This window comes from Salmo trutta, chromosome 35 (genome assembly GCF_901001165.1).
Source record: "Salmo trutta chromosome 35, fSalTru1.1, whole genome shotgun sequence".
NCBI lineage: Eukaryota > Metazoa > Chordata > Actinopteri > Salmoniformes > Salmonidae > Salmo > Salmo trutta.
Genome location: NC_042991.1, coordinates 7,848,967 through 7,921,055, shown reverse-complemented (window position 1 = coordinate 7,921,055; position 72,089 = coordinate 7,848,967). Strand labels below are relative to the sequence as shown.

Here is a 72,089-nt window from a genome sequence, read left to right as displayed (position 1 = left end):
TGTGTCTTCTTTCAAGCCTTGACAGTTGGCAGATGTCATAGACATCTTTCTTTTCTCTTTACCCATTTCCCTTCACTACCTAGCCATTGACATGCTTCCTCTCAGTTACATTATAATCACATCCTGATGACTGCATATCCCTAGTCTGGTCCCAGATCAGTTTGTGCTGTGGCAATAATAGCCAACTCCTATGGACATATACAGCGCTAACAGATCTGAGGCCAGGCTAGTAGCATACATCCATTTCCACATAATTATAATTATAAATCATCAATCTTTTCATTTATAAACTTCATGCAGACCTTCATAATAGCCTGATAATGAGGCGTTATGTAACCGCGGGCCACACTCCCCATTGCCCCACAATCAGAAGTTATAATGTCATGGAGAATATTAATGACATCCCGCCCCGGAGCAATATCTTTTTAACAAGCAGATGATGCATAGATGGCTGGCCTATGTCAGATTGCTCTCCATTGACAAAAAATGAGGCTGCAACTAAATTACTGATTTATGAAGTTATATTTACAGATGGAGGACAATTCTAAGCATGTCATAAAGAATTTAGTGGACCCTAATTGCAATGTATTATTTGAGAGAGAGAGAGAGAGAGAGAGAGAGGCTTAGTAGTAGTAGACCATGGACCCTGCGGTGCAGAGTGCCTAACGACCTGCAGCACAAAAACCCAGGTATCGATTAGAGGCCGCACAATGCTCATATACACCACTTACATTAGTAGAAATTGTTGTAGTAGCAATAGTAGTCGTAGTAGTAAACTCAGCAAAAAAAGAAACGTCCTCTCACTGTCAACTGCGTTTATTTTCAGCAAATTTAACATGTGTAAATATTTGTATAAACATAACAAGATTCAACAACTGAGACATAAACGGAAACAGAGTACAGGTCCTCACCAGACATCACCGGCAACACTGACGTGTTGCGGTTTTGTCTCACCAGGGGTGATGGTCTGATTCGCATTTATCGTCGATGTGTAGCGCTCATTCCTTTGACGATAAACGCGAATCCGACCATCACCCCTGGTGAGACAAAACCGCGACTCGTCAGTGAAGAGCACTTTTTGTCAGTCCTGTCTGGTCCAGCGATGGTGGGTTTGTGCCCATAGGCGACATTGTTGCCGGTGATGTTTGGTGAGGACCTGCCTTACAACAGGCCTACAAGCCCTCAGTCCAGCCTCTCTCAGCCTATTGCGGACAGTCTGAGCACCGATGGCGGGATTGTGCATTCCTCGGGCAGTTGTTTTGCCATCCTGTACCTGTCCCGCAGGTGTGATGTTCGGATGTACCGATCCTGTGCAGGTGTTGTTACATGTGGTCTGCCACTGAGATCATCTGTCCGTCCTGTCTCCCTGTAGCGCAGTCTTAGGCGTCTCACAGTACGGACATTGCAATGTATTGCCCTGGCCACATCTGCAGTCCTCATGCCTCCTTGTAGCATGCCTAAGGCACGTTCACGCAGATGAGCAGGGACCCTGGGCATCTTTCTTTTGGTGTTTTTCAGAGTCAGTAGAAAGGCCTCTTTAGCGTCCTAAGTTTTCATAACTGTGACCTTAATTGCCTACCGTCTGTAAGCCGTTAGTGTCTTAACGACCGTTCCACAGGTGCATGTTAATTAATTGTTTATGGTTCATTGATCAAGCAAGGGAAGCCGTGTTTACACCCTTTACAATGAAGATCTGTGAAGTTATTTGGATTTTTACGAATGATCTTTGAAAGACAGGCTCCTGAAAAAGGGATGTTTCTTTTTTTTGCTGAGTTTAGTAGCAATAGTAGTCATAGTAGTAGTAGTAGTAGTAGTAGTAGTAGTAGTAGTAGTAGTAGCAGTAGTAGTAGTAGCAATAGTAGTTGTAGTAGTAGTAGAACTACAGTAGTAGTAAATTGTACAATAATTAGAGAAATCAATTGTGTACTGTTGATTGTAGATATAGGACCAGGCCCAGCATGCACAAATTCCTCAGTAAGTAATCAATTCTTTGTGACAGTAGCCTATCCGGAAACACACTTGTTGTCCATTTGGCAACAAAGTGATCTGTAGAGGATTCATCTCACTAGTAGGAGACATAATAGATGATGCATTGATCCACTCTCTGAAGACACAGCACAGTCTTCCTCCATAGTCTTACTGTGATGGGACCAAGCATTCATCTTGATTATAGTCCACTCTAACCCACAGGAACAAGCTAGGTAATCCCATTTGTCATGTCATAGTCTTTGTATATCATACCTGCTTTAGTTGGTCCCAAGTATACCTATCGTCTTCGTCTTCTGTATACTGTATCTAATAATGTTAAGATGGGGATTTTGAATCAAACAATTGATTCACTTATTCAATCATGTCCAATAACCAGATTTTCAGTACTGGGATACCTGTTGTTATGTTTTAATATTGTTACACACAACACCTAGCGACCGCGTCAAGAGGTTGGGATCAAAGTGTTGGGTTGACAGTTGCTGGACTTGTAAATGTATGGTAACTGTTTTTTCTATAATGTTACTGTAGATATGTCCAGAGGTCTTACCAGCACACAGTCCGGTGGTTTCCTTAACAATGATAGATGATAGATTATCAAACTGTCACAAACCGTAGACCGAGGTGCAAGGAATCAACTGTACAACATATTGGAAATTGTGGTTAGTAGTTTGACTTTTCGGGGATATGAATTGATGGGAGAAATATGATGACGCACGCCATCACTGTCCTATAAGAAGAGGAACCAGGAACCTGGAACAAATCATTTTTGTATGTTTCCAAGGGAGTGAGGCAGTCTATTCTGTAACACAATGGTGTGCCTGTCCAAACAGATTATGTCTAATCCCTTTTGTCAACAGCAGCATCGACAGCAAACAGATTTATTTTGGGGTCATAGCGTCGCCTCAACCTGATTAACAACACATCTACACAGAGATGCTTCTTAGAATAACATCAGCAGATTTACTCTTCCTCATATTAGTTATAAACTCCAACTATGCAAATACAAAATTATTGTGTAACAACATGGTAGTACAATGTTGCTACTAGAGCAATTAGACTAGCTGCAATGTTACTACACAGGTAGAATAGCATGTTGCTGAGTAGAATAGGGAGGGAAATCCGGGGCCACGACTGGGACTCGAACCCAGGTCCCAGCATCTGTCAACCCAACACTTTAGTCGTTACGCCAAGAGATCTCAACCTGTTGACGTCAATATGTTAATGAGAGGTGGCAGGTAACCTAGTGGTTAAGAGTGTTGGACCAGTAACCGAAAGGTCACTGGTTCGAATCCTCAAGCTGACTAGATGGAAAATCCGTCTGTGCCCTTGAGCACTTAATCCTAATTGATCCTGTAAGTCACTCTGGATAAGAGTGTCTGCTAAATGACTGACATGTAAACGAGGGCATGACTTGAAGCAACATAGCCCCTCTAGTAACAGATTTAGTCTTACATTTCTGAAAGGAAGGAGAAGGTCATTTAGAATATGACATCATTGTGACAGTGCTGGATGCCATGACAATAATATACCCCTGTCATTCTTCCTCCGGTGTTGTACTTGTCGCCCACAGCAGTGTACCACCAGCGCCAAATCGAATAATATCCTATTGATACTTTCCCATTCAGAGGATGCTAAGCTACGTACTACTCTACATAGCCAGAAGGAGAACGACTACCCTGGGGCGAACGGTTTATCACAGTACACACAGTGCCAAGAGGGATATCAAGAATGTGACACACTGTTGTGTTTTGACATTTGCTGCCTGCTGAGCCGTATTTAACATGAAAGGGTTTTTGATATGCTCATGTGAGCATTGCGCTTCAGTTATGTAGTTCATTTTTCATACTCTTGGTTTCTCTTTCAGTCAGTCATCTGCACGTCACTTATGTTATGTTTTCTGCTTTGATGCTTTTAGAATATACCAATGCAGTTCATCCACGCTGTAACTACATACTGTATACCTATATAATTATATATGATACATAGTTAGCTGCATATATGATTTCTACCATCACTACTCCACAAATATCTGATTTATCCTGACTATGCACAGCGCTCAGCACAGGTAATCAGAAACCATTTTGTTTAATTTAAATATTCCACATCCCTCTTCAGGGCTCAAGGGCCAATGGACCTGATTGCCATGCCAATACCACTGAAGAGAATAGTTATTTAGCAGTAGCTTTCTAGCTTTCTCCAGAGAAGACTTTCTAATGTGTTTTTCCTGACTGGGTGGTGAAAGTGAAACAATAGTAGATGATGAGAAAGAACAATTCCATGACCTTTCACACGTTCAACTAATTCAAGACTTACATGTTTAAAATAGCTAGTCTGATAAATTAGATGGATGGGGCTTCATTTGCCTCTATATTGTCAACTCACATGGATAGAGAGTTACAGTAACTGAACTCAGAGAGGAGTGGGGTGCAGTCTGAATCAACAGAAGACACAACACTGCCATCTGGATGAGGAACAGCGATATGATTGTGTGTGTGTGTGTGTGTGTGTGTGTGTGTGTGTGTGTGTGTGTGTGTGTGTGTTTGTGTGTGTGTTTGCAACTGTTGGACTAATGATTACACCATAGATCAGCTAGATGCAGGTAAGAGTGTCCAATGCGGTATTGAATGTATCACTGTCTGTCACCTTGATTACTGACATTTTTCTGTAGACTTGTGCACCTACGTTGTAAACTTTCATTCATAGACTAAGTTGTAGCAATGATGGGTATAGGCAAAATTCGAGTATCATGTAGTAGCCTAAACCTATCGATGGTACATTGAACTGGGTGAATGGAATATGAATGCCAGTCATCCCAATATGCTGTAATAGAAATAAGCCAATGCTCATTTTCTTGTAAATGCCATCCTCCCTCAACTTAAATGGCACAGGCTGCCACTGAGGCCGACATAAACTAAAATCACATCTGAAAATCTCCCTCTTGGAAATCTAATGCCTTGTAACCACCCCATTCACTTCAACAACATCTACAGAAAGGCTTGATTTATGTTTCCAGAAATGACTAATTTGAAGAACAATCTCATCACACCTAGTCATCATGATGTGTCAGACAAATCTCTGAATCTGTCCTGTTTTTGATAACATCAGGGCCATTAAATGTAGAACATGTCTACCATTTAAAACAGGCCTGGGCAACTCCAGTCCTCGAGGGCCTGATTGGTGTCACATTTTCTCCCATCCCTAGCAAACACAGCTGATTAAACCAATTGCATTCTAAACTGAATGTCATGATTAGTTGATTATTGGAGTCAGGTGTGTTAGCTGGAGCTGGGGCAAAAGTGCTACACCACACAGGCCCCTGAGGACTGGAGTTGCCCATCCCGGATTTAAAACATTTAACATAATTTAAGCATAATTTAAAACATTGCTCTCTGGGAACTCTGGCAGGGACTGCTTTCTAAAACGCATAAAAAACATTGCATTTGATCCTGACTCGGAATGTCTGTGTGATTTAGCCCCCCAAAAATATTTTGGTTTTCGTGGTTCACACCTGAAATACCATCTGTGAGGATTTGGCTTTCTCAGGCTTCTGCTATTCTACCACTAGAAAAATACACTTTTGACTTACACCAGAGGACTGAAAAGTTCTGGAAAATATGTAGAAAGCCTCTCACAAATGCGCCGTATATAGTGCCTTCAGAAGGTATTCATACCCCTTGACTTATTCCACATTTTGTTGTGTTACAGCCTGAAATCAAAATGTATTAAACATAATAATAATAATATCACCCATCTACACACAATACTCCATAATAATAAAGTGAAAACATGTTTTTCGAAATTTTTGCAAATGTATTGAAAATGAAATACAGAAACATTTAATTTACATAAGTATTCACACCCCTGAGTCAATACTTTGTAGAAACACCTTTGGCAGCGACTACAGCTGTGAGTATTTCTGGTTAAGTCTCTAAGAGCTTTTCACACCTGGATTGTGCAACATATGAAAATTATTATTTTCAAAATTCTTCAAGCTCTGTCAAATTGTTGTTGATCATTGTTAGACAACCATTTTGAGGTCTTGTCATAGATTTTTAACAAAGTTTAAGCCAAAACTGTAACTCAGCCACTCAGGAACATTCACTGTCTTCTTGGTAAGCAACTTCAGTATAGATTTGGCCTTGTGTTTTAGGTTATTGTCCTGCTGAAAGGTGAATTCATCTTCCAGTGTCTGGTGGAAAGCAGACTGAACCAGGTTTTCCTCTAGGATTTTGCCTGTGCTTAGCTCCATTCCATGCATTGCAGTTGTGTAAAGTACCTAAATAAAAATAATTTAAAGTACAACTTAAGTAATTTTTGGGGATATCTGTACTTTGCTATTTATGTTTTGACAACTTTATTTGTACTCTACTGCATTCCTAAATAAAATAATTTACTTTTTACTCCATACACTTTCCCTGACACCCAAAAGTACTCGTTACATTTTGAATGCTTAGCAGGACAGGAAAATGGTCCAGTTCACGTTCTTATCAAGAGAACATCCTTGGTCATCCCTACTGCGCCTCTGATCTGGGCAACTCACTAAACACAAATGCTTCATTTGTAAATTATGTCTGAGTGTTGGAGTGTTGGCTATTCGTAAATAAAATAAAAACAAGAAAATCATGCTGTCTGATTTGCTTAATATAAGGAATTTGAAATGATTTATACTTTTACATTTACTTTTGATACTTAAGTATATCTAAAACCAAATACTTTTAGTAATTTAGAATTGTCTTTTTTCAGTATCTTGACTTTTACTCAAGTATGACATTTGGGTACTTTTTCCAAAATTGTTATTGTGGAGTAACTACAATGTTGTTGATCCATCCTCAGTTTTCTCCTGTCACAGCCATTAAACTTGATAACTGTTTTAAAGTCACCATTGGCATCATGGTGAAATCCCTGGGTGGTTTCATTCCTCTCGGGCGACTGAGTTAGGAAAGACGACTGTATCTTTGTAGTGGCCGGGTGTGTTGATACCCCATCCAAAGTCTAATTAATAACTTCACCATGCTCAAATTGATATTTTTATTTTTACCCCTCTACCAATAGGTGCCCTTCTTTGTAAGGCATTGGGAAACCTCCCTGGTCTTTGTGGTTGAATCTGTATTTGAAATTCACAGCTCGACTGAGAGACCTTACAGATAATTGTATGTGTGGGGTACAGAGATGAGGTACTCATTCAAAAATCATGTTAAACACTATTACTGCTCACAGAGTGAGTCCATGCAACGTATTATGTGACTTGTTTAGCATAATACTTATTTATATCACGTTTCAGGTAAGACCCAGATGCAGACAATAAACAAAAGTGTATTACTAGTACGGCGGCAGGCAAAACGACAGGTCAGGGGGAGGCAGAGGTCAGTAATCCAGATAGGGTGCAAAAGTCCAGGACAGCAGGCAGTCTCAGGGTCAGAGCAGGCAGATGTCAATAATCCAGATAGGGTGCAAAGGGTCCAGAACGGCAGGCAGTCTCAGGGTCAGAGCAGGCAGGGGTCAATAATCCAGATAGGGTGCAAAGGGTCCAGAACGGCAGGCATTCTCAGGGTCAGAGCAGGCAGATGTCAATAATCCAGTATGGTGTGGCAAGATACAGAACAGCAGACAGGCTCAGGGTCAGGGTAGGCAGAATGGTCAAAACTGGGGAAAACTAGAAAACAGGAACTAGAACAGACAGGAGCAAGGGGGAAACCGCTGGTAGGTTTCACAAAACAAAACGAACTGGCAACAGACAAACAGAGAACACAGGTATAACTACAGGTGAAACAGATCAGGGTGGGACAATTTAAGCTTGCCATAACAAAGGGGTTGAATACTTATTGACTCGAGACATTCAGCTTTTCATTTTTAATACATTTGTAAACATTTTGAAAAGCATAATTCCACCTTGACATTATGGAGTATTGTGTGCAGGCCAGTGACACAACATATCAATGTAATCCATTATAAATTCAGGCTGTAACACAACAAAATCTGGAAAAAGTCAAGGGGTGTGAATACTTTCTGAAGGCACTGTAACCTATACGGCTGTCCTTTTATTTAATGACGGCTCCTTTGTCATATTTTTTACTGTATTTTTACTTAATTCCCTGTACGCTGTCTGTATGTTGCACTTTGTTTTGTTGTCTGTGTAAACTCTGATAAAGAAGAGAAAAAAAAGAACATTTGACTAAAAAGATAATTACAAAAATAAAACGGATTAAAATGCTACAGAGAAAGAGGTTAGAGACATAATAGTAGGACGGTAAAACTTCAAAGCATAGTTTTAGTGATATGGTCAACAGCTGAGCTAACTGAAGAAAACATCAAACAAAAAGCTCAGGCAGAAAACAATTGATGAAATAAAAGCACCATAATAGGCTTATATTGAACAAACTTTCAGGTAGACTAGAGCGAGTTATCATTAATTCAATGTGGGCCCCCGCCATAATATCTCTGTCTTTTAGACGTTCAAATTACTGCTGCGGCCTTTAAGAAGAAGACGGTAGCTAGAGGACAAAGTTCTCTTCAGTCAACTTTCTTCTTTACCTTTTTTTCCTCTCTCTATCTCTCTCTTCACAATTCTGCCCGAATGATCTGTTTCTGTTTCTCCAGTCTCTCTGATCCAGCAGTAATACGAGGTAGGTCTTACGCAACCATGCATGAGCCGCACATTAAAACTACAGGCTTGACGTGACGAGCTCCTGTCCTTACGATGCATTATAGATGGCCATTTCACACGATCCATCTCCTTGCCTGACATTATGCATATCATGCCATTTGATCTCTTTAAGATTCAATATATGGAGGAGCAGATAAGAGATGACTGGGGTTGGGGTTGAGAAGAAGAGGGGGGTTTGAAGAAGCTAATGAACAAAGCAGTTTTTTTGTGGTCAAAATGGTGGCTGCTTTATGATCTGGTCTGAGAAGCATGGGTAGATTAGACACCCCGTTGAGATGCGACCCCCACCCCCTTAAGAGTTCTCAACCGTAGTTTCTTCTATCACTTTTTCCCTCTAATACAGCGCATGTACAGATATGTCGAACGCTGGTCTTTAAATATATCCCAGGGATTCACTGTATATAATACTTTTCTCGAGAACGGCAAAATAGGGCTACCTTAGACCTACGTCATCTTTGCCAAATAATGCTGAGATGATCTCAGTTAAGAGGAGCCCTCAGTAAAATTGCATGCAGTTAAGCCTATGTTTGAGACATCAGCCCAGTATAAACTATTCAAAATTGTGGGTTCATGTTTAACTTTTTATTATCTAACCAGTGTCTTTCGCAAAAACTGGTACATTTTTTAGTGATGCATAAGAAAAAAAACATCCATTCCATAAAGGTATAAAGCCCTTTGTCCAATTGGATTATCTGAAGACAACTCACGTAGACATAATGACGACACATCAAATTGTATATTGCTATCGCCAGACTGGCATGGACATCAGTAACATTTTGACAGAACCGCAAACACAGAGACACACACAGACACACAACCCTATGTTTCTAGGTATGCAGTAGATAGAAAAACACATGTACGGGTTCAAAACTCCCTGACTTGCCTAGACAAAACATCCAACACATGAATGCTCTACAGCAAACCGAAAAGTCAGATACCGATCCTTTATGTTTTACCACTAGCATGAGAGACAAAGACCTTCCTTTAATCTCCTCAGATGTTCCTCCCACTCATTATTTCTCCCTCCTTCCCTCTCCGTCTTTCACTCGGCTGTGGGGTTGGTGATCTTGTCCATGAAGATGATGCTCTTGGTAGTCCTCCAGGATGAAGAGCAGGAAGGGCCTGTTGAGTATGATGGTGTCTGAGAGGGACATGGGCATGATCTCTATCGTAGTGACAGCAGCCGCCTCAGTCCATTTCTCATCTAGACTCAGCACAGTCTTGTGGGTCACCTGGGGTGGGAACAGGAATGGGTTCATTTGATGTCAGACACCATTGTCCTCTAAGTGGCCATAATATAATATAATAAAATAGAATGGAATAGAGCCTTATTATTCCATCAGTGACAGAAATTCTTCTTCTACTTCGCTCCCAATTCCCTCAGGCAAACAGGAGAAAAGAGACCTGAGATGGATGGTAGCTATCATCAGAACCTAATCAAATCAAATTTTATTTGTCACATGCTGTCACGACTTCTGCCGAAGTCGATGCCCCTCCTTGCACGGGTGGTGCTCGGCGGTCAACGTCACCGGTCTTCTAGCCATCATTGATCAGTTTTTCATTTTCCATTGGTTTTGTCTTGTCTTCCATCACACCTGTTTCCAATCCCATTAATCACTTGTGTATTTAACCCTCTGTTTCCCCTCATGTCCTTGTCGGTGATTTTTTGTATGTTATGTTACGTGGGTTTGTGTATCGGTGTGCGACGGGTATCCTTTACCCATTTTATTTTGTACTTTGGTTTTGGAGTTTGTTTTTCATTAAATACTCAATATTAACCAACTTGGTTTCTCCTGCGCCTGATTTCCCTGCCACCTACATACACAAATATGACACATACGCCGAATGCAACAGGTGTAGTCCTCACAGTGAAATGCTTACTTACAAGCCCTTAACCAACAATGCTGTTAAGAAGTTTTTTTTAATAAGTAAAAAATAGAAAATAAAAGTAACAAATAATTAAACAGCAGCAGTAAAATAACAATAGCGAGGCTATATACAGGGGGTAACGGTACAGAGTCAATGTGCGGGGGCACCGGTTAGTCGAGGTAATATGTACATGTAGGTAGAGTTAAAGTGACTATGCATAGATAATAAACAGAGAGTAGCAGCAGCGTAAAAAAGGGGTCTGGGTAGACCTTTGATTAGCCTTTCAGGAGTCTTGTGGCTTGGGGGTAGAAGCTGTTAAGCCCTTTGGACGTAGACTTGGTGCTCCTGTACCACTTGCTGTGAGGTAGCAGAGAGAACAGTCCGTGACTAGGGTGGCTGGGGTCTTTGACAATTTTTGGAGCCTTCCTCTGACATTGGCAAAACTTGATGATAGTGTTGGAGTCGTGCCTGGCCATGCAGTCATAAGTGAACAGGGAGCACAGGAAGGGACTGAGCACACACCCCTGAGGGGCCCCAGTGTTGAGGATCAGCATGTCAGATCTGTTGTTACCTACCCTTACCACCTGGGGGCGGTAAGAGCAACACAGTTGCTATCGCACAACAAGATATAGCCTGCATTTTATATACCTGGAGAGAGAGAATGGACAATGTCATTACTACCCTAAAAAGCATTATACTGTACATGTTATCATGTACTATACATAAAAAGTATGTGGATTCGCTGGCAGGTGTATAAAATCAAGAACAAAGCCATGCAATCTCCATAGACCAGTGCGGGAGCACTGGTTGGTCGGGCCAATTGAAGTAGTATGTACATGAATGTATAGTTAAAGTGACTATGCATATAAGATGAACAGAGAGTAGCAGCAGCATAATAGAGGGGTTGGGGGGGCACACAATGCAAATAGTCCGGGTAACCATTTGGTTACCTGTTCAGGAGTCTTATGGCTTGGGGGTAAAAACTGTTGAGAAGCCTATTTGTCCTAGACTTGGCACTCCGGTACCGCTTGCCATGCGGTAGTAGAGAGAACAGTCTATGACTAGGGTGGCTGGGGTCTTTGACAATTTTTAGGGCCTTCCTCTGACACTGCCTGGTGTAGAGGTTCTGGATGGCAGGCAGCTTTGCCCCAGTGATGTACTGGGCCATACGCACAACCCTCTGAAGTGCCTTGCGGTTGGAAGCCGAGCAATTGCCGTACCAGGCAGTGATGCAACCGGTCAGGATGCTCTCGATGTTGCAGCTGTAGAACCTTTTGAGGATCTCATGCCAAATCTTTTTAGTTTCCTGAGGGGGAATAGGCTTTGTCGTGCCCTCTTCACGACTGTCTTGGTGTGTTTGGACCATTCTAGTTTGTTGTTGATGTGGACAAGGAATTTGAAGCTCTCAACCTGCTCCACTACAGCCCCGTCGATGAGAATGGGGATGTGCTCGGTGCTCCTTTTCCTGTAGTCCACAATCATCATCTTAGTCTTGGTTACGTTGAGGGATAGGTTGTTATTCTGGCACCACCCGGCCAGGTCTCTGACCTCCTCCCTATATGCTGTCTCGTCGTTGTCGGTGATCAGGCCTACCACTGTTGTGTCGTCTGCAAACTTAATGATGGTGTTGGAATCGTGCCTGGCCATGCAGTCGTGGGTGAACAGGGAGTACAGGAGGGGACTGAGCACGTACCCCTGGGGCGCTCCAGTGTTGAGGATCAGCGTGGCAGATGTGTTGCTACCTACCCTTTCCACCTGGGGGCGGCCCGTCAGGAAGTCCAGGATCCAGTTGCAGAGGGAGGTGTTTAGTCCCAGGTTCCTTAGCTTAGTGATGAGCTTTGAGGGTACTATGGTGTTGAATGCTGAGCTGTAGTCAATGAATAGCATTCTCACATAGGTGTTCCTTTTGTCCAGGTGGGAAAGGGCAGTGTGGAGTGCAATAGAGATTGCATCATCTGTGGATCTATTTGGGCGGTATGCAAATTGGAGTGGGTCTAGGGTTTCTGGGATAATGGTGTTGATGTGGGCCATTACCAGCCTTTCAAAGCACTTCATGGCTACGGACGTGAGTGCTATGGGTCTGTAGTCATTTAGGCAGGTTGCCTTTGTGTTCTTGGGCACAGGAACTATGGTGGTCTGCAAGCATGTTGGTATTACAGACTCAATCAGGGACATGTTGAAAATGTCAGTGAAGACAAAAAAGGACTTTCTTCAGAAACTTGTCAGTCTATTTTGTTCTGAGAAATGAAGGCTATTCCATGCGAGAAATTGCCATGAAACTGAAGATCTCGTACAATGCTGTGTACTACTCCCTTCACAGAACAGCGCAGACTGTCTCTAACCAGAATAGAAAGAGGAGCGGGAGGCCCCGGTGCACAACTGAGCAACAGGACAAGTACATTAGAGTGTCTAGTTTGAGAAACAGATGCCTCACAAGTCTTCAACTGGCAGCTTCATTAAATAGTACCCGCAAAACACCAGTCTCAATGTCAACAGTGAAGAGGCTACTCCGGGATGCTGGCCTTCTAGGCAGAGTTCCTCTGTCCAGTGTCTGTGTTCTTTTGCCCATCTTAATATTTTATTTTTATTGGCCAGTCTGAGATATGGCTATTTCTTTGCAACTCTGCCTAGAAGGCCAGTATCCCAAAGTCGCCTATTCACTGTTGACGTTGAGACTGGTGTTTCACGGAAACATGGCCCTCTCGGGAAAAGTTGTCGGAGTCAGCACAGCCACCGGGTTTCTTCATGCGTCGCGCCGACAGAAATAAACATCTCTCTGGGAAGAAGAAGGGCGGGGGTGTATGCTTAATGATTAATGACTCATGGTGTAACCATAACAACATACAGGACCTCAAGTCCTTCTGTTCACCGGACCTAGAATTGCTTACAATCAAATTCCCGACCATATTGTCTCACAAGAGAATTCTCGTCAGTTATCGTCACAGCTGTGTATATACCCCCTTAAGCAGATACCACGACGGCCTTCAAGGAACTTCACTGGACTCTATGTAAACTGGAAACCATATATCCTGAGGCTGCATTTATTGCAGCTGGGGATTTTAACAAAGCAAATTTGAGAACAAGGCTACCTAAATTCTATTAGCGTATTGATTGCAGCACTCGCACGGACAAGGCCCTCCCTTCAGCAAATCCAACCACGACTCCATCTTGCTTCTACTGTCCTATAGGCAGAAACTCAAACAGGATGGACACGTGACAAGAACCATTCATTGCTGGTCTGACCAATCGGAATCGACGCTTCAAGATTGTTTTGATCACGCGGACTGGGAAATGTTCTGGGTAGCCTCAGAGAATAACATCCATTTGTACGCTGACTCGTGAGTGAGTTTATAAGGAAGTGCATTGGAGATGGTGTACCCACTGTGACTATTAAAACCTTCCCTAACAAAAAACCTTGGATGGATGGCGGCATTCACGCAAAACTGAAAGCGCGAACCACCACATTTAACCATGGAAGAGGACTGGGATTAAGGCCGAATATAAACAGTGTAGTTAACCTGTTTGGGGTAGGGGGCAGTATTGAGAATTTTGGAAAAAATATGTTCCCATTTTTAACTGCCTCCTACACCAACTCAGAAGCTAGAATATGCATATTATTGTTCAGGTTTGGATAGAAAACACTCTGAATTTTCTAAAACTGTTTGAATGGTGTCTGTGAGTATAACAGAACTCCTATGGCAGGCAAAAACCTGACAAGGTTTCAAGCAGGAAGTACCCTGTCTGACAAGGAGTCGTGCGTCTTACCTCTTTTTATTGAAAAGTAAGGATCTTAGCTGTAACGTGACAATTCCCAGGGCTCCAATAGGCTCTCAGAGCCCGCGAAATAACTGAAGGTTTACGAGGGAACCTCAGGTTGAAATATATTATCGCCTTTTGTAAGTGGATGCTCGGAGGACCTTTCAATGATGCGCGTGCATGAGTCGCTTCTGAGGAGAAATTTTATTCGGCTGTTTAGGCTCAATGCATACTCCCGGTCGGAATATTATCACTTCTCTACGACATAAATGGCATAAAAATTGGTTTTAAACATCGGTTGACATGCTTCGAAGTACGGTAATGGAATATTTAGACATTTTTGACACGCCAATGCGCCATGCGCGACACCGCGAAGAAGCATTCTAGAACTCACGAACAAAACGTCGCTGTTTGGATATAACGATGGATTATTTGGGACCAAACCAACATTTGTTATTGAAGTAGAAGTCCTGGCAGTGTATTCTGATGAAGAACAAGCAAGGTAAGAACATCTTTCTTATAGGAAATGTGATTTTGGTGGATGCTGACCTGGGTGGGTATCTAAATAGCTAGCCCTGTAATGCCGGGCTATGTACTTAGATTATTGCAAAATGTGCTTCATCCGAAAAGCTATTTTAAAATCGGACATATCGAGTGCATAGAGGGGTAATGTATCTATAATTCTTAAAATAATTGTTATGCTTTTTGTGAACGTTTATCGTGAGTAATTTAGCAAACTGTTAGTAAATTCACCGGAAGTTTGCGGTGGTTATGCTTTTTCTGAACGTCACATGCTAATGTAAAAAGCTGGTTTTTGATATAAATATGAACTTGATTGAACAGACATGCATGTATTGTATAACACAATGTCCTAGGTGTGTCATCTGATGAAGATTATAAAAGGTTAGTGCTGCATTTAGCTGTGGTTTGGGTTTATGTGACATGATATGCTAGCTTGAAAAATGGGTGTCTGATTTTTTCTGGCTGGGTACTCTGCTGACATAATCTAATGTTTTGCTTTCGTTGTAAAGCCTTTTTGAAATCGGACAGTGGGGTTAGATTAACGAGATTCTTGTCTTTAAATAGCTGTGAAATAGTCATATGTTTGAGAAATTGAAGTTATAGCATTTCTAACGATTCAAAAATCGCGCCACTGGATTTCAGTGGCTGTTACGTAGGTGGGACGAGTTCGTCCCACATGTACTAGAGAGGTTAATCCCTCCATAAGGCAAACAAACAAGCGAAATGTCGGTATAGGGACACAGTGGAGTCGCAATTCAACGGCTCAGAAACAAGATGTACATTTGAAGTCGGAAGTTTACATACACCTTAGCCAAATACATTTCAACTCAGTTTTTTACAATTTTACAATTTGTACCTGTTTCCTCCAGCATTTAGTCCTGGTAAAAATGTCCCTGTCTTAGGCCAGTTAGGTTCACCACTTTATTTTAAGAATGTGAAATGTCAGAAAAATAGTAGAGAGAATGATTTATTTCAGCTTTTATTTATTTTATCACATTCCCAGTGGGTCAGAAGTTTACATACACTCAATTAGTATTTGGTAGCATTGCTTTTAAATTGTTTAACTTGGGTCAAACATTTCGGGTAAACTTCCACAAGCTTCCCACAATAAAGTTGGGTGAATTTTGGCCCATTCCTCCTGACAGAGCTGATGTAACTGAGTCAGGTTTGTAGGCCTCCTTGCTCGCACACACTTTTTCAGTTCTGCCCACAAATGTTCTTCAGGATTTAGGTCAGGGCTTTGTGAAAGCCACTCCAATACCTTGACTTTGTTGTCCTTAAGCCATTTTTCCACAACTTTGGAAGTATCCTTGGGGTCATTGTCCATTTGGAAGACCCATTTGCGACCAAGCTTAAACTTCCGGGCTGATGTCTTGAGATGTTGCTTCAATATATCCACATAATTTTCCTTCCTCATGGAGCCATCTATTTTGTGAAGTGCACCAGTCCCTCCTGCAGCAAAGCACCCCCACAACATGATGCTGCCACCTCCGTGCTTCACGGTTGGGATGGTGTTCTTCAGCTTGCAAGCATCCCCCTTTTTCCTCCAAACATAACGATAGTTATTATGGCCAAACAGTTCTATTTTTGTTTCATCAGACCAGAGGACATTTCTCCAAAAAGTACGATCTTTGTCCCCATGTGCAGTTGCAAACCGTAGTCTGGCTATTTTATGGTGATTTTGGAGCAGTGGCTTCTTCCTTGCTGAGCGGCCTTTCAGGTTATGTCGATATAAGACTTGTTAAACTGTGGATATAGATACTTTTGTACCTGTTTCCTCCAGCATCTTCACAAGGTCCTTTGCTGTTGTTCTGGGATTGATTTGCACTTTTCGCACCACTGTACGATCATCTCTAGGAGACAGAAAGCGTCTCCCTCCTGAGCGGTATGACAGCTGCGTGGTCCCATGGTGTTTATTCGTGGGTACTATTGTTTGTACAGATGAACGTGGTACCTTCAGGCATTTGGAAATTTCTCCCAAGGATGAACCAGACTATAATAATCTGTCTGTAAATAATTGTTGGAAAAAATACTTGTGTTATGCACAAGTAGATGTCCTAACCGACTTGCCAAAACTATAGTTTGTTAACAAGAAATTTGTGGAGTGGTTGTAAAACGAGTTTTAATGACTCCAACCTAAGTGTATGTAAACTTCCAACTTCAACTGTACGTGGCAGGGTCTACAGGCAATTACGGAATACAAAAGGAAAACCATCCACATCACGGACACCGACGTATTGCTCCAGACAAACTAAACACATTCTTTTCCCGCTTTGAGGATAATACAGTGCCACCGACGTGGCCCGCTTACAAGGACTGCGGGCCCCCCTCACCCTTTTCCGTGGCCGATGTGAGTAAGACGTTTTAAGGTGTTAACCCTCGCAAGGCTGCTGGCCCAGACAGCATCTCTAGCTGTGTCCTCAGAGCATGCGCAGACCAGCTGACTGGTGTGTTTACCGACATAATCAATCACTCCCTATCCCAGTCTGCTGTCCCCACATGCTTCAATATGGCCACCATTGTTCCTGTACCCAAGAAGTCACAGGTAACTGAACTAAATGACTAGCACCCTGTAGCATTCACTTCTGTCATCATGAAGTGCTTTGAGAGACTAGTCAAGGATCATATCCCCTCCACCTTACCTGCCACCCTTGACCCACTTCAGTTTGCATACTGCCCCAAAAGGTCCACCGACGATGCAAACACCATCTCACTGCACATTGCCCTATTCCATCTGGACAAGAGGAATACCTATGTAAGAATGCTGTTGATTGACTACAGCTCAGCATTCAACACCATAGTACCGTCCAAGCTCATCATTAAGCTGGAGGCCTTGGGTCTCAACCCTGCCCTATTCAACTGGGTCCTGAACTTTGACAGGCCACCCCAGGTGGTAAAGGTAGGAAACATAATCTCCACTTCGCTGACCCTCAACACTGGGGCCCCACAAGGGTGCGTGTTTAGCCCCCTCCTGTACTCCCTGTTCACCGATTACTGCGTGGCCATGCATGCCTCCAACTCAATCATCAAGTTTGCAGATGACACAACAGTACTGGGCTTGATTACCAACAACGACGACACAGCCTACAGGGAGGAGGTGAGGGCACTCGGAGTGTGGTGTCAGGAAAACAACCTCTCACTCAACGTCAACAAAACAAAGGAGATGATCTTGGACTTCAGGAAACAGCAGAGGGAGCACCCCCTTATCCACATCGACGGGACAGCAGTGGAGAAAGTGAAAAGTTCCTCTGTGTACACATCACAGACAAACTGAAATGGTCCACCCACACAGACAGTGTGGTGAAGAAGGCGCAACAACGCCTCTTCAACCTCAGGAGGCTGAAGAAATGTCATTGTCACCTAAAACCCTGACAAACTTTTACAGATGCACAATTGAGAGCATCCTGTCGGGCTGTATCACGGCCTAGAACAGCAATTGCACCACCCGCAACCGCAAGGCTTTCCAGAGGGTGGTGCAGTCTGCAAAACGCATCACCGAGGGCAAACTACCTGCCCTCCAGGACACCTACAGCACTCGATGTCACAGAAAGGCCAAAAAGATCATCAAGGACAACAACCACCCGAGCCACTGCCTGTTCACCCCGTTACCTTCCAGAAGGCGAGGTCAGTACAGGTGCATCAAAGCTGGGACCGAGAGACTGAAAAACAGCTTCAATCTCGTGGCCATCAGACTGCTAAAAGAGCAATCACTAACTCAGAGAGACTGCTGCCTACATAGAGACTCACTAGTCACTTTAAACAATGCCACTTTAATAATGTTTACATATCTTACATTACTCATCTCATATGTCTATACTGTATCTTATACCATCCATTGCATCTTGCCTATGCCGCTTGGCCATCGCTGTATGTGTACATATTCTTATTCCATCCCTTTAGATTTGTGTGTATTAGGTAGTTGTTGGAGAATGCTTAGATTACTTGTTAGATATTACTGCACTGTCGGATCTAGAAGCACAAGCATTTCGCTACACTCGCATGAACCTTTCTAGCGCAGGAGTTCCGCTAGCGACCCACCTCGACAACATCCACTGAAATTGCAGATCACGAAATTCAAATGACGGAAATATAAATATTTAACATTCATGAAAATACAAGTGTTATACATCAAAATAAAGCTTAACTTCTTGTTAATCCAGCCACTGTGTCAGATTTCAAAAAGGCTTTTCAGCGTAAGCATACCATGCAATTATCTGAGGACAGCGCCCCGCAAACAAAAGCATTGAAAAACATATTTCAACCAGGCAGGTGTGCCACGAAAGTCAGAAATAGTGATATAATAAATGCCTTACCTTTGGAGATCTTCTTCTGTTGGCACTCCAAAAGGTCCCAGCTACATCACAAATGGTCCTTTGGTTCGATACTCAGTTTAGCTGGCGCGCTTCATTCAATAATCCACCGGTTTCCCTCCTTCGAAATGCATACAAAATGAATCCCAAACGTTACCAATAAACTTATCCAAACAAGTCAAACAACGTTTATAATCAAACCTAAGGTACCCTAATACGTAAATAAACAATACAATTTAAGACGGAGAATTGTTATTGTCTTTACCGGAGATAAACAACAAAGAACGCGCTCTCATCCACGCACATGAAAACACTACAGCCAAAATGGGAGCCACTTAAAAAAACTACAAATTCTAGCTCATTTTTCCAAAAACAAGCCTGAAACTCTTTCTAAAGACTATTGACATCTATTGGAAGCCTTATGAACTGCAATCTGGGAGGTTTTGGCCTCATAATAAACATGAAAGCCATTGGAAACAGTGGTAGGCTGAAATATTTTTTGGGGGGGGATGTTTGTCCTTGGGGTTCCGCCTGCCATATCAGTTCTGTTATACTCACAGACAGTATTTTGACAGTTTTAGAAACTTTAGAGTGTTTTCTAATCTACAATTTGGATAGAATCTACCATCTACCATCTATATGCCATCTACCTTCTATATGCATATCCTAGCTTCTGGGCCTGAGTAACAGGCAGTTTACTTTGGGCACACTTTTCATCCGGACGTCAAAATACTGCCCCCTAGCCCAAAGAGGTTAACATCTGCTAACCATGTGTATGTGACCAATATTGTTGTATTTTATTTGACCAAGATTGGCCTGAATGCAAAGCGTCACGTCTGGAGGAAACCTGGCACCATCTCTACGGTGAAGCATGGTGGTGTTAGCATCCTGTTTTGGGTTTGTTTTTCAGCGGCAGGGACTGGGAGACTGATCAGGATTGAGGGAAAGATGAAGGTTCACCTTCCAACTAGACAACGACCCTATGCACACAGCCAAGACAACGCAGGAGTGGCTTTGGGACAAGTCTCCGAATGTCCTTGAGTGGCCCAGCCAGAGGCCAGACTTGAACCCGATCTGACATCTCTGGAGAGACCAGAATATTGCTGTGCAGCGACGCTCCCCATCCAACCTGACAGAGACTGAGAGGATCTGCAGAGCAGAATGGGAGAAACCCCAAATACAGGTGTGCCAAGCTTGTAGTGTCATACCCAAGAAGACTCGAGGCTGTACTCGCTGCCAAAGGTGCTTCAACAAAGCACTGAGGAAAGGGTCTGAATACTTATGTAAATGTGTTATTTCAGTTTTGTATCTTTTGGAAATTTGCTAAAATTGATAAAAAACATTTTTTGTCATTATGGGGCATTGTGTGTAGATTGATGAGGAAACATTTTGATCAATTTTAGTATAAGGCTGTAACGTAACAAAATGTGGAAAAAGTCAAGTGGTCTCAATACTTTCTGAATGCACTGTAGTTATTTTAAAATAAATAATGTTACGTATCTTAATTTCCACAATTCACTAATAAAATGCATAATAATGTAGGCAGTTCATGCGAAGAATTGTCAATTATAACCAGGATTGTCATGCAAAAACTCCATTTTGGGCAAGCAGTTATTATTTTAGTAAACAATTATTGTGATTCATCTTATATTGTCCCTAACATCATCAAACCATAGCAACAGATATGGGATACACACACTCATACACACTCAACCCCTTTCGCCCACAAACAACCACAAGCTCAGATGTTCAACAGTTGTTCCATCCCCGAGCCCAACTCAAGAAAGGACTTGATGTGCGAAGGCATGTACAGTTGCAGCTGTTTAGAAGGCATGCAAAATTTAGCAAAAATGTGCAACAATTGGGAGATTTGATTAATCAATGTCAAGTCCTTTCTGATGGAGATTAGATACACCCCCTTCCTCTGAAACACACACACACACACTCACGCTGGTCCTCCTTTTTTCCCAAGCATCTCTGTGAAGTCAGACCTTTGATTATTTTGTGCCACCAGGGCCACAATAATTTGCCCCCCTCTCTGATTGTCCTAGTGTGACCCCCCCCCCCCCATAGGTTACTGCAGCTAGTGTTGCCAGCACTGCCACTAGCTGCATGGGGGCACCCCACCGGAATCCCCACTGGCAAGGTACGAGGTTGTCACGGTTCTCATTAGCAGCTTTGAGAACGTCCTTGTATATTATGCTCACCCATCAGGGGGCTTTGGCTTTGTAGGACCAACCCTGCCAGGCAGGCTCAGAATCTTGAGGGGGCGGTGCTGCTTTAGTAGGTCTCTGACCACATTTATCTTCCTGTTTTGGCTGCATATAGGCTACTTACAGTAGGCCCATAAAACAGATAAGGACTTCTCCTTAGTGTATGGGTCGCTCAGGTGGGTGTCTATGGTATAGGGTTGGAGACTGTTCCATCATGATAGGACAATCAATTAACTATATTTATATGTATTTTAAAATGTATATCCCATATCTGCACAAAATGTAAGGCTCTATCTCACAACTCCTGCACACAGACACACATGGGCTCTGGGATTTCCAAACATTTTCTTTTTTCAGTTGCTTAACTGCACACTTTTCCAAACACACACCCCACCTTCCACCACAATACACCCACACATTCCCACATACCATGCCTTCATGTCCTCTGTTTTTTGTATTTATAAAATACCATAAATAGAAAGTCGAATACCAATTATTTTACAACATTCCCTATGTTGAATGCTATAGTGTAATTGTAGTTTATTTCTTAATTGCTGTATTTTATTGTTTTCCTATATATTTTGTTATTACAATCCCTAGCATGGATATTATTGGGTGTTCCATTATTCAACTCCTCTATGGGAACTTTGTAATATTTAGAATAGCCATGGAGTAGTCTCGGAACATCTGGTTAATAATATACAGATAATCGACTACGAGAGCTAAGTTTCCTTTTTATTCTATTCTACTTGAAGAGTGGGTACAGAACTTTGCGCAGTTCTGCAATTTCCTCCGGGAACTGATCATTCAAGCCTATTTTTGTGCCAGCGAGTCTTTCACCCAGGCATTTAACCATTATTTTGTCTTTACAAAATGCAAATATGGCAAAGATTGGGCACTCGTATCTCTGTCCTAAACTGTATACAAGTTTGAGTTGGATTTTGTCGACAGCATCGCCTGGGATCTGTAGTGCATAAAGAAAGAGTTCTTTCACCACACTTTCAGGATTTTCGTCCTCTTTTTCTTTGATACCAGTAAGTATCAGATTTTCTCTGTCTGTATGTCAAGTAAGTCTTCTCTCAGAAACATGTTCTCCTTTTTAAGTTCATTAATGTTCGTTTCAATCTTATTAACTGTACATTTTAGCTTGTTTCTTTCTTTCTCCATTGTCACAGCTTTTTCGTCACTCATCTCGAGGCTCCCCTTGAACTCTTTTTTATCTTTACTGACTAATTCAAGTATGTTCAGTTTATCATTTACCGACTTTAACAGATCGGTTTCCACCCTTGCGATTCCCGGTGGTGAAAAGCATAAATCATCTGTGTCCATCAAGGAGTTGCGTTATCTTTTGGGGATTGGTTCTCCATGTTTACTCTCTGTCATGTTAAGTTGTTGATTGTTTAGGTAATACTGGTCGATACATTTCTCTAGCCTTATCATTTGTTTTGTGTTGTTATCCAGATTGAAGGTTATTACCTAATAGTATGTGGAGTTAAGTGGTAATATTTAGTCAAACTTACGTTTTTTATCTTGAGGCGATCTGCACCGCTGTGTTCAGTCCACCATCTTACATTAGTGAAGGGAAATGCTAACGCTAGAGCACACTGTCGTGTCTCTGACTGATTCAATGAGATGACAGGCTATTTTATCAAATCGATTACCTAATGTTTAATTGATTACATGATTGAATTAAACCATGCAACAATTAACTCATTAATAACCTGGGGAACCATGGAAAAGTGTTAACAGAGCTGCTGTCTTCCGAAAAAACTCTTAAAGATCGGAAGATCTTTTATATCAATAGCAGTCAATAATTAATCGTCAGCTTACTCAGTCTCATTCTGATGGTTGTAAAGTACTTGATTATCTGCACGAACCCTGGCTAACAAGTTGAATCAGCAACACACAAAATTGCCTTAATTATTTATTTACTAAATACCAAAATAATCACACAGAATTACATATACATACAGTAGAAGTCGGAAGTTTACATCCACTTAGGTTGGAGTCATTAAAACTCGTTTTTCAACCACTCCACAAATTTCTTGTTAACAAACTATAGTTTTTGCAAGTCGGTTAGGACATCTACTTTGTGCATGACACAAGTCATTTTTCCAACAATTGTTTACATACAGATTATTTCACTTATAATTCACTGTATCACAATTCCAGTGGGTCAGAAGTTTACATACACTATGTTGACTGTGCCTTTAAACAGCTTGGAAAATTCCAGAAAATGATGTTATGGCTTTAGAAGCTTCTGATAGGCTAAAAGACATAATTTGAGTCAATTGGTGGTGTACCTGTGGATGTATTTCAAGAAATACTTTTAAACTCAGTGCCTCTTTGCTTGACATCATGGGAAATCAAAAGAAATCAGCCAAGACCTCAGAAAAATGATGCTGGAAGAAACGGGTACAAAAGTATCTATATCCACAGTAAAATGAGTCCTATATCGACATAACCTGAAAGGCCGCTCACCAAGGAAGAAGCCACTGCTCCAAAACCGCCATAAAAAAGCCAGACTACGGTTTGCAACTACACATTGGGACAAAGATCGTACTTTTTGGAGAAATGTCCTCTGGTCTGATGAAACAAAAATAGAACTGTTTGGCCACAATCACCATCGTTATTTTTGGAGGAAAAAGGGGGATGCTTGCAAGCCGAAGAACACCATCCCAACCGTGAAGCACGGGGTGGCAGCATCATGTTGTGGTGGTGCTTTGCTGCAGGAGGGACTGGTGCACTTCACAAAATAGATGACCTCCTGAGGGAGGAAAATTATGTGGATATATTGAAGCAATATCTCAAGACATCAGTCAGGAAGTTAAAGCTTGGTTGCAAGTGGATCTTCCAAAGTTGTGACAAAATGGCTTAACCCAACAAAAAAAAGGTATTGGAGTGGCCATCACAAAGCCCTGACCTCAATCCTATAGAAAAATTGTGTGTGTAACTGATGTGAAATGGCTAGTTAGTTAGCGGTGGTGCGCGCTAATAGCATTTCAATCAGTGACGTCACTCGCTCTGAGACTTGAAGTAGGGTTTCCCCTTGCGTTGCAAGAGCCGCGGCTTTTGTGGCGCGATGGGTAACGATGCTTCGTGGGGTGTCAGTTGTTGATGTGTGCAAGGGTCCCTGGTTCGAGCCCGGGTTGGGGCAAAGAGAGGGATGGAACCTACACTGTTACATTGATGCTGTTGACCCGGATCATTGGTTGCTGCGGAAAAGGAGGAGGTCAAAAGGGGGGTGAGTGTAACCGATGTGAAATGGCTAGTTAGTTAGCGGTGGTGCGCGCTAATAGCATTTCAATCAGTGACGTCACTCGCTCTGAGACTTGAAGTAGGGTTTCCCCTTGCGTTGCAAGGGCCGCGGCTTTTGTGGCGCGATGGGTAACGATGCTTCGTGGGGTGTCAGTTGTTGATGTGTGCAAGGGTCCCTGGATCGAGCCCAGGTTGGGGCGAAGAGAGGGACGGAACCTACACTGTTACATGAGCAGAACTGAAAAAGTGTGTGCGAGCAAGGAGGCCTACAAACCTGACTCAGTTACACCAGCTCTGTCAAGAGGAATGGGCTGAAATTCACCAACTTATTGTGGGAAGCTTGTGGAAGGCTACCCGAAATGTTTGACCCAAGTTAAACAATTTAAAGGCAATGCTACCAAATACTAATTGAGTGTATGTAAACTTCTGACCCACTGGGAATGTGATGAAAGAAATAAAAGCTGAAATAAATCATTCTCTCTTCCATTATTCTGAAATTTCACATTCTTAAAATAAAGTGGTGGTCCTAACTGACCTAAAACAGGGCATTTTTACTTGGATTAAATGTCAGGAATTGTGAAAAACTGAGTTTAAATGTACTTGGCTAAGGTGTATGTAAACTTCCGAATTCAACTGTATATACACAGGATAGATCATACATTGATTACTAATCATGTCAAGGAAAGCACCTAGTGGACTAACCCGATATCATGGCTGGTTACACAAAGGAAGGGAGTTGGGTTTGAATGAAAGAGCGGAAAGACTGAGGTACAAAGGAATTGGGTCTCTATCGGACCTTGAGAAGCTATGCTACCGTAAATACATAATCTTATGCATTCTAATAACCGCCCATTCAGAAATGGAAAATGCAAGATATATTATTATTCTGAGCTGCGCTTCGATTGATGGATCGAAGATGGAAGACTGTGTCATGACGTTGGCCTCTTTGGGTACATCGAGGACAGTTGGCCCCCTCCCCTTTGTACCATCCCCCAACCTACCTTCCCCCCAACCCAGGCCCTGTGTGAAAGGGTTGTAAAAACTCTAAGAGGAGAATCTCCTACCACATGTTTCATAGAAAGACAAAGGAAATTCTTCCAACTCATAGAATTGGAGAACCGAGCAACATGTGTGTTCTGGAGAAGGTATGGAAGATTGGTGAAGAATCCAGCTACGAACTGGTCCGCTTGGTACAATTTTGTGATACTCAGAAGAGACAATATAGCCATATTACCATAAAACTGTTTATATAATAGCCTCAGCGATGAGACTTGCATCATAATGGTTGTATAAAATGTATTAATAAGGATAAAGCTATTTGTAATACATTGAGATGCTATGTACTGATGTTAATGTGATAGAATTGGATTTCTGTACCAAGCTTCACTCAGCCATCGGCACGCCCCCCAAGGGACACAGACAGGACCAGGCGTCATTTGACAAGCCTGTTCAAGGGTCACTATAAAACTATACCCTGAGCTACATTTCTCCAGACCATGCCTCCACTCCATTAGTGAGTTGGCCAGTAGGTTTTACCATCCAATTCCTCTACTGAAAGTGAACTACACCACGTGGTTAACTTTTAGACTATCGAGACCGACAGAATAAGAACAAGTCTTTGATATTAATTATTAGTCTGCAGCTAAGTAAATTATATCATCGAACGCGAAGACCAACGAAACATCCATTCTATGACGACATTAATGAATGTCGCTCTGAAAGATCCATTCTAACCGAGAGAGAGAGAGCGAGAGAACGCGGACAAAACTCCCCAACAGAACAGAACTCTCCAACAAGGATCCAGACGACACACTGAGCGTAAATATATATTGATTGCAATTGTTCCCGAATGAGTGAGCGTTCAATTGTCAATTGTAATATTAATGAACTCTGTAGGTGTGCATCCTCAGCTGACTTTTATGATCCATTGTTCAACAGGCCAACCTGCCTGTTAGCCCATTAGGGCACATTACGCTACCAATCCTTTGTGAAGATAATTACTGTTTGTATGTTTTCTGTTAATTACTTAGTGTAGTAAATAAATGATTTTAAGACAATTGATGTATGGATGATTTTAGTAAAGACTGGGTTCGTGCAGATACAACAATTTACGACGTTTGGAATGAGACTGGACTCGAGGTAAAATACACCATTTAAACCAGAAGATAATCGGCCTATACTATAATATAGGAAAGTTATATTAGGAAAATTATAACTTTATAATCTGAGTATTTTCCTTGGTGCCCCGATCTCCTAGTTAATTACAATTAAACGATTAATCAGTTTAATCGCGTGATAATAATTACAGGGAGTTAATTGATAAACATGTCTTCAGTTTAATGGTACCCCAAAGACACGACAACTGGTTTGCCCAGCAGAGATCACCTTTGAAGAATCTTTCTGGTCGTAATGTTGTAGAACGGCTACGTTGAAGTACCCTGTCGTTCTTAGGAGATTGTATGTCCTTTCCAAGACCACGTACGTTTACAGCTGCAGCTGATAACTCGACGTCTAGGATGTATCACTTCTTCTTTAGTGAATAATAGTTCAAAGTTCATACCAAGTTGCCATAATCAGCTCATGCTGTATTCTGGCTGGTCTAGTCAAAATTCATCATTCCAGCATGGTGATCGTCACCTCCACGTACAAATTCGCCCTTCTAAACGTTAGGACAGCAGTCCTCACATTTCTGGAACTAAGGTTGACATCCGTAAACAGGCTTTTGTACTGTGGGAGAGAAGAGCGTGTTTCATAGTTCTCAACCAATGTCTGTTCACTTGGGTGTGGCCTCTGACTGGGCCTAAGTTTTACTATGAAACAATTCTCTTATTTAGGAGGCTAAAATTATATTTATCTTTTCACAAATAGTTTCATATTTAAATATTTAAATTGTACAACAATTCCATGTGAATCTGATAACTAGAATGTGTAGACTTTCCAAGATACAATTTGTCGTCCTATCATCAGATATAATGTCCCAGACAACAACTGATCTGACATCATATTCTTTAAGTACCAACGGACACTTTCAACTGGTTGAGAAAGGGAAATATTGTTCCATTCCCCAACCTTTTGATGTTACCGTAATTTCTCTGTGGTGACAAAGGGCTTTCCAAGAGTCCATTCTGTAGAGTGGAGAGAGAAGGGGGAAAGGTATTTATGGGGGGGTCATAAACCTCACCCAATAGGGCAACGTCATGACAACACAATGACATTCTAGACGATTCTGTGCTTCCAACTTATTTGCAACAGTTTGGGAAGGCCCTTTCCTGTTTCAGCATGACAATGCCCCATGCACAAACCGAGGTCCATACAGAAAAGGTTTGTCGAGATCGGTGTGGAAGAACTTGACTGGCCTGCACAGAGCCCTGACCTCAACCCCATCGAATACCTTTGGGATGTATTGGAACACCAACTGTGAGCCAGGCCTTATCGCCCAACCTCACTAATGTTCTTATGGCGGAATGGAAGCAGGTCCCCGCAGAAAACATCTAGTGGAAAGCCTTCCCAGAAGAGTGGAGGCTGTTATAGCAGCAAACTGGGCACCAACTCCATATTAATGCCCATGATTTTGGAATGAGATGTTCGATGAGCAGGTGTCCACATACCTTTGGTCATGTAATGTACTTTAAAGGGCAATTCTGCCACTACTCAACCCTATATACATTATCTCTAGCACAATCTTTCTACATACAGTGGGGGAAAAAAGTATTTGATCCCCTGCTGATTTTGTACGTTTGCCCACTGATGAAGAAAGGATCAGTCTATAATTTTAATGGTAGGTTTATTTGAACAGTGAGAGACAGAATAACAACAAAAATATCCAGAAAAACCCATGGCAAAAATGTTATAAATTGATTAGCATTTTAATGAGGGAAATAAGTATTTGACCCCCTCTCAATCATAAAGATTTCTGGCTCCCAGGTGTCTTTTATACAGGTAATGAGCTGAGATTAGGAGCACACTCTTAAAGGGAGTGCTCCTAACCGCAGCTTGTTACCTGTAAAAAAGACACCTGTCCACAGAAGCAATCAATCAATCAGATTCCAAACTCTCCACCATGGCCAAGACCAAAGAGCTCTCCAAGGATGTCAGGGACAAGATTGTAGACCTACACAGGGCTGGAATGGGCTACAAGACCATCGCCAAGCAGCTTGGTGAGAAGGTGACAACATTTGGTGTGATTATTCGCAAATGGAAGAAACACAAAAGAACTGTCAATATCCCTCGGCCTGGGGCTCCATGCAAGATCTCACCTCGTGGGGTTGCAATGATCATGAGAACGGTGAGGAATCAGCCCAGAACTACACGGGAGGATCTTGTCAATGATCTCAAGGCAGCTGGGACCATAGTCACCAAGAAAACAATTGGTAACACACTACGCCGTAAAGGACTGAAATCCTGCAGCGCCCGCAAGGTCCCCCTGCTCAAGAATACATATACATGCCCGTCCTCCTTCCCTCAGCCAGGGCATTGAAAATGGGTCGTGGATGGGTATTCCAGCATGACAATGACCCAAAACACACGGCCAAGGCAACAAAGGAGTGGCTCAAGAAGAAGCACATTAAGGTCCTGGAGTGGCCTAGCCAGTCTCCAGACATTAATCCCATAGAAAATCTGTGGAGGGAGCTGAAGGTTCGAGTTGCCAAACGTCAGCCTCAAAACCTTAATGACTTGGAGAAGATCTGCAAAGAGGAGTGGGACAAAATCCCTCCTAAGATGTGTGCAAACCTGGTGGCCAACTACAAGAAACGTCTGACCTCTGTGATTGCCAACAAGGGTTTTGCCACCAAGTATTAAGTCATGTTTTGCAGAGGGGTCAAATACTTATTTCCCTCATTAAAATGCCAATCATTTTATAACATTTTTGACATGCGTTTTTCTGGATTTTTTTGTTGTTATTCTGTCTCTCACTGTTCAAATAAACCTACCATTAAAATTATAGGCTGATTATTTCTTCATCAGTGGGCAAACATACAAAATCAGCAGGGGATCAAATACTTTTTTCCCCCACTGTATGTGAAAACGGTGCATTTCTATTATCTGTGGTTAAAAAGACAAGAAAGGTCCTAAAAATGCTTCTGTGACATCACAGGGTAGGATTAAAGGATTTAAAAACTGATTTTCAAAAACCTGCAACGAGTTCCTGGCCAGAGGGACGTTATTTTCTTGGTCCCCACATCACCGCGAATATCAGTGTTTGAAGATCACTGTTTTTAAAATGTTTCAACTTTAGATGATGTCATTGGGTAAAACTTTGTAGCTTTAAATTTTTTCTACTAAACTTAGAAATGCGCTGATTTCACATATATGAACACTGGTATTACACTGGAGGTAATGAGGTTGAAAAGTGGCGGCATTGCCCTTTAAGTAAAGCGTTACCATACTCTAGTACCTTTATCATCTCAGTCATTTTGAAACCCTGGTTAACAACTAACAAACCTCATGGCATGGCTAAAAGAGTGAAGGAACTCAGCACTGATAAGATATACAGTACTGCATATGTTCATTTTAGCCTAACATAGGAACATCTCCTGGGCATAGAATTAGATACACTTGTATTACCATTTCACCTCGCAAACACCTACTCATTCTCCCAGATTTAGCAGTTAATAACCTATTATAACTAGGTACTGCTAACTATCATAACTAAACTATGATATAATCAAACACTTTCAAAACTTTTTTTTTTAAATGCCGTGACAAAAAGTGCTTTCCTTCAATGTCCTCTTCGCCAGAGAGTTTGGCAGCAACTCTGTCAATTTATGGTCCTGAGAGGATCAGCTGGTCACATTTAATAAATGATTTACCAGACCCACTCACTGACCTGGCTGAACAGGAGATTCACCTGGCCAGGCTGACTAGCTTACATTATGATGCAACATGGCTCATCCCTCTTGAGAAAAGCACTGCAGGGTTTTACGGATGTTCCATTATTCTTAGTGCCTTCAAAATAACTCAAAACAATTGAAGAGGTGCAACATCAAGAAGTCTGTCATTCTTTCCCTGCATCACACAAAACAGCTGAATTACTTAAATTATTCTAGGTCGTTCTTTGTTTGTAGAAGTCCTGTCATTTCAGAAAGCAGAACTACAATAAATACTTTACCATCTCCACAATGTTTTATGACATTCCACCCCTGTAGACCTGTAGCTGTACAACTAAACTCCATATTGGATCCACCGATTGGCTTATGATGGTGATCTGTCACTGTTGAAAGCTGGGAACAGATTATTGCGCCAACATATTCCTGCCACTCATGAGGGATCTGCTGTCTGATTCATCTTGCTCTATTCTATTCATCATTTTCATCTCCCCGAGTATGAAATATCACAATGTAATCTGTAGGACTCCAGCATGGAAAAATGTAATCTCATTCTAACTCAGAGTATTGTCTCTGCGTGTGTCTTTGTGAAATGTTTGATTCTAAAAGTGAACTCCAGCTTGTAATGTACACTCTTTGAAAAAAGGGTTCCAAAAGGGTTCTTCGCCTGTCCCCATAGGAAAACCCTATTTTGTTCAAGGTAGAATAATTTTTGGTTTGAGGTAGAACCATTTTGGGTTCCATGTAGAACCCTCTGTAGAATGGGTTCTACATGGAACCAATCAAGATTCTTCAAAGGGTTCTCCTACAGGGACATCAGAACTGCCTCAGTTCGTCGGGGCACGGACTCTACAAGCTGTCGAAAGCGTTCCACAGGGATGCTGACCCTGAAGTGGATTTAACAAGTGACATCAGTAAGGGATCAAAGCTTTCACCCGGATTCACCTGGTCAGTCTGTCATGGAAAGAGCAGGTGTTCTTAATGTTTTCTGCACTGAGTATACAGCACCTTTTTATTCTAAACGCGACGCCTAAGGACAGGATGACGCTCAATTCTATGCTGGCTCTGTCATTGAAATGATTGTCAATCAATGAAATGATTGAATCAGATATTGACTGGTGATTTAGTTTGTATAGTGTTCTTTCATCCTAATTGTAAAACAATTTAATTGTGAAATTGTAACGTAATAAAAGTCAGCCCTAACCTGTATATAAAATGAAAGTATTTTATTAACAGAAAGTGTTTTATCTAAAATATTCAAGCAAAACCAAAACTAAAGCAGAACGAGTACATTCTTACCAGTTTTCTTTAACAAATGCCCTTTCATCCCATCATTATGGAAATCTACAAAACGCAAACAAGCAGGTGGTTTCTGAATCCGATTTTAATGATCAAAACATACGCTTCAAAGTATCCATTTCAAAGCCACAGACAGTCCACAAATATAGTTTCCGATGCAAGATTTCTCAAGTTTATATCACAGGGTACATATTCAAAAGCAAAAAGACAATTTTCCATGATCTGAAAATAATTCTTCATCTTATGATCACGAAACGGACACAAACAATGGTATGAGTGACAAAAAAAGACTGAGGATGTTATATTTCTGTCAGGTCCATGATTGTCCCTATGAGCAGGATGAGGCCTGTGAGCTCATCATACACTATAAGCATAAATGGCCTGTCGAAAGTAATCCTGGAAGGGACATAGAAGTCCAGGGCGATGTCCAAACTCCCCTCCCCCTCTGACTCAGTCTCATCCACCTCTGGAGCCCACAGAGAGAGGGGGGGAGAGAGAGATGTGCTGAGAAGATTTGGTGCAAGAGGTCAACACAAACATAGGCACAGACACATGCATACGCACACGATAACCTACACACACGTACACGTGGATTTTGTATTGTAGATATGTGGTAGTGGTGGAGTAGAGGCTTGAGGGCACACAGTGTGTTGTGAAATCTGTAAATGTATTGTAATGTTTCAGAAATAGTATAAATGCCTTAATTTTGCTGGACCCCAGGAAGAGTAGCTGCTGCCTTGGCAGCATAATAAATACAAATACAAACTGAGGGAAAGCCTAATCTCTGCCCCCAAATACTTTCTGATACACTTGTACTAAGCAGAACTTTGTTGGTTGTAAGAATTCCTTATCCTGATTAATAGCAAATAAGCTATGATTTTTCCAACTATAACAATCTTTATGTATTGTCACGTCAAAGCTTTCCAGTTATCCTCCTACCCGAATGAGTTTCAGGGTATTCTTTAAAGAAACCCCAGAGAAGTCGGCTGATACCCCAGACGCTTTCAGTAGACTTCACAAACTGCAGCATTTCTTCATGAGGAACTTTGGGAAGCGAATTTATGACTGGCTGTGTAAAAATACCAATCAATGTGTTAATGGATTGTGTTTAGAAAGCTGTCTTGTTATTGCATGAGCCCATGTGGTAGGCGACTTGACGCTTACTGAAGCAGAAATAAGTAATTATTGCTGACTCGGGATCAGCTCAGCACAATTCATCATTCTGCTAAACAACACGCACCTCGTGACACGAGTGGGTCTGTAGAAAAGGTCCCCGAACACAGCACACCATCAATCAATATACACCCAACAAACACACACCCACAATTCAAACCCACGCATTCACGTGCACATTTACACACACAGAAACACATACACAAATCCATACACCTGCCCACACAAACACAGACACCCATTCACCCACACACTCGAACAAACATACACCCACTTGCTCCCTCCTTTGAGGAGAGTCGAGGCCAGTGTACCCAGGATTCAGGTTGGAGCCAAAAGTCCATCCTGGCTGCAGAGAGAAACCCCTCCAGGAGCTGAACCTCTCCCTTGGGCAGCAGGAGGGAGGCCAGCCTGGGGAGGCCTGGTGGAGGGGGTCAGGGGAGGAAGGAGGAGTAGGGTAACCACAGCACTGTGGTGGAACAGTTAGCATCATACAGCTTCCTCAGCTCTGTAGACTTCACGGAACATCATGGGAACTTCCACACGTGGAAACGCCATTGACGGTGTGACGCCTGTCGAATGGACGCTCCCACTTACCTGTAGGGAATTGCAAATATCAAATGCGCTGTAGATGACACTTTCCTACCCTGTCATTCAATTACAAACATAGTACTTTCATAATATCTTGATAGGTTTATGTCATATACTGTAGGTCACACCAGTGGTTCCCAACCAGGGGTACTAGGACAAGAGGGTATTTCAGGGGTACTCTGGGCAGAGCAAAATTCAGTTGGTGGTACGGTAACCAAAAAAGGTTGGGAACCACTGGTCTACACTAAAGATAAATATTACATTATTTACTGTGCTCAGAACTAATTTGACAAAGAGAATAATTAATCGTATCAAATGTATTTATATAGCCCTTCTTACATCAGCTGATATCTCAAAGTGCTGTACAGAAACCCAGCCTAAAACCCCAAACAGCAAGCAATGCAGGTGTAGAAGCACGGTGGCTAGGAAAAAACTCCCTAGAAAGGCCAAACACTAGGAAGAAACCTAGAGAGGAACCAGGCTGTGAGGGGTGGCCAGTCCTCTTCTGGCTGTGCCAGGTGGAGATAACAGAACATGGCCAAGATGTTCAAATGTTCATAAATGACCAGCATGGTCAAATAATATTAATCACAGTGGTTGTCGAGGGTGCAACAGGTCAGCACATTGTACTTTTAAAATGTATAAGGTTGATCAGAATGAGTTTGTCTGAGCCATCGTGACTATAGCTTCAGGTTTCTGACCAGCGTATCCAGTGCTGTGTTGTTAACGCTGGCCATGGCCTTCTGGGGTTGGGCAATAAGATTCTTGAGTAACTTCTGGTAGTCTGGCTTTGGCTTCCCGTCCACGTGCAGGCCAATCCACACCGTCAGCTGAGCCCCACCTCACCCACCTTCCTCCAGCGGTGTGAATGCAGACAGCATAGCCTCTCCCCGCTCCTCGGTCGCGTGCCCCAACCCCAAGGTTGTGAGCAGCTCGGTCCGGGTGAAAGTGCCAGGGCCAGAGACCCTGGAGAGAAGACCCAGGGCGGAGGCTGTGGCCAGCCGGCTGCTGGCAAGGTCATGGTAGGGGCTGAAGGCCAAGGCAGCATTGTGTCCAGCTGCTGCTGCTGGGGGCCCTGGCCCTCCTCTCCGCCCCTGGAGGTCCTCTGGGAGGGTTCTTTAGCAGTGCTGCCAAGGCACTGAATAGTATGCCTAAGAGCCCAGATAGCACTGTTATGCTGTTCATTACTAACACTTAACATTAACACATGGTGAGTGGGTAGCAGAGAGACACTCATTCCCCAGATGGCCCCTGGCCCCTTCTCATCGCTGCCTGCTGTGTGTTTGCTGTTTACACACAGAGATGAGCTGAGAAACTTTTTTTTACTTTGTTTTATGTAACATTCCCTTTAGTGGTAGACCCTCTGCTGCACTGACCTCATACACAAACTACCAGCCAAATAAATGTGTTTATCCAAAGTATGAACATCTGTCATTAACCATTTACTGTATTTTGACTGTGGCCAATGGAGCATATACCCATCATTTTTCTAAAATATATATATATATATATATATACACACACACATATACATACACACACACATTCATGGCATGCCTATGTCCACAGAAGATATAAAAGTAACGTTATGATCAAAGTTTTCTTTTCAATTTACCCCCAATATTCAGCTCATTATTTGAATGTGTTTGCGGCTTCTGACGAAGCTTGTTAATACTAGTACGTCTGCTGAAATGTCAATGTGCTTATTAATCACTGCTTGCTTGAACTCACAATGATACCCATGCTAATTAACTACCTGGCAGTCAGTTTGTTACCAGGGTTACAGCACTAGAACCAGTCTGAGAGACACTGCTTACCTGGCCTTATGTTGCCATCTTGTGGCTAAGAAAGCACTAGTGTAATTAACTTAGTTCAGTTGGACTGCGGTTGCTTTGTTGAACTCATTTTATTAAAAGGTCTAGATTAGAGAAAGACATCCCAGACATCCTGCGTCCCTAAATGAGGTCCTAAACTGGACAGCTCTCTCAATTTGTTGAGTTCATAGGCATGTACCTTAAACTGGGAACTTTGTCAAACTTATATTCACAAGTGTAACCATGATTTCATTGAGTCTGAGGTGTCTGTAGAACAGAAGCTCAGATGGCGAGGATGAAGACAGTAAAGAAGAATCCACAGAACCAGCAGCAGCAGCTCCAGCTCTGACATCGCACCACAAGGGGGCACCACATTCCTAGAAATAACACCATCGCTGAAAGACTAGAGAAACAGCCAACATAAGTGATTGAAACCTGGAGACAACCAGAGCATTGAATTTACCTCGAGTTAACGGAAGGCAATTCCTTGAGACAATTGTAGTGTTGGTGTAATGTTCAGAGTAGAGAATATTCACTGTATGAATAAACATACCCTGATGCCTGGGAATTGCCACTGTGTGCAGAAATCAATTTTTCTGGAAGAGTGAAGTCACTATGTTGATGAGAAAGATGTGTCCCAATCCTCAGTACTGTCTTCTTGTGTGCCCTCCCTGAGATGCACTCCCTCTGTAACCTCCTTATCCTTCTCAACTTCACAGCGCAGCAGCCTCCCGAGTGGCGCAGCGGTCTAAGGCACTGCATCTCAGTGCAAGAGGCGTCACTACAGTCCCTGGTTCAAATCCAGGCTGAATGACATCCGGCCATGATTGGGAGTCCCATAGGGCGGCGCACAATTGGCCCAGCGTTGTCCGGGTTTGGCCGGGGTAGGCAGTCATTGTAAATAAGAATTTGTTCTTAGCGGACTTGCCTAGGTTAAATAAAAGTAAAATAATCTTCCTTCACAACCTCTCCACCTATTCTCCAAAGCCATCCTCTGCATTCACATCTTCCTCCAACCTCTGCCATCATATCTATGTCTAGCAATTTCTTCTCGGTCTTTCTTTTGTGACATCCAGCCTCTCCTGCGTGCTTTCCCTCCCACTGCTCCTTGTTACTGCCCTGTCCAGCCTCCTTCAAAACCTCCCCTTCCAATTCCACCTCTTCAGAGCTCTTCTCTACCTCCTCTAAGTTCTTTATTTGCCACTTCTACACTCAATTCTTATTTTACACAGTCATGTAACTTGTCACTGTCCTGTACAATTTCTTCCCTGAGATAATCATCCTCTTCACTCAACTTTTTCTTTCTCCTCTTCACCGTTTTCTTGCTCCTCCTTTTCCTCCTCCTTGCCAAAGTCACCCCCCTCCCTCAAAGCTGTATCCTCTTCTTTCTCCTCCTTCAGCACTCACCTCTTCCTCCACAAGCACTCTCTCCAACCTCTGCCATCCATCTATTTCTCTGTCTCTTTCCTGTTGCTCAGGGACTGTTTCCTGCGGTTTGTCACCATCTTCTCCAACATCCTACACCTCCTTTACCACCTCTTCAAAAAGGTCTCTTCTCCACTCACTTCTTCATTTAAATATTCCTGTTTGCCACTTCATTGTTAACGCTCTCCTAGATACAGCTCAGTGTTCTGGTCTTTAGACTGGGCTCCCTTCTCCTTCCTTCTCAACAGCACCATTCCTCAGGGTGACTGACATCTCTATACACTGTGGCTCACATTCAGCTTCACTGTCTATCACCTCTGTTACATTCAGATCTAATTCCAACCGGGGGTTTGACTCCAAGCCACTCGCTGTCGGCTCTAACCCTGATATTTATCCACAGAGCTTCCTTGTTCAGGTCCAGAACGTAGCGCCCTCGTCTGAGACAGTGTGTAGACGCCTTTCTCTGGGAGAAGTTGTCCTCGTCCATACAGAGCTCGCTGTACGTCTGCTCCTCAGCGGTCTTCTCCATCCAGATCCACACATCCTTGTCAGCAGAGGGTAGATTGAGTCAAATGGATTGTTAAATCTCAGTGTCACTCACAGAGCTCTAAGTATCTTTACTCAGATCCAATGGGGCATTTGACTCCCTGTGAATCATAGTATTCCTGATACACTGATTCCAATCTCCCCTATGGTACTTTGAGGGCCATAATGGATACTGGATTGGGCAGACAAAATGTGTTCAGCCAGGGGAGGGGGGGGTTATCTGGGTCTCCACCACAGGGCTGGAGGTCCTCCTCATCCATGGCGGTTGCTCCCTGGTCCTCTCCTAAACCAGAGACAGAATCCAGGTCTGGGCTTCTGGTGGAATCAGAGGTCTGGTCAGGGTTGGGGACAGTGGTCTCTGATGGGGGTGAAGGTCTCTGGTGTTGGTTGGTTCGCATTGTCTCTGACCAGGTTTGAGCTCATGTCAAAGCCAGATGTACTGTTCTATTGAACAACAAATAATAACAAATAATTGAAAGAAGCCCTTATTGTTTTTTTATTAAGAGCCACTGTCTTGTCAAAGGCTTGTAAAGAATATTACCCTATACATGTGAATGGTTGCTAGAGTAACATTTGAAAGAATACCGTAGTGTGGAACAATTAGACATGACATTCCATTCATCCAGTCCAGGGTAGTGTTCTAGGAACTGGGACACAGGTTATGGACTGCTCATCTGGAGTAGTGTGTGTGACATCTATTAGCAAAAAGAAACAAGATATTACAAAGCAGAGACTTGTGTCTACTGATGATATACAGTACATCGTTGTGCAGCAAAAGCCACTGGGTTCATCTAGATGCATGGTTTCCACTGTGTATTAACAAGGGAGTTCACTCTGGAGGGTGTCAGTCCTATCGTCAGGCTCCAGTAGTGGTGGGATCCCCCAGGCCATGCCGTGCTATCCTGAAGGCTTCCTCTACATTCTCCTTGGGCTCTCTGGACAGTGTCACTCATGTCCACTAGGCCTGGCTCTATCAACTTAACCAGAGCCAGGAAGGACAGGCCACTGCACCAGCTCTGCCCAAAGTCGCGCACCTCCACCACAAACCCGGCACAATAAATAAGGGATAGACCATCAGGGTGTGCAATAAAAGCCGTCATTACTCAGATGACTATACCCGAAAATTGCATTAGTTAACTGTGGGGAACGCACAACAACATAGGCTACTGTAACAGCAAAACAAACAATGTACAGTAGGCCTATATCAGAACACCTCCAGTGAAACATGGCCAATATTAGACCACCAACAGTCGGGCTGATGGGTCCTTACCAGTTTACACTCTGTCAGTTCCTCCAGTAAAGCCATGAGAACCCTGCATGTCTGTGAACAAGTCCTCTATCTCCAGATAAAGGGCACACTGGGTGAAAAAAAATGTTGATCCACATCTGATATCAATTTTTTCCACTACAGTGGTCCTGAGTGACACACTACTCAGCTCATCAATGTCAAATATAAAAATGGCAGGACTACAACTCAAGAGGGCTAGACAGTTGGTTAGTGTAGTTTCAGAGGGGGTGCCTCAACTCTAACCCTGTCCAAGTGCATATATATCCGCCTGGTGAAAGTCTTCTGGATAGCTTCCCTCTCACCTGAGAGCGATGTTTGATGATGTGCCATTCGTCTGGCATTATCACAGACACGGCAGAGAAAGTTCACACTGAAATATGTGCTATAACTCGTTCAAAACATCCATATGAAAACATTGCACACGACCGTGCTGTAAAGGGTGCAGTGAGCAGGAAAGGAAAGGCAAGCCCTACAGGTGATGGATGCATATCCATAACACAGTCTATTAAAATACAATCTCAATTGAAAAAGTTTGATTTTATTGAATGCGATTGTTTCTCTTTCAACACTATCTGATAAAAAAAATATCAGATCGATTTCATCAAGCCAAGGACTGATAGGAAACTAAATGTTTGAGGAAAAAGATTTGGGAATCAACAAGGACAGGTCTATCAAATTATTAAAATTAGCTTGAAGCACATTCAGTCGCCGTTCACTTCTCCAATAGATTCTTCGGTTTCAAAGAGAATTGCATTCGTCTGCCTTGCCATCAGGAAGCTTGGCGATGTCAGACCCTAACGTGAAGAATATCCACATTTTACATTGCCATTATATTTTTTCAGGCTGAACAGGACTAACAATGTCTAACAAAGTAGTGAAATAACTTGTTATTTAGTTCCACATCAATAAAAAAAATAAGTTGTGTTGTGTCAAACAGAGAATCTAACCTGAACACACTAGAACTCCTCGACGTTATAACCCCGCCTATGGCGTAATCGCAATTAACCTGAACCTGGTAATGCTGTCATATACAATAGCAATCTATACACACACACACAAACGTATGTGTACACCCCTTCAAATTTGTGGATTCAGCTATTTCAGCCACACCAGTTGCTGTCAGGTATATTTATATATAAAGACATATATAAAAAAAACCTGAGCACACAGCCAGGCAATCTCCATAGACAAACATTGACAGTAGTATAGCCTCACTGAAGAGCTCAGTTACTTTCAATGTGGCACCGGCAAAGAATGCCACCTATCCAACTCTGTTCATAAAATGTCTGCCCTGCAAGAGCTGCCCCGATCAACTGTAAGTGCTTAATACTACTGCATACAATGCTGACATTCTAGACGATTCTGTGCTTCCAACTCTCTGGTAACAGTTTGGGGAAGGCCCTTTCCTGTTTCAGCATGACAATGCCCCTGTGCACAAGGCGAGGTCAATACAGAAATGGTTTGTCAAGATCGGTGTGGAAGAACTTGACTGGCCTGCACAGAGCCCTTACTGTAACCCCATCGAACACCTTTGATATGAATTGGAACACTGACGGCAAGCCAGGCCTAATCGCCCAACACCAGAGCCTGACCTCACGAATGCTCGTGGCTGAATGGAAGCAGGTCCCCGCAGCAATGTTTCAACATCTAGTAGAAAGCCTTCCCAGGAGAGTGGAGGCTGTTAAATCAGCAATGAGGGGACCAACTCCATGATTTTGGAATAAGCTGTTTGACGAGCACGTGTCCACATAAGTTTGAATGACTGAAAGTGTAGACTATATCTATACAGAGAAACAAATGGTGGAGTTTATATGCAGATATATAGACCCTGCCTCTTGTTTGTTGAAAATCTCAAACTTATGTTATTCAGAAACAATGCAAAAGGCTGAAGGAAAATTAGCAAAAAAGTTGCTTACCTGAAACAGTTCTGATCTGAATGAACAGCTGAGGAACATAACACTACAGTATGTGCATATAAAATTTGTATTTGCATATAAAATTAGACACTTGACAATTTCAGATGCCCTCAGAAAATGTACACAAAAAAAGTAAACTTAAGTCAATTCTGGAGGTAACTATCAAAAAAGAAAAGGTTACACACCTACAGAGACATACTCTGGTAGCAGCTTCAGAGGGTGGTTTGTGTCTTCATCCAGATTACAGAAGTATGGGAAAACTATTCCATAGATGTGTGTGAACATGTTTTCTGTTGACTGGGTAGGAGAAAGAGACTTCCACAGTCCAGCTGTATGTACTCTGATCCTCATGCTTCACTGTGAGGGATCCCTAAAGAAGGACAGAAGAAATATCATTCTGACACCCACCATGATCTACACACACACACACACAGGGTTTATAAAAAGTATGACAAAGAAGGTCATTGAATTCCAAAGCTGGGTCAGCCAACAAACAGCTGGTGAGGGCCAAAGACTGGATCCCAAATTTACAGATACTAGTGATAGAATGTGGCAACTCGACAGTGCATGACAGGAAAATCTTCTCCTTGCAAACAATGTCTGGTTACCGCACATGGCTTTTTCTTCCTGCTTTAAGAAAGGTGAGGGTACATGTGGGTCCGTCACCGCCGTGGAAAGCAGGGTTCTCCGTAGAGAATCTGTCCAAGGAACATCGCACGTGAAACTCCTGAACCTCCAGAAGTCACGCCTTAGCTTCCTTATTTTACTTTATGCAACCTTGTTTCACCACAAGCAATTGTCCTTGCAAGAGTATATCACAAGGTTGCAAATGGCTGTGCATCTTTAGCATGTTACACGACCAGCAAGACACAGCCACAGGCCCTGGGGTGTAAGGATTAGTCCAAACTAATATTCAGGTAGGTAGGTCCCTCCCCGTTCCGTTTACTTCCGATTAAGACATTTTATGTAACAGAATCGGCGCCCCAATACTTACCTATAGCTAACTAGCTACCTACTCACTCACAAACAAACCCCAAAATTTTCCATCAACTTGTGTTGTGAAAATATATAAAGCACCGTTTTCATAGCAATACAGTTAGAATAGCGCTACTCATACAATTTCACAAACCTGTGTCGAATGTGTGCATGGTTTCTTTCTACAATCTTCGTTTAAACTTTTCTGTTCTTACCGGAAGCGGAAGCCACTAATGACGTCGTATAACCGGAAGCTTATTTTCACCAATTAGGTTAAAACGTTTGTCAGACGATTCTGTTTTAAATATATATATATTATCTTGGACTATAAGTATTATTAAATAAAATGTTTTCGTAAGTTATTTCTTCACCCACGCTGTGTAACGATTGTTATTGCCATTTACGTGAACCAATGGCAAACGTGCCGGAATTTATGCTGTCCAATCAACGTTCAGATGTAGTTGCTTCCATCTTGGCATATCGAGGTGGATGTTTGCGTCTGAACTGAACTACCATAGAGTTTGTACTGTCTTTGGCTAAACTGTGTTGCTGTCTGTAATTTAACACAATATTTTGCTAAAGTCTAACGAAAACCATGAACAACCTAATTCGGTTAACTGTTCGCTGTTTTCGGTTGAGTTCGTCGGTCTATCTACCGAGGAAAGTTGATGGACAAAATGTGTCGTTGCCAATATTGAAGTCTTCGGCCCGGCTCATGTGTTCGGCGCCCTTACAGACAGATCTTGGCGATATGGTGAAAAAAGACAAGGTGGTGGTGTTTATGAAAGGGACGCCTGCCCAGCCGATGTGTGGCTTCAGTAATGCCGTGGTTCAGATCTTGAGGATGCATGGTGTGAATGAATATGCTGCATATAACGTGTTGGATGACCAGGATCTCAGACAAGGTCAGTACAGCTAGCTACCGTTACAGCTATAACGTAAGTTATAACTACTGTCACTTTTTACTTCCTATCCTACAGTACTAGCCTACTTTTTTTTTCAAGCCTTGATATATTTGAATTTTTTAATAGAAATTGTTTCAGTAAAATTACTAATCTCTATATGTGGCTGGCTGTATGTATGGTACATTACCCTCTCCAAAAGTAGTTGTGCGCCTTTTAAAATGCAATATTAGGTTCAAAGTTTTATCTGTGTTGTGCAGCAGGTCAAAGAGGGCGTGGTTCATGTCAACGTTAAGACGACTTATGCAATGACATTTATTTGGCTTGTATTAGCAATTTCTGTGACTAGGTAGTATCCTTCATTTTTACCATGGCTGTTGCTATTCAATGGGTCTAGGAGAGACATTGTGTAGCAGCCTGAACATAGGGAAATGCCTACTTCCAACATAAGTGTGTCAGAATTGTCAGTTGTGGTAGATTCATCTTGCAACACCAGCACACTGCTGAAATTGGGACATAATACTAATAGGCTGACCACGCGAGCATTACAAAATAAATTATGTTATTAAATTATTGTGTTACCAAGTGCTAAAATAGAAATCCTTTCTATTTCTGACGCAAATCACGCTGCAAGTCCTGCCTCTCCCATCTCCTCATTGGTTTATAGAAGCAGGTACCCACGTGCCATCTCCTCATTGGTTATACTCAAGTGGGTGATTGAAAGACGAACTGTGTTGCTGGTCGGTGTAGTAATACTATGAAAGTTTAGATGCCAATCACCATATAAGTTTAAAGATGAAAAAGCCTGGAAGGAGGAGAGATGACTAGAAATGATTCGGTTGACCGTGTTTGTGTGGATTAATTGTCGGAGTGGAGGACCTTGTGCATTTCAGGTAAAATAACTCAATGTTTATATACCAGGACAAATTAGCTAGCAACAGTAAGCTATCTAAATAGGACAAATTATCTAGCAAGTGCAAGCTAACTAGCTAAATTGCCATAAATGTTTAATGCTTTTCGACCTGTTCCCAAATTAATGTAATTGGTTCAGAGTTTGTTTTGATATTTTAACCTGCATGTTGTGATCGCGTTTGGTGTAGGGGGACAAAATAAATTAATGTATGATGGCGCATGCTCACAGCCAGTTTGGGTTCCGTGTTAAGATGGTGCCATACTGTAGAGCAGCCGTTTTGCGAGCTCCGACCCAACTTTGCTAATTAGTGATTATTTTGCCATTTATTGATACTTTATTTTCACGCAATGTATCCGCTATCATTTCTTATAACCGACAATAACTTTTGAACATCAGATCGGCTGTTACTTAACTCAATTCTTACTTCGACTCTTTCTGTAAGTCCGACCTAATTTTTGGGGTATCCAAGAGGAAATGCCGGCGTTAGAGGCAAGAGAGGAGGAGTCCCTTCGAGGTTAACCTCTCTGGGATTGTCCCACCTCGACAACAGCTAGTGAAATTGCAGGGCGCCAAATTCAAACAACAGAAATCTCAAAATTAACATTCCTCAAACATACAAGTATTATACACCATTTTAAAGACACTTCTTGTTAATCCAACCACAGTGTCCGTTTTCAAAAAGGCTTTACGGCGAAAGCACACCATGCGATTATGTTAGGCCAGTGCCTAGCCACAAAAAACCATAGACATTTTCCAGCCAAGGAGAAGACTCGCAAAAGTCAGAAATAGCGATTTAAATTAATCACTTACCTTTGATCTTCATCTGTTGGCTCTCCCAGGACTCCATGTTACACAATAAATGTTCGTTTTGTTCAATAAATTCCCTCTGTCCAAATACCTCCGTTTTGTTCGTGCGTTTTAGTTCAGTAATCCAAAGGCACAAAGCGCTCTCACAACATTCAGACAAAGTCTAAAAAGTTCCATCAAAGTTCGTAGAAACATGTCAAACGATGTTTATAATCAAACCTTAGGATCTTTTTATCATAAATATTCAATAATATTTCAACCGGACAATGCTGTTTTCATTAGAAAGGAAAGGTTCGCTGCTTCCCCAATCAAAAGCCCTGGATTAACACAGATTGTCGCTAAGATAAAGGACAGGGCTACCACACCGGAGGACTATCGCAGACAACAACTCTGAGGCTACGGCTGAGGACCGGAACAAATACAAGACGTCCCACTACGACCTCCGCAGACTCATCAAACAAGTAAAAGGACAATCTAGGAATAAAGGCCCTGATGCATGTGGCAGGTCTACAGTCTATTACGGATTACAAAGAAAGACCCAGCTGTGATCTGCCCAGCGATACCTCTACCAGTCGAACTGAATGCATTTTATTCATGCTTCGACAATAACACCGTGATGTGTGTGAAGGCCACCACCAACCTAGAGGCTGATCTCACTCTGAGGCCGTCGTGACTAAGGTCTTAAATCATGTCAACACTCAAGGCTGTGGGGCCGGACGGTATTCCAGGGTGCGTTCTCAGAGCATGTGCAGAATAGCTGGCAGGCATATTTACGGTCATTTTCAACCTCTCCTTATCTCTGTAATCCCCACATCTTAAGCTGACCACAATCATTCCTGTTCCCAAGAACACTAAGGCTTCATGCCACAATGACTACCACCCTGTAGCCCAGACATCTGTAATCATATAGTACTTTAAAAGGCTGATAATGGCACACATCAACCACAACCTCTCCCTCAACGTCAGTAAGACCAAGGAGTCCACATACATGCACAGTCGTGAATAAGGCATGAAAGGTTTGGCATGGGCCCTCAAATCCTCCAAGTTCTGCAGCTGCACCATTGAGAGCATCTTGACTGGCTGCATCACAGCTTCGCATGGCAACAGCACCGCCCTCGATCGCATGGCCCTACAAAGGGTGGTGTGGACAGCCCAGTACATCACTGGGGCCAAGCTCCCTGCCGTCCAGGACCTCTAAATCAGGCGGTGTGAAAGGAAGGCCCGGGAAATCGTTAGACTCCAGCCACCCAATAGACAATTCTCTGCTTCTGCACAGCAAGAGGTACCGGTGCATCAAGTCTGACACCAACTGGCTCCTGAACAGCTTCTATCCCCAAGTCACAAGACTGCTAAATAGCTATCAAAATGGCTACACAGACTATCTCAGTTGACACTTTTTTGCACTCTCTATGCATACGCACAGAACTCTACACACTCGTGCACACTGACACAACAACACACACTCCATTTGCTCAAACACAACATGCACACACATTTATACTGACTCTACACACACGCGCACACTCACATACATACAATCATCATATATGTGGCTGCTACTCTGTTTATCATATATCCTGATGCCCCTATAAATATCTACCTCTATTGCTCCAGTATCCTTGCACATTGTAAATATTGTATTAGAACTGACCCTGTATATAGCTTACTTGGTTCTTGTGTTCATATTTTTATTTCTTGTGTGTTCTAGTTCTACCTTTTTGTCTGTTATTTTTAGTATTATTGATTACGGCATTGTTGGGTTTAGAAAGAAAGGGATTTCAGTGTACTTCTGCACGTGACATATAAACATTTAAACTAGAGGTCGATAGATTGATTTTTCAGAGCCGATACCGATTATTGGAGGCCCAAAAAAACCCGATACCGATTAATCGGCCAATTTTTTTTATATGTATTTGTAATAATGACAATTAAAATAAGTGTTCATTCAGTATTGTTGTAACTTAATATAATACATAAATAAAAATCGATTTAGTCTCAAATAAATAATGAACCATGTTCAATTTGGTTTAAATATTGTAAAAACACAGTGTTGGAGAAGAAACTAAAAGTGCAATATGTGCCATGTAAAAAAGCTAACATTTTAAGTTCCTTGCTCAGAACATGAGAACATATGAAAGCTGGTGGTTCCTTTTAACATGAGTCTTCCATATTCCCAGTTAAGAAGTTTCAGGTTGTAGTTATTATAGGACTATTTCTCTCTCTACCATTTGTATTTCATATACCTTTTGACTATTGGATGTTCTTATAGGCACTATAGTATTGCCAGCCTAATCTTGGGAGTTGAAGTTATAAACAGCGCTGTGCTTCAAGCATTGCGAAGAGCTGCTGGCAAGCGCAGGTAAGTGCTGTTTGAATGAATGCTTACAAGCCTGCTGCTGCCTACCACCACTCAGTCAGACTGCTCTATCAAATATCTAATCATAAACTTAATTATAATAAACACATAAATATGAGCCTTAGGTCATTAATAAGGTAAAATCCGGAAACTATCATTCCGAAAACAAAACATTTATTCTTTCAGTGAAATATAGAACCGTTCCGTATTTTATTGAACGGGTGGCATCCATAAGTCTAAATATTGCTGTTACATTGCACAACCTTCAATGTTATGTAAAAAATTCTGGCAAATTAATTACGGCCTTTGTTAGGAAGAAATGGTCTTCACACAGTTCGCAACGAGCCAGGCGACCCAAACTGCAGCATATACCCTGACTCTGCTTGCACAGAACGCAAGAGAAGTAACTCAATTTCCATAGTTAATATTGCCTGCTAACATTAATTCCTTTTAACTAAATATTCAGGTTTAAAAGAATATACTTGTGTATTGATTTTAAGAAGGGCATTGATGTTTATGGTTAGGTACATTGGTGCAACGACGGTGCTTTTTTTGCAAATGCGCGTGTTAAATCATCACCCGTTTGGCAAAGTAGGCTGTGATTCGATGATAAATTAACAGGCACCGCATTGATTATTTGCAACGCAGGACAAGCTAGTTAAACTAGTAATATCATCAACCATGTGTAGTTAACTAGTGATTTATGTTAAGATTGATTGTTTTTAATAAGATAAGTTTAATGCTAGCTAGCAACTTACCTTGGCTCCTTGCGGCACTTGCGTAAGAGGTGGTCAGCCTGCCACGCAGTCTCCTCGTGGAATGCAATGTAACGTACAAAAATACCCATTTGTTATGAAAACTTGAAATCGATCGACCTCTACTTTAAACATAATGGAAGTGTTGGATGGATATTGGGAATAGTTACACATGTGAACTCTGTCTCTCTTACAGGAGTGAAGGACTTCTCCAACTGGCCCACAATCCCGCAGATTTTCTTAAATGGCGAGTTTGTGGGCGGCTGTGACATCTTCCTACAGATGCACCAGAACGGAGACCTGGTAGAGGAGCTCCAGAAGCTGGGGATCCGCTCTGCACTGCTGGACGCCGAAAAGGAATCCAAGTAGACAAACCCGTCGGTCGGTGTCCAGTCCAGAGAAAGCTAGAGGTTGACTGTATTGCCCAGTCTCTGGTTGACTTTTAGGCCCGTTAACCCTGCACTTGTGTAGATCTGAGAAAATTGGTTAGATATACTTGTAAGCCATATAGGGGATGGTCCACCTTGTAAGCCACATAGTGAAAGTTCTCCAAAGACACTGGCAAGGTGGAGCTACTAGAATGTATAGTCATTTAGCAGACACTCTTATCCACAGCGACTTACAGGAGCAATTAGGGTGAAGTGCCTTGCTCAAGGGCACATTGACAGATTTTTCACCTAGTTGAATCGGGGATTCAAACAAGCGACCTTTCGGTTACTGGCCCAATGCTCTTAAACGCTAAGCTACATGTCCAGTAATTTCAGATCTACACAAGAGCCTAGGCGGATAGGGGCTAAGGGTTGATTTGGGATTGGGCATTTGAAGTGGTGGCTGAGCCCCAGTGTCCCTTCCACAAGCCCTATAAGAAGGTGTGTGTGATGCTATAGAACCTGCTGAAGACCAAACTGCCCTCAGGTGACTAGGATATGAGATGTCAAACCACCACCCATATGATATCTCCAAAACCCACTGCCTGTACTGTGCCTTCTGAAAAGTATTCACACTCCTTGACTTTTTCTACGTTTTGTTGTTACAGCCTGAATTTAAAATGGATTAAATTGAGATTTTGTGTCACTGGATTACACACAATACCCCATAATGTCAAAGTGGAATTATGTTTTTAGACAGTTTTACCAAACAATTAAAAATGAAAAGCTGAAATGTATTGAGTCAATAAGTATTCAACCCCTTTGTTATGGTAAGCCTAAATACATTCAGGAGTAAAACATTTCTTCAGTTGCATTGACTCACTGTGTGTAATAAGTGTTTAACATGATCTTTGAATGACTACCTCATCTCTGTACTTCTAACACACAATTATCTGTAAGGTCCCTCAGTCAAACAGTGAATTTCAACCACAGTGGCCAGGGAGGTTTTCCAATGCCTTGCAAAGAAGGGTACCTATTGGTAGATGGGTAAAAAAAATGACAATGGAGACATTGAATATTCCTTTGAGTATGGTGATGTTATTAATTACACTTTGGATGGTATGTCAATACTCCCAGTCACTACAAAGATACAGGGTCCTTCCTAATTCAGCTACTGAGGATGGATCAACGACATTGTCGTTACTCCACAATACTAACCTAAATGCCATGGCGAAAAGGAAGCCTGTACAGAATACAAATATTCCAAAACATGCATCCTGTTTGCAATAAGGCACTAAAGTAAAACTGTGGCCAAGAAATATCCGGAATACAAAATGTTATGTTTCGGGCAAGCACAACAAATCACTGAGTACCATTCTTCATATTTTCAAGCATGGTGGTCACTGCATCATGTTATGGGTATGCTTGTCATCCTCAAGGACTAGGGACTTTTAAGGTGAAAAATAAACAGAGTAGAGCTAGGCACATGCAAAATTTGAGAGTAAAAGCTGGTTTAGTCTGCTTTCCAAGACACTGGGAGGCAAATTCACCTTTCAGCAGGACAGTAACCTAAAACACGAGGCCAAATATACACTGGATTTGCTTACCAAGACCACATTGAATGTTCCTGTGTGGCCTATTTACAGTTTTGACTTAAATTGGCTTGAAAATCTATGGCAAGACTTGAAAAATGGCTGTCAAGTAATGATCAACAACCAACTTGACAGAGCTGGAAGAATTAAAAAAAGATTAATGTGCAATTATTGTACAATCCAGGTGTGCAAAGATACTAAGACGTATTGACTCAGGGGTGTGAATACGTGTGTAAATGACATTTCTGTATTTCATATTCAATGCATTTGCTACAATTTCTAAACGTTTTCACTGTCATTATGTGGTATTGTGTGTAGATGGTTAAGGGGGGAAAACTAATTCATTTTGAATTCGGGCTGTAACAACATTTGGAATGAGTGGAGAGGTATGAATACTTTCTCAAGGCACTGTATATGTTTAGTTTTCAAATATAGTATTTCACGCTTATTTTCACTGAAGCATTTGTAGGTCCGCTCAAACGCAATGATCCACTTCCTCTTTTCTTTCTTCCTCAAGATGTTCACTTACCGGTATCCATTTTAATTAGATAAGGGGAAAGTAATGTGATGGGTAGCTTGCTTTTGTCTTGTCTAATTTGTCAACTCAGTAGTCATGTCAAGGAAGTAGTCATGTCAAGGAAGTAAGGGAGGTTACTTTTTTAAGTATTCGAACAGGGCCCTACTTCCTGATAATCAATACATCATTTCCACCTGCTGCTTACATACATGTATTATGTAATGCTCATGTAGTACACTGTATATTTAATATATTTTACATTTAAAGGATATGTATTTGATCAATTAAATATTTTACAACACAAATGGTCAGTGTCTTGGAAATTCCTGATTTGGATTATGTTGCACTCTCGGATGCCTTTCAGGCTATGGGTAAAGTATTTTGTATTTGGTTTACACCAGTCTACTGCTCTTGTAACAATTGCTTATCATTTTGATGCCAGAGGCACTGGTTGTTGCTTTAGGGATCTCTGTGCCCTGCCTGTAACATAATCTAGCCTAATGGAAATACTTGAGACTATATAGCCTATCCCTCCACCTGCTCTCTCAATATACAGTTGAAGTCGGAAGTTTACATACTTAGGTTGGGGTCATTAAAACACATTTTTCAACCACTCCACAAATTTCTTGTCAACAAACTATAGTTTTGGCAAGTCGGTTAGGACATCTACTTTGTGCATGACAAGTCATTTCACTGTATCACAATTCCAGTGGGTCAGAAGTTGACTTTTAAACAGCTTGGGATATTCCAGAAAATTATGTCATGGCTTTAGAAGCTTCTGATAGGCTAATTGACATAATTTGAGTCAATTGGAGGTGTACTTGTGGATGTATTTCAAGACCTGCCTTCAAACTCAGTGCCTCTTTGCTTGACATCATGTGAAAATCAAAAGAAATCAGCCAAGACCTCAGAAAAAAGATTGTAGACCTCCAGAAGTCCAGTTCATCCTTGGGAGCAATTTCCAACACCTGACGGTACCACGTTCATCTGTACAAACAATAGTATGCAAGTATAAACACCATGGGACCACACAGCCGTCATACTGCTCAGGGAGGAGACATGTTCTGTCTCCTAGAGATTAACGTACTTTGGTGCAAAAAGTGCAAATCAATCCCAAAACAACAGCAAAGGACCTTGTGAAGATGCTGGAGGAAACAGGTACAAAAGTATCTATATCCACAGTAAAACGAGTCCTATATCGACATAACCTGAAAGGCTGCTCAGCAAGGAAGAAGCCACTGCTCCAAAACCGCCATAAAAAAGCCAGACTACGGTTTGCAACTACACATGGGGACATAGATTGTACTTTTTGGAGAAATGTCCTCTGGTCTGATGAAACAAAAATAGAACTGTTTGGCCATAATAACCATCGTTATGTTTGGAGGAAAAAGGGGGAGGCTTGCAAGCCGAAGAACACCATCCCAACCGTGAAGCACGGGGGTGGCAGCATAATGTTGTGGGGGTGCTTTGCTGCAGGAGGGACTGGTGCACTTCACAAAATAGATGGCATAATGAGGGAGGAATGTGAAGCAACATCTCAAGACATCAGTCAGGAAGTTAAAGCTTGGTCGTAAATGGGTCTTAAAGACAACAAAGTCAAGGTATTGGAGTGGTCATCACAATGCCCTGACCTCAATCCTATAGAGAATTTGTGGGCAAATCTGAAAAAGCATGTGCGAGCAAGGAGGGCTACAAACCTGACTCAGTTACATACACCAAATAAGTGTATGTAAACTTCTGACCCACTGGGAATGTGATGAAAGAAAATAAAGTGGTGATCCTAACTGACCTAAGACCGGGAATTTGTACCAGGATAAAATGTCAGGAATTGTGAAAAACTGAGTTTAAATGTATTTGGCTAAGGTGTATGTAAACTTCTGACTTCAACTGTATTTTGTAACCTAAAAGCTGGTTCTATAGTTTGTTTCCACACTGAGGTTTATCAGCTCAGTCCTGTTAGGGGAATATCAAAATCCTGACAACTAAAATTAACAAACTCTTCTGTTCCAATTGGCCTTGCTCCAGTCTCGAGCCAAAACCTGACTACAGATCCCTTCACTGAATAAATGTGGACTTGGTCATGTCATGGGAGTTTAAGCAATAACAATTATTTTGTAAATTGTGAAATCTAACCATGCATAATGGAGGGTTGAGCTGTCCTGTCTTAAAGTATTTGGCAGTGATGTACTTTGACTAAATGGAGCCTGTTCTAGTATTGTACTCTATAAGCATGATCAATCTGGTTTTCATGACCTCCAAGTGACAGTATTGAGGAACTGCAATTATCAAATAAGGAATTCCCCCAAATAGCATCTGTAAAGCACTGTCACACCCTCCTGTGGAATCCAGAGGAATTTTCACTTCCTCCTTGGTGGAGAGAGGACAATAAACAATGGACTTCTCACTGTTTGTTACTTTACCCTGAAAAGACTCAAATGAACAGTGTATTTTCTAGTGAATACAGGACCCTTCAGAAGGGATTTGAATATTGGTCCTGGACATTGTGTGTGGGATGATTCTCTTGAATCAATAAAAGTTACTAACTTTTTCCTTAATATAGTTTATTACAAGATTATTTTATAAAAGTACTACGGTACCTGCTTACATACAAGACAAACAACAATGACATCACCAGCTGAACAGAGGAGACAAGCCGAGAAAGCCACTTCCAGCTATTGGAGTAGAGAAAGTGCATGTTTGAGATTGACTACATAGCAGTTGGTGACTAGACGGACTGATCTACCAATTATAATAAGTAGCCATTTAGAATGCCAAATTTGTAGAACAGTCCGTCTGCAGTTGCCAACTGCAATGTAACACTCAAACATGCACATTGAGGAAAATCGGTGCCGTTGAAGTCAGGGGGTAAAGGTCAGAATTTCATGAGGAAGCGCAGCACCAGGTCCCTGAGAGCGGTGCGGAGTGGCTCGTTGTCGTCACACACAATGTGTGTCCCGTCGTCCTCCAGCTGGATCAGGGTGTCCTCGGCCTGCAGGTGCAGAATGTGGCCGTCTGCTGTCTCTTCTACCTTGACCTCCGTGATACCGTGCTGGGAAGGAAGAGAAAGGAAGAAGGCCGCTGAGCCTAAATGGGTGCATATATGAAGACACCGAAGTGTAAGGCAGAAGCTCTCCTGAGCCAATTGGTAGCTTGGAGGGAGAACTATCACCATACTGTTTACATGAACCCTGTCTCTTCAGATATGCTGATGCCAAAGGAATAGGGGAAAAGGCATACACATATGTAACCAGTGTTCAACGCTTTGAAGGTGTCCCTCTCACCCAATGAGATATATAAATAAATGGACACAGCCATTGATCACGTGACATTTATTCTTATGTGAAGACTCAATAGCGCATTGAAGCCAAATTAATCGGTTAAGATGGCATCTCATGGCAGAAATAACATGCGCAGTTTGAGCTATTCCAGGAAGTGATGTTGCAGGCTAGCTCAGTGCTGCCCCCTCTCATTGAGCAACTCAAGTTGAAGTCCGACCAGGGTACTGAGGCTGCCATTAGTAACTAAATTATCCTTATAACTTCTGTGTTCGATTCTAAAATAATCAGTTCAAGGACATACATCTGGTGTATTTGAAGCAACTATTGGTACTGTGATTGTCTTTGAAAAAATGTCTTTATTTACATGAAGATTGCCATTTTTCTATTCACTATAAATGGGGGGCCCTGTTTTCTACAACCAATGACTGCAGTACTGTGGTCGGCCTTTAACCTCCATGGCCTCAATAAGAGGGGGCAGTCGTTCTCCCCTGTTCTCACCTTGTGTAGCATGGCTAAGAAGGCTTCCAGGGGTACAGCTCCACTGAGCAGGGGTTTGGGGGCCAGCACTTCTGGGGGCTCCTCTACTACACGCTTCCTCTTCTTGCTGGGGGGCAGCGGAGGGGGCTTGGGGACCGGCTGGTAGCACACAGACAAGATAGTTAGTGGTGTATACATCACAGCTTTGCTGCTGATACAAATGAATTTTCCTTTCTGGGCAATTTACTTATTCAACACATAATTACGCACACACACAAAACCTACACTCACACTGACCTGCAGCGTATGCTTGTTATCCTTGGACTGCAGAACTGCGGACACAGTTGCTACAGAGATGCCAGGTTTGATCTCAGAGGGCACTAGGGATTTGGCCAGCTACAGAGGGACGAGAGGTAAGGGTTTAGAGACTGTCAGGAAAAACCGAAACAAAACCCTAATGTTCCATATAGTACACACTACTTTTGGCCAGAAGGGGTTTATATATTGCTAGCCATGATTTCCAGGCTTCTTCAGAACAGCAGAGTGATGAACGAGACTTAGGAGTATAGAAACGCCAGACAAGTGTGTTGCAACAGGCCCTACCTCTGGCAGCAGCTGGATGCGTTCCCAGCGGCGTCTGAAGGGCAGGCCCAGCACAGAGCAGCGGCGATAGGGCATGGGAGGGGGCTGCAGCTCCAGCATCAAGTCTGAGCGGTGGGACTGGGCTGGTGGGGGCTGGGTGTACTGCTCTGGACACACCACATGGAGAGGCTGGGAGGGGAGGTTATGTGCAAAAAGGTAGAGGAAGAACGTGTCCAATATGAAAAAAAGGAAAGATATGACAAAAAGACAGGGAAAGAGAAGTACATTATACATGTATAATTGTAGTTGATTTGAACAAACTCAGTATCTCTTCACTTTCATTTTGAACTCAAAATATTCATTCACTTAAAAAAAAAAAAAAAAATCCAGATAGAGTAAATTGAGTACCTGGACCTCCTTGAGCAGCTTGGAGACCTGGTGGAAGTTGAGGCGAGTGTCAATGGGGCAGTACACACACTTCATGGCTAGGGGCTGGTACGGGGCTAACGCATCCAGGTAGGAGAAGTCTGGTTCTATGGGAGTGAGAGAACCATTTCAACAGTTCATTTATTAGACCACATATTTTAGGCACAGACTGTAACGAAAGGCACCTTGGGACCAAGGAAATTGGCGTTTTGTTTTATATAGTCGACTAATTATATTTCTTACGGACGGGTCAAGACTCTTGTGACAGACTAGATAGCGAGCACAGGATTGGGGACAGGGTACCATGGCTGGCAACTTGCCATGTTCTGGTACAGTTGTACTCACCAGTGAAGATTATAGTGTTGAGGGTAGATTTGCCCCACAGTTCCATGAAGTGCACCACGTCCCCGAAGCGAAGAGACGGGTGTCCGGTGAACACCACACACGGTTGCCGGAACTCACTGCTGAAGTCGCCATGGATACTGGGGTAGTGCTTCAACTTGTTCGTCTGAATCAGCTGAAACATATATAGACACAAGTGTCAGAGATAGGCCAACATACAGCTAAATTATAAAATGTATAAAGTTATGATAGATTGAGTAAGTCAAAGATGCAAATGAAATGCATGGTGCAATGTAATTTCATATGGCAGCAACTCTTTAAAATGAATTCATTTAAATACAGAGCCTTACCTCAGCGTGAGGGAAAGGAGGTTCTGGAAGGTAGACCTTGGACTGCTTATTGTGACAAAGCCTGTTGGACGTGTAGGGAGAGGGGAAAAGTCTCATCTCCAGGGGCAAGTTTGCTACCAACAGTCATTTTTTATTTAACCCAGGTTAACCTTTTTTACAGGTTTGTCTTGAGATTTTTTTTTAAATAATTGTAAAAAATTACAAGAAAGAGATGACAAAGTGAAATCTACAGACAGCTCAAAAAGCACTAGTCATAGAAAGAATGTGCTAGAAAAATTTGAATTCTATGGCTCTGGAACTCACCACTCTGCGAAGATCTGTGAGAACTCCAGAGAGCTGTTGGCGACGGGAGAGATGAAGTAGAAGGGGGTGGAGCCTAGATTGGCGTTCTCTATGAACTGGTAAAGACACTCCAGGAGATCATAGATCACCCCTGAGGAATAGCATGGCACCAGCACATTGCCACCCGCACGGATCGTCATGGCTACAAGCACAACAGACAGTTTGGTCTGACAACATCATAGGTCAACCTGTAGTTAGCTTTCTGTGTACCTGTCTAAAAGCAAAGATTAGGTAATTGTACTGTTGATGGAGCAATGGACACTGATGAAAGCCAATGACCATAGGAGTTGGCAAGACAGTACAAACAGATCTGGGAACAGGACACCACATACCTAGGTTACTGCAGAAGTCCCCTAGCATGCCATCTGGGTTGGCGGTTGGCATCTGTGTGAGGCCCGTCAGAATCAGAACGTCACTGTTCTTTAGGGAGCTCTGATCCATGGGCTGTGGGTGTGTGGTGAGGAGGGAGGAGCCAGAGACATACGAAACCTTCTCATAATGTGATTGGATGATCCAGTTAGAGCTACCCAATGAGTAACCAGAGCTCAGGGGTGTGACCTGCACGGCGCCAAACAGCTCCTGGAGAGAGAAATTATAAAAGTTAGCTTAAGTTATTAGGTGAATTAGTGTGCGTGTTTTGAATTATAGTGCACAAGACGGATCTCTTACCACTTTCTGCGAGTAGCCCACGAGTTGCACCTTGCTGAGAGCAGAGTTGACATCCTGTATACTGTAGCATCTCTTCCAAGTCGACACTTCAACAGCATCCTTCAGCGGGCCGGGGAGCAGCCTAAACAGACATTCAGTCTCTATATCAGGGCTCTTTAGTCTTTTCTTGCCCAGGGACCCCCGTCATGTTAGCAAATAAGGACAAGTAATCAACATTTTAAAATGAATAGATTTGGTAGATAGTTTCATTATTTGGACCTCCCCACATTATAATTAGAAGAAATGTAAACTCTAACATAGCCTGTTAGCTAGAAAGGTAACTCCAAACTAGAGAAGTACATTTCCTGAAGAAAATGTGTGTGCTTGCTAGCTTTTAAAAAAGTATTTATGATATTGAAATAAGTTGCAGTAGTGGTAGTGACTGCTTAAGTAATGGTAGGAACTGGTTATAGCTGGAAAAGTAGTTAGATGGAGAAATGTGTTGACTGACTGACTGGCTAATTGATTGGATAGCATAGCCTGAACATGTGAAAGTTGGTTTGGTGTCTAGCTTGAACGGTTTAAAATCTAATGGCTAAACTCATCAAATGGGAGCACGTCATTTATTTTAGAACGCATCGTTTTGAATTATAACGACTCAACTGAAGCCGGGCTGGCGCGTCGTCAGCTTTGACACTTCGCTCAATTAGAACGCTTCTCTATTAATGCGTTTTATCGATGGCGCTGTATCACACAAAACAAAAAAGGTCATTATTCACATCTTTCAAGCTCATTTGAATTGGAAGAGGTAGCTAAGGGTTGAGGCTTTACCATACAGGCTAAATTAGACCAATTCATCCACTTAAGGAAACACAACATTGCTACCAGCAATGATTGAAGAATTGGCCTATCCTGCTAGTGTAACCGGTGTGAAATGGCTAGCTAGTTAGCGGTGCGTGCTAATAGCGTTTCAATCGGACGTCACTTGCTCTGAGACTTTGAAGTAGTTGTTTCCCCTTGCTCTGCGATGTGTAACGATGCTTCAAGGGTGACTGTCATCTATGTGTGCAGAGGGTCCCTGGTTCGAGCCCAGGTAGGGGCAAGGAGAGGGACGGAAGCAATACTGTTACATTGATGCTGTTGACCCGGATCACTGGTTGCACGGAAAAGGGAGGTCAAAAGGGGTGTGAGTGTAAACGGTGTGAAATGCCTAGCTAGTTAGCAGGGTGCGCGCTAATAGCGTTTCAATCGGTGACGTCGCTTGCTCTGAGACCTTGAAGTAGTTGTTTCACTTGCTCTGCCGCGGGGATTTTGTGGAGCGATAGGTAACGATGCTTCATGGGAGGCAGTTGTTGATGTGTTCAGAGGGTTCCTGGTTAGAGCTAAGGTTGGGGCGAGGAGAGGGACGGAAGCAAAACTGTTACACTAGCATACAGTCAATACTCTGCCTGTCCCGTCTTTTCCACCTGCCTCGCTCTGCCTGCTTCTGGTGAGTTTTATCTTTACTGTTGGCGAGTTATTTTATCCCAATGAATGCAAATGTATATTGTTATAGTTGATCAAAGTTTATAAGAATTTTAAGTTAGGATAGCCTGAACGTTTTAAAGTTGATCTTGTAGCTTAATTGGCTAAGGAGTAGGAGCATTTTGAATAGCTCCCACTGTGTTTCTATGCTTCTCATTCCAACCCATGTTAATTTATGCACATTTTAAATGGTTATAGTGCAAAAATTATAAATAGTATCAAAAAGCCTTTGACAAGCAGAGTCATTTTGAACATCTCAACATTGGTTTGGTGTTGATAGCTTATATTCGTTTAAGCGCTAGAGCAAATAGAATAATAAGAGTATGCAAGAAATCTAGAATTGTGCTTCACCTTCAGCAAGCACACCTAACTAGGGCTGTGAAGATTATGTAATTACTTGTCAAGTAATCATGATTACTTGTCAGACCCCCGGTTGAATACCCCTTCTCTATATGATGCTTTTTCTCATGAAAATAGTGTGCTCTCAGTTTATGAATTACATGTATATCATAAATTGACATATCCTAAACTAATACATGGAGGGCATTGGTCAGGCCTGTCACCAAGCCATACCTTTGTATTTCCTTATACTTCCAGCAGGTAGCAGACTGGGCCTTGGGAACTCTCTCCATGAAGTTTACCAGCTCCTCCATTAGAAGTCTGAGGGCAGATGGGTAGAATCAGCTGGTGATATCAAACATCCCCTTGCCATTTTTTCTGGAATGTTGCCATTCTAATGATTCTAGAATGTGATTCTAAAAAGTGAATTGCTAGAATCACATTCTACAATCCCTACATTTTTCTGCAATGTTGCCAACAAGTCTTTACATTCCCTGTGTTGCCAATCCTAGAATGTGATTTGCCATTTTTCTGAAATTGTTGCCAATTCTAGAATGTGATTCTAGAATGTGACAGATGATTCTAGTCACGGCAGTCACCCTCCCTACCTGCCGATCTGCAGCGTTGGTTCTGTGGCGTACACAGTCCCAGTGAAGCCTGTGTGCTCGGTGATGTAAGGCAGGGCCATCATACAATGGTAGTTGGAGATCAGGATGACATCTATGGTGGACAGGTCCAGCAGCTCTTTCTGAGTGAGGAAGATGGACAAGGACACGATAAGTAAGACTACCACATTAACATGGGATGATGTTACCCACAGTGAATTATGAAGTGCCCAGGATAATTGTATTTACAGGTTGAAGGTCTGAATTATATCCAGGTTTACATTACCTCAGGGAGACAGAACTCTGGCTGTGAGTCTACAAAGACGCGACCTGCACACTCTTTCAGCTCCTGAAGGTAAACATGTGTGGAGGAATGTTGGTCAACTCAAATTATGAATAAATCCATAGTAGATGAATTAGACATGAAACAAAATGTGACCTCATACCTTCTCAAGGTTTATTGTGCCATCTTTAGACACCCATCCAGGGAGCTTGGAAAGCCTTGGGCTGGAAAAGAGAGAGGGTATTCTATCGTCACGGTACGGCAGATGTAGGGGCAAATATGTCTTAATGGTAAATGTCTTCGTAATGTTAACCTAAGGGATTATTTTTTGGGAAAGATGTAGCCTCAATGCTAGCCTCGTTGAGAACCAGGCTTCCATAAATGGGAGTCGTGACAACAACGTGGTTTTTGAGGGATGCAACGCGAGACCACCCCAATGCTAACTGCTTTGTGGCCGATGTACAGCAGCACTGTTGTGAACCACAGCTGAGAGGATGGTTCATGATTATGTCCAGAACATAGAGAATAGACATGAATAGGAACCATGTGTTTGATGTATGTATTTGATACCATTCCACTTATTCCGCTCCAGCCCATTCTCCCAAATGAAGGTGCCACCAGCCTCCTGTGTTGTGAACATCACTTTAGTCTCACCTGTGCACCAGGGGCAGTGGTAGAAACTGCAGGACGGAGGTAGTGTCCAGCCCACAGTCCAACATGATGGTGGTGGATTTGAATTTGAGGACATTGCAAGGCAGGGTGGGGTGACCTGACAGACAGTACTGAAAGAAAGAGATGCCACACACATGTTATCTCTCAACAGGCATGATAGCTAAGTTAGCTAGAACAACAACAATAGCAACTTGCATAGCAAATGCAACAGAAAAACAGTCTTGTCAATAATTGGTTGCTGGCTTGTCAGTGTTCAAAAACGTGCAAATGTGTGATAACTAGTTGCAGTACGTTAACTGTTAGCAAGGTAACATTAAGATGCTAGTCATGGCAAACAAAAAGAGCTACCGGTAATTGGCTAGCCTAGCCAAGTAGCCATATCAACTGCATTAGCATACAAAATATAGTGTATTAGTTCATGGTAAATTCTCCTCATGTTGGATCAACTCACCAATTTCATCTTTATCGATTATAATGTCGACAAATCAAGTCTATCTACAACATTGTGGACAATTCTTACTTTTGGACTACCGCTTTGTTGAAAACATAAATTGTTGAATTTACCACCCCCTACAGTTGTGGAGTACCAAGTGTCCTTGCATGAAAGAGTTCATTGACCTGTACACTATTGGGAGATAGTGGCTATGCATATTCATGTCATGAGGCTAGTAGCGTAGCATCTCTCTCCATTGAATACAGACGGTTGACGTCTACAACCCTCATTCAATATTCAAAAATGTATTACAATAATGAGATCCACCAATCCAAAGAAATAACAGGCGGAAGCTAAACAGCCCGCCGTGCCGCTTTGTGGTCAATGACTCCCATTGTTAGGGGAGAGACATGTATCTTGTCAGTATATCCATAATCTTTGGATATACGCGAAATTAGTTTGCTAACGTTACATTAATTCCATGATGGAACGCAAATAATCTCAAACAGATTGCCTACCTACACACACATATTACTACATAGACACCATGCAGAGAGAGACGCCAAGACCGTGCCCTGGCTCTGTCAGTCTGTAGATAGCTAACACTAAACTAAACAACTATTTACGTCAGTCGGTGGACCACTTAATAACAGATAGAACAAAGAGACAGATATTTCACTGGATGTAAAATGTGAAGCATCCGCTTGGCGTTTCCACTCACTACCAAATATGGTAGGGAGATGGCGGGCAGTTGGAAAATATGGAACGAGGTGTACTTTGACCGAAATTCAGAAAATTTTCTCATCGATGAAACATTTGATCTCAATACAGTTTTCTGTTTCCAAAACTAAAATCTGTTACGAAAAGAATGGAGTAGGATTTGTAGACCTTAGCCTTTGCAACAACAACAAAAAATTAATCGCGTTATTTAGAAGGTGCGCAAAGGCGAATTGAGTTATTGGGCACGCGCACGTCAGAGTAGGCGTTCCCTAACGGACATATGCAGAGGTTTGCTAGAAACGCCAATAGGATCTCGCAGGATCGTGCTTGGCTCTGCCCACTATGACTCATTTGTTCACATTGGAAACGACAGCCTGTGGTCTATCTTGGTTTACTTATAAAATATTTGACTTCATTGTCCCAACCAATGTTCCCGACTTGTTCCCAACGAGAAACTGCTACACCGGTAGCTATATCTAACTAACTTTATCAGCTACTAGCCAACCTAGCAACTGAGGTCGATTTAGCTAATGATGTACTCTTATAGCTTCGATGCAACCAATAGTTTTTACATTGTACTAACTCTCCTGGTTGCAACAAAGCTAGCTGACTCGGTGACATTCTAATGTGTTTACTTCCTTTGACAGATCTGAGGCGCAAGTTGAGTCTATTCTCAGGAATGGGAAATTCAAACTCCTGTAGTAACCATCTGGGGATCCCCCCAGCAAAAGGGCCCAATGCCGTGGGATGTTCAGATTTCATGATGGATCACACTGTAAAGGTTAACAGTGTTTTAATTTTCAGAAATGCAAAACTAACTGGTAACAACTATTGAAAGACGTAACATAGTAAACGTAAATCCGTGAGACTGAAATTAGTATGACATGTTAACTTTGGTATGGTTACATAAGATACAAGGTTATTTAATAAGGCATTAAGGTAAATTCGAAAGGCTGGTGGATGGTTGCTTGTTTGATTCTTATCATGGACAACGTTAGCATTTTAGCTAATTCGCAACTTTGCTACTACTTTTTTTTGCTACTTTGCAACTACTTATCATGTAATGCTTACCCTCTCCCAAACCTTAACTATTTTTTTTTTTACTGTTATTTTCACTGTCATTTTACTTTTTATTTTGTGTTTCTTTACTTATATATTGTTTACCTAATACCTATTTTCTACTTAAACATTACATTGTTGGTTAAGGGCTTGTAAGTAAGTATTTCACTGTAAGGTCTACACCTGTTGTATTCGGCGCACATGTCAAATTAACTTAGATTTGATTCCCCTAATCTTAACCCTTTTAGCTAACAATAACCCTTTAACCTAACTCCTAACCTTAACTCCTAGAGCTAGCAAACGTTAGTGTTAGCCACCTAGCTAATGTGAGCCTCAACAAATTGGAAATCGTAACATATCATACGTTTGTACATTCGTAACTTGTTGTACATTTTGGAAATTCCTAACACTGTATGATTTTTTATTTGGAACTTTGTACAAATTGCAATTCATAACATATACGAAATGGATGATGGAAATCCACAAATTAATACAGACTATGTGAAACATACCAAATGAGTGATCATACTAAATGGAGTGTCTCGGATTCACCAACAGAATAATAGGAAATGTTCTGAGTCCATGCTGAAACTGTCTGTTTCTAGGGTACCTTCTTTCGGCTATACTATCCATGTGTAGCATGCGAGGAAGCTGAAAAACCAGACTGGATCCCAAGCAAAGAATATTTCTATGGGCTTGCAGACTTCATGAATATCAACAGAGGCCTGAGTGAAATGATTTTTAATTACCTCTTTGGTAAATATATTTATTCTATGATAAATTACCATTTAGTTTATTTTAGATATAGTGATCCTGGAACATGTCGTACAACTCAGGTAGGCTAGATGTACCATGTTTTATGCAGTACCATGTTTTATGCAGTGTAAAGTATATGTTATTCAATCACTCACAAACTGTATTTGAGTTGTTATAACAACATGTATTTTTTTTTGTAAAGGATCTTTTAAGATACCTGCTGCCATGAATGCCCCATATAAACAGAATGGGAAGTGTCCAGTTGTTGTCTTCTCTCATGGACTTGGAGCTTTCAGGTACAAACAGAAGTTAGCATTTAATTGTTCACATTACGTGTACAGTGCCTTCAGAAAGTATTCACACCCCTTGACTTTTTCCACATTGTGTTACACAGTGGTGTAAAGTACTGAAGTAAAAATACTTTAAAGTACTACTTCAGTAGTTTTTGGGGGGTATCTGTACTTTACTATTTATATTTTTGACAACTTTTACTTACATTTCCTAAAGAAAAGGTTGTACTTTTTACTCCATATATTTTCCCTGACAACCCAAAGTACTCATTTATATTTTGAATTCTTAGCAGGACAGGGAAATTGTGAAATTGACACACTTATCAAGAGAACACATGGTCATCCCTACTGCCTCTGATCTGGCAGACTCACTCATGTCTGAGTGTTGGAGTGTGCCCCAGGCTATCTGTACATTTTAAAAACAAGAAAATGGTGCCGTCTGCTTTGCTTAGTATAAGGAATTTGAAATTATTTATACTTTTACTTCTACTTTTGATACTTAATTATATTTTAGCAATTACATTTACTTTTGATACTTAAGTATATTTTAAACCAAATACTTTTAGACTTTTACTCAAGTACTATTTTACTGTGTGACCTTCACTTTTAATTGAGTAACTTTCTATTAGGGTATCTATACTTTTACTCGAGTATGACAATTGGGTACTTTTTCCACCACTGGTGTTACAGCCTGAATTTAAAATTAATTCAATTGAGATTGTGTGTCACTGGTCTACATGCAATACTCCATAATGTTAAAGTGGACTTGTGTTTTTTGACACTTTTTTAAAAAGGAAAAGCTGAAATGTCTTGAGTCAATAAGTATTGACCCCCTTTGTTACCGACTTGTCCAGTTTAATGCCACTCTGTAACACAACAAAATGTGGAACAAGTCAAGGGGTGTGAATACTTTCTTTAGGCACTGTACATTCTCCACATTATCTTATCTTATATGGACATGATTTTATTCCTTACGTCTTTCCCCCCCCCCCCAGAACTTTATATTCAGCCATATGCGCAGAACTGGCCTCACAGGGCTTCATAGTAGCAGCAGTGGAACACAGGTAATCCACATGCTCTTTACACACACTCTCTCCCATTCTCTACACACGCTGTACACAGTCTCTGTCCACTTCATTCATGAAAAGAGACTTTGAAAAGCGCTCCCGAATCCAATGGACAGAGGAAGGGATGCTCCGGTCTACATTACGTTTACTTAAAGAGATTTCTTATTCGTTGTTTTACTCTAGGGATGAATCTGCCGCTGCCACATTCTTCTACCATGGAAAGACTGAAGAGCCTGAGGAGAAAGAAGAGGAGTCGCAGCTGCCTAAACCCAACCATGAGGCCCCAGAGAACCTGGTAGAGGAATGGATGTACTACAGATCTCTGAAACCAGGCGAGAGTGAATTCCCCCTCAGGAATAAACAGGTACACATTGTAATATACAGAAATGAATATGTCACATTCAATGTAGTGTGTAGATTTTGTTATCTTCTTGTTTGATCCATTCCTCAGTACTCTACATTTGAGTAATACATTTGACTTATGAATGTAATACCACTACTGCCATAACATTGAGGAATATTGTATTTCTCCACATTTGCATTGCCTTCTGTTAGGAAGACAAATTACATTTAGAAATGTGAAATTAACTGTCTTTCAAGGTGAAAAAGAGAGCCGATGAATGCATGAAGGCTTTGGATATACTCATCCAAATGAACTCGGGAAAGAAGATGGAGAACGTGCTCGGGACAAAGTTTGACTGGATGACTTTGGCGGTGACTATTTTATGTCTGAAATGGAACAATCAGCGACCAGCAACTCTTTAACCTTTTGTGTTTTCTGCTGTTGTGAATGGCTAAATACACTGCCTTTAGATAATGCTCAGCTTCTTCACAACACACCAAGTTAAACTCTTTATAACCACTTTTTTTGTAGAAGAAACAAAATAGGCAAGGCCACCTGTTTTCATAGGTTAAATTATAGATTGTCAAGGGATATTCTTCCACCTAACAGTTTTTGATCGCTGTTTTGACATTCCTCCACATTGGATAATAAACAGGCCCTAAGAGTTGTGCATGAACAATCGATTAGTATTCAGGTAACTTGTGTAGAAACTTGTAGTACGATTACTTGTCTTCTGTTTGAATCATACCCTTGTATTTCAATCATATCCTATGATGCTGGTAATGAATGACCTCACCCTGTATCTTCCCTCTTTCCCAGAACTCTATGGACTTGTGCCGGATAGCAGTGATGGGCCATTCTTTTGGTGGCGCAACAGTGATCGAAGCCCTCTGTGAAGAAGTCCACTTCAAGTAAGAGCTATCCCTCTCAATTTAGTCACATTTAAACAGTCGTTTCAGTTTTCAATGTAGATTATGTTTCTCTCTCGACAAAAGTCTAATCAAAAGTAATCAAATGGCACATTTAAGATCTGGTTTCTATGGATAGTTGGAACGTGGTTCTTTAACACCAGAGTTGTGAGTTTGGTTCCCCCATGTTTCCATATTGTAAACTGAAAATATACAGTGTCACTTTGGATAAACATGCCTACTAAATCAGTGTTTCTCAGTGTGATGTTGCAGACTAGTCCTTTAGTTGGTTGGCTTACACCAATAAATCCGTTTTTCAAGTGCTAGAGAGGACCGAAGAAGTCCCTAGCTCATGCTATATTACCAAATTATATAAATAATAATGGTATTCTACACATTTTGTCATGAGGCTGAGAGAAAATGTTGCCGTTTTAAAGGCCCAGTGCAGTAAAAAACAAGATTTCCTGTGTTTTAAATATATTTCCGCACTATGAGGTTGGAATAATACTGTGAACTTGTGAAAATGAGGATTATGCCCTTTTAGTGTCAGTTGTTTCAAAAGACTGCCTGAAATATCAGCCTGCTTTGATGGGATGACGTTTTGGCCTGCTGCCATCACCAAGCGGTATATTAGTTAAATGATCAATAAGAAAGAAAGGGTTCCAACCTTTTCTGCCAATAACAGGCAGTTTTCAGTTTCCTACTCAGTCCTAGTTAAATTCTTGCTTGAGAAATTGGTCTTTGCTGAGAAGTAATTTGTTTCTTTTTTACCATTTTTTTTACAATTTTAAACAATCAAAGTAAGGTACTTAATTGTTACCCAGAAATTATTTGGTATTGAGATTAAAACAGCTGCATTGGACCTTTACCCTAACACCTAGCGACCTTGTCAAGAGGTTCGGATCTCTTGGCTACCCCCCAAACTCACAATAATATTATTTGTACACTGAACTAAAATAAACGCAACATGCAACAATTTCAAATATTTTACTGAGTTACAGTTCATATAAGGAAATCAGTCAATTGAAATAAATTAATTAGGCCCTAATCCGGATTTCACATGACTGGGAATACAGCTTTGTGTCTGTTGGTCACAGATACCTTTAAAAAAAAATTTTTTTAAGTCACCAAACCAGTCAGTATCTGGTGTGACTGCCTCATGCAGCGCGACACATATCCTTTGCATAGAGTTGATCAGGCTGTTGATTGTGGCCTGTGGAATGTTGTCCCACTCCTCAATGTCTGTGCGAATTTGCTGGATATTTGCGGGAACTGGAACACGCTGTTGTACACATCGATCCAGAGCATCCCAAACATGCTCAATGGGTAACATGTCTGGTGAGTGTGCAGGCCATGGAAGAACTGGGGAAGAACATGATACCCTGATGAAGACAGCTTAGCTGTCGAAACGTTGGTTATTAAATTTTTGCATCTGAGCTCCTAGAGTGTGCGGCTTTCCTTTATTTTCTAGTGTTCTGCTCCGCTAGCCAGCACCTCGCCTTTATAGGTGTGCGTTTCTTTTTTCTACATGGAAGAACTGGGACATTTTCAGCTCCCAAGAATTGAGTGTAGATCCTTGCGACATGGAGCCGTACATTATCATGCTGAAACATGCGGTGATGGCGGCGAATGAAAGGCATGACAGTCGGCTTCAATCTCAACATGGTATCTCTGTGCATTCAAAATTGCCATGGATAAAAAGCAATTGTGTTTGTTGTCCAAAGCTTTTGCCGGCCCATACCATAACCCCACCGCCACCATGGGGCACTCGGTTCACAAGTTGACATCGGCAAACCGTTCGCCCACAGAAGATGAGCATTTGCCCACAGAAGTTTGTTACGACGCCAAACTGCAATCAGGTCAAGACCCTGGTTAGGACAACAAGCATGCAGATGAGCTTCCCTGATATGGTTTCTGCAGAAATTCTTTGGTTGTGCAAACCTACAGTTTTATCAGCTGTCCGGGTGGCTGGTCTCAGACGATCCCGCAGTTGAAAAAGCCGGATGTGGAGGTCCTGGGCTGGCGTGGTTGCACGTTGTCTGCGGTTCTCAAAAATTAGGTTAGAGATGGCTTGTGGTAGAGAAATTAACATTCAATTATCTAGCAACAGCTCTGGTGGACATTCCTACAGTCTACATGCCAATTGCACGCTCTCTAAAAACTTGTTGTGTAACAAAACTGCACATTTTAGAGTGGAGCTGTCTCCAGCACAAGGTGCTGTGCAATAATCATGCTGTTTTATCAGCTTCTTGATAATCCATCCACTTGACAGGCGTGGCATATCTTGGCAAAGCAGAAATGCTCACTAACGGGTATGTAAACACATTTATGCACAAAATTTGAGAGAAATTGTTTTGTGCGTATGGAACATTTCTGGGATCTTTTTATTTTAGCTCATGAAAACAACACTTACGTTCATATTTTTGTACAGTGTATATGCTATTGATCTCCTCAGGTGTGGCATTGCCCTGGACGCGTGGATGTTACCCCTGGATGACGAGATCTACGTCAGGGTAAAGCAGCCCATCTTCTTCATCAACTCTGAGAAGTTCCAGTGGGCCGGAAACATCATGCACATGAGGAAACTGGTCCCACGTGACTCCTCCTCCACACAGAGGAAAATGGTCACCATTAAGTACGGAAAGAGTATACATTCATTGTGTCTGAGATGACAATGTGAAAGATTCCATTTGTTTTCCACACCGATTTGGTTTAGCTGATCTGTGCACAAAAGACCAAACAAAACAAACACCATCTCTGGTCTGCTGTCATTTATCTCATGTCTGGCTATTACAAAACCACTTCCTGATTTGAAACCAGTCTTGTCAGTGCAAGAAAAACCAGAGTTGTGTATCCTCCTCAAATGAGGAACTTCTTTTCACTGTCAAACTTTACAGTTCACAATCCAAAGAACACACAATTGCCTTAATTATGTGAGAAGCACATCGATGACATTTGTGTTGTCCTTTTTGCGTCTGTGGGTGACCCTGGCTTTGGACTCTGCAGGGTCTGTGTGTGTGCGTGCATTTGTTTTTCAGGGAGTTGGGTTAATCGAAAGTACATTTCTGTGATCTGAAAATGATAATGGCCACTCAAGTATTCTTCTTCTTCTATTCTCCCACCACAGGGGAACGGTTCACCAGAGCTTCCCAGACTTCACCTTCCTGACAGGCAACTGGATCGGGAAGATCCTGAAGCTGAAAGGAGAAATCGACCCTCAGGTCGCCATCGATCTCTGTAATAAAGCATCGTTAGCATTCCTGCAGCGACATCTAGGTAAGGATCTGTATGGCGTTCATTTGATTTGTAAACAAGGGTTGCTTCAACAGTTGCCTGGAAACCAGATGTTGAATTGCATTCTCCGTTGGGCAGAAATTAGCGTTTGAAGCAGGAACGTTTCCTCTCACGACCCCTACAATCTAGAATGTTTAATAAAATGGTATTTTAACATACTTTACCGCTTGGTCCATTTGGTGGTATGAATGTGATGCAATATATCCAAAGCATAATTACATCAACTTCTCAAACCGCTGGTAGTGCTTTCAGATTTCTATCACCTGAAGCATGCGCACAATATAAAATGCATACACGACACACATATGAACTTGCCGAGTTCGTGCACGTGTTTACATGGTTCTACGCATGATTCAGGTGATCGAATTCTGAAAGCACAACCAGCGCTTTGAAAAGTTGATGCAATTATTATTTCCTGTGGATGTCTCTCATTCCTACTGCCAGAAGGACCAACCGCACAGACAACTGGTAAAGTACGTTAAATGTAGAGGTCGTGTAGAGGTCGTGAGAGGAAACTTTCCTGATTCAAACGCTCATTTTTGCCCGACAGAAATCAATTTCAGGTTTCCAGGCAGCTTCAACAGGTGCATCAGACATGTTCAAATGTCACTCTGTGTACGGGAGATTCTTTCCGTTCTGAAAGTTTTTCATTTGATAAAACAGAGGAAGCAAAGTCATATCTTTGTGTGGGGAATGTGTCAATTGTGTTTGCCTTTGTTTTGCAGGTATGGATAAAGACTTCAATCAATGGGACCATCTAATAGAGGGCAAGGACGACAACCTCATTCCAGGCACCAATGTCACAGAAATACCTTAGTTCAATTCCATCTAAACTAGGCACTTTCCACAGAGGGATGTTTGATTTCCAGACAATACCACTAGCTGAACTCAAGGTGCCAATATTTGTTGCACTGAGCCTTGAAATTGTTTAATCATAGACAAATTGTAAAATAGATGCAAATTAATTTCTACTACAGGCTATCTTTACCAGTACCAAATTATGATTGCTTGGCGAGGGTGCATATATCCAAGTATTGAGAAACTACTTTTTTGGTTTCATAGTATCTATATAGAGCAGCTAAGAACACAATCTGCTGTACTCAGTATCTTTTACATGAACAAAGTTATGGTTCCAGTGTGCTATGCGATTATACACCTGTATGGGATATTATTCAAGAGTACGGTTTAGAAATGCTGTTTATCAAGGAGTCTTTGTTAATATAGTTAAGATTTCATTTTGTAACCCATAGATAGTTAATGTGATTATGACTTTGATTATATATTTCATGTTTTTATTTAGCATGATTGCACAGAGTACAGATTGAGGTAGCGTAGATACAACAAGAATCAAACTAATTGATGACACTTAGCTCACAAAGGATGAGATGTTTCTTGATTCCTTTGAATCAGAACCATAAATGTGTCATGTGCCTTAACCTACAGCAGCCTGCCTGTCCTTCCACCTGGGTTGTATATGTTAGTAACCAAACGGAAAACTCACTAACACAACCTGAACTTGCCAATGAGAAACGCTCCTTTTCTGTTTTCTGTTGCAAAACTTTCAGTAGTGTGCCCTAATGCAGTTTGTTAACTCCTCGGGTATCCCCAACAACACATATTGTTGTAGCCCCAGACAAACTGATTCTACTCAGAGGGCTTGATGATTAGTTGACAAGTTGAATCAGGTGTGCTTGTCTGGGCCTCAACAATGTGTGCTGGTTGGGGTATTGGAGGACTGGAGTTAGAAAACACTGCCCTAATAAATACAACCCTGGAACACTCAAATGTAACAGCTTATTTTCTATCCTTCATTTCCATGCTTTTCACTTTTACACTACTGTAATCCAGTACATCTAATTTGTATACAACTATAAATGGATACTGTGAACATCGAGTATTTGTGTCCTTGATCAATGACAATTATGTGGTGATAAATATGATCATAAGGTCCTATGTGAAGATTATGAACCATCACTTTCTAGTAATGTCATAGAATGCAAGCTACATCTACACTAGATTCTGGAGGACATTGTAGATGTGGTAAAAACATTCTCAGATCTCACTGCACATGCCCACATTTTTTTTACAGGAACAACCATTTTGTGACTTTGTAGAATTAAATTCAACAAATGCTTTCACATTGAAAATGTCAGATGTTCTAACTTCAATAATGGAATATGTAAATCTAGTGCTTTATTTTTGAAACACTGACAAAATTACAAAAGAAGCATTACAAAAACATTTTTGCCATATCAATCTTGCAGTATTCCATAAATGCACTACACTGGTACAAAAGCCCTGGATGAAAGAGTTCTCTTTAGAACTACTGATGAAGCAAATATGTCAACAACCATCCTAAAATGGTGTTGTGTTATTTTACAGATTGCCCATAGCCCCAAATAGTTGAGGAAAAATTGACAAGCCCCGAGGCATTTCTGATCAGCAGACAAATGGCTAACTTGAGCCAAATGAGGTCAAGATGGGTGATTAAGTTACTAAAGGAAAAAGCAAAGCAAAATACTAAATAACCTAGATGTAAATCCTGGACACAGAATGCAAATGCAAATAAAATGCCATTGAACTGGCAAGAAATTGTCACTGAACAGATTAATTGATAAACGTCCAAGATTATAACCCGAAAAATAATTTTGAGTGCCTGCATAACACACTAGTCACTGGACTGCTTCATCTTTGGCTCTTGCTCCAGCATTTCCTGGGGGGGCCGAGTCTCTGACACAAAGATGACGTCATCGTCGCATTTCTCCTCCCCTCTCTGGGTGAGATGCTTTACCTGTGACATCACAACTTCTGTATGGAAGGTGAGGGCAGAGATGTGATCAGGAAATCAGAGAAGATCAGGAAAAATAAGACATTTGTTTAAACGGAGAGGAAGAGGCAAAGCGAGAGGATTTACTTAGCCCAAAATCTGTTAGCGTGAGATAAGCACTATTTTTTGCATGGAGGTCTATGACAGTGTCAAATTACGTGAAGCTTAATTGATCTAATAGACGTTTTGTAACGTTTACTGTTACTGTACTGATATAAGTGGATGCATGTGGCATTCCTGCAACTTTGAGAAAAAAACGGCTTAGTTGTGCCTGTTGTTCACACGCCTATCTGCCCTCTCATTGGCTAGAATGGTCCCACCTGATCTCGCCAGCCTTCAATCATTGAGGACATGTACAGTACAGTGAGCTTCAAAATAATTGGGACAGTGATATTAGTTTTGGCTCTGTACTCCAGTACTTTGAAATTTGAAATGATAAAACGACTATGAGGTGAAAATGTAGACTGTAAGCTTTAATTTGAGGGTATTTTCATCCATATCGGGTGAACCGTTTAGAAATTATATCACTTTTTGACATACTCAACCGATTTTAGGGGACCAAAAGTATTGGGATAAATTCACTTATATGTGTATTAAAGTAGTCAAAAGTTTAGTATTTGGTCTGTTGGGTTCTGAGAATATGAAATATACTTATTCATGTCATAATGTATAACGTTTACATTATGTCAGGATATGTTGTTGTTAGCCATCAGGGATCCTATGGGAAGGATCCTCTGGGAGGAGAAGAGACACAGTCTGGTACCAGTCACCATGTCAGCCGTGAGTTGGGGAGGAGCACTTTGGGGTAGAGGTCAGGTTAGATGAAGTGAGGAAGAACAGATATCACTAAGGTTCTGTCTAGCAACAGAGATGCATTGGTTGTT

General features: G+C 41.8%; 3 protein-coding genes, 2 long non-coding RNA genes and 1 other non-coding gene across 9 annotated transcripts; 2 read left to right on the top strand and 4 right to left on the bottom strand.

Moving 5' to 3' along the window:
• Nucleotides 1-35,353: 35,353 nt before the first annotated feature.
• On the bottom strand, nt 35,354-36,080 carry LOC115174550 (uncharacterized). The gene is made up of 2 exons (XR_003871797.1): nt 35,834-36,080; nt 35,354-35,683 (listed from the first exon to the last, which is right to left on the bottom strand). It is a non-coding gene; the product is annotated as an uncharacterized LOC115174550 (long non-coding RNA).
• A 401-nt stretch (nt 36,081-36,481) lies between these two features.
• LOC115174548 (uncharacterized) lies at nt 36,482-41,875 on the bottom strand. Of its 3 annotated transcripts, XR_003871796.1 has the most exons (4): nt 41,585-41,875; nt 40,641-40,825; nt 40,456-40,483; nt 36,482-39,333 (listed from the first exon to the last, which is right to left on the bottom strand). It is a non-coding gene; the product is annotated as an uncharacterized LOC115174548 (long non-coding RNA). The 3 variants fall into 3 exon arrangements; XR_003871794.1 differs by having other exon boundaries at nt 40,456-40,825; XR_003871795.1 differs by lacking the exon at nt 40,456-40,483.
• On the bottom strand, nt 41,001-41,287 carry LOC115175255 (small Cajal body-specific RNA 13). Its single transcript, XR_003871973.1, has one exon.
• A 34-nt stretch (nt 41,876-41,909) lies between the features above and the next one.
• On the top strand, nt 41,910-48,480 carry LOC115174547 (glutaredoxin-related protein 5, mitochondrial). Its single transcript, XM_029733187.1, has 2 exons — nt 41,910-42,335; nt 47,360-48,480. Exons 1-2 carry the CDS (start codon nt 42,026-42,028, stop codon nt 47,530-47,532), a joined length of 483 nt encoding a protein of 160 aa, XP_029589047.1. The 5' UTR covers nt 41,910-42,025; the 3' UTR covers nt 47,533-48,480.
• Nucleotides 48,481-52,184: 3,704 nt separating this feature from the next.
• On the bottom strand, nt 52,185-60,555 carry LOC115174545 (integrator complex subunit 9). 2 transcript variants are annotated; one of them, XM_029733185.1, is made up of 16 exons: nt 60,460-60,555; nt 59,491-59,618; nt 59,000-59,060; nt 58,840-58,902; nt 58,557-58,696; nt 58,183-58,269; nt 56,107-56,227; nt 55,770-56,016; nt 55,399-55,579; nt 55,096-55,156; nt 54,749-54,920; nt 54,386-54,510; nt 53,999-54,166; nt 53,693-53,791; nt 53,417-53,554; nt 52,185-52,689 (listed from the first exon to the last, which is right to left on the bottom strand). In XM_029733185.1, the coding sequence occupies exons 2-16, from the start codon at nt 59,553-59,555 to the stop codon at nt 52,513-52,515; spliced, it is 1,905 nt and encodes a 634-aa protein (XP_029589045.1). In that variant the 5' UTR covers nt 59,556-59,618; nt 60,460-60,555; the 3' UTR covers nt 52,185-52,512. The 2 variants fall into 2 exon arrangements, with proteins under 2 accessions (XP_029589045.1, XP_029589044.1); XM_029733184.1 differs by lacking the exon at nt 60,460-60,555 and adding an exon at nt 59,960-60,395.
• Nucleotides 60,556-60,988: 433 nt separating this feature from the next.
• Nucleotides 60,989-70,272, top strand: LOC115174546 (platelet-activating factor acetylhydrolase). The gene is made up of 11 exons (XM_029733186.1): nt 60,989-61,127; nt 61,309-61,442; nt 62,326-62,476; nt 62,679-62,772; nt 63,762-63,830; nt 64,017-64,197; nt 64,434-64,547; nt 64,996-65,087; nt 67,540-67,719; nt 68,212-68,360; nt 69,104-70,272. The coding sequence occupies exons 1-11, from the start codon at nt 61,004-61,006 to the stop codon at nt 69,193-69,195; spliced, it is 1,380 nt and encodes a 459-aa protein (XP_029589046.1). The 5' UTR covers nt 60,989-61,003; the 3' UTR covers nt 69,196-70,272.
• Nucleotides 70,273-72,089: the final 1,817 nt, after the last annotated feature.

Bases quoted from the DNA above. Each gene is read 5' to 3' on its own strand.
- LOC115174547 (XM_029733187.1), top strand. From the start codon at position 42,026: ATGAACAACCTAATTCGGTTAACTGTTCGCTGTTTTCGGTTGAGTTCG. The intron at 42,336-47,359 runs GTCAGTACAGCT...TCTCTCTTACAG, and splicing joins TGACCAGGATCTCAGACAAG to GAGTGAAGGACTTCTCCAAC.
- LOC115174545 (XM_029733184.1), bottom strand. The intron at 56,017-56,106 runs GTAAGAGATCCG...TTCTCTCTCCAG, and splicing joins TGGGCTACTCGCAGAAAGTG to GAGCTGTTTGGCGCCGTGCA. The intron at 54,921-55,095 runs GTAAGGCTCTGT...TATATGTTTCAG, and splicing joins CTCCTTTCCCTCACGCTGAG to CTGATTCAGACGAACAAGTT.
- LOC115174546 (XM_029733186.1), top strand. From the start codon at position 61,004: ATGACTCATTTGTTCACATTGGAAACGACAGCCTGTGGTCTATCTTGG. The intron at 64,198-64,433 runs GTACACATTGTA...CTGTCTTTCAAG, and splicing joins TCCCCCTCAGGAATAAACAG to GTGAAAAAGAGAGCCGATGA. The intron at 67,720-68,211 runs GTACGGAAAGAG...CTCCCACCACAG, and splicing joins AGGAAAATGGTCACCATTAA to GGGAACGGTTCACCAGAGCT.